We start from the raw sequence: 72,089 nt of genomic DNA, 5'->3' as shown, positions 1-72,089 counted from the left end.
GATTTAAGGAGAATTACTGATGAAAGGAAATGCAGGAGAGATTAAGGCACTAGATGATTTAGCACAAGCCTGGAGAAATATGTAATAACAATGATTAAGGAAAATCAATTTTTAGAAGTACAGTATATGCCAGGAGAAGTCATTAGGAACTGCTACATGAAGCTACCACACACTACCTGCTGGACTTGACGGGACGATGTAATGTGGATATAAAAACTTTCTGGAACACTCTACATGAATGAGAAGTTTCACGCATACACAGCACCACTGAGAGGGGATTATGATGTGACATTGGAGGATGTGAAGCTACCAGAACAACAATCAACAGGGAAATGGACCCACAGGTAAATGGATATCACTCCCTAGATAAGTTCGGTGGAGGAAATTTCAGACGCAGTCAAGGACGAAATAGCGGTGGATGGAATAACAAGAGGAGGAGCACAATTATCAATTATCTTGTTGGCGACAGAGAGGCCAGGGAACTACAAGAACTGCTACATAGGTAGCATGTGGTGAAAGTCGATCGAACTTCGATACGTCTTCTGGCAGATAGAACAGCTTGTTTATTGCCACAAATACAAGGTCTTTACCATATTCAGTCTATGCTACCACTTTTGTGACCACTATTTTGCCTATATATGTCATTATCAGCATTCACCAGAAAGGGCTTCGAAGGATTTTTTATTAAAAAAATTTAAGAATGGACATATGCTGCACCAAGAGACTGTGCATTGGCAAGAAGAAGATACTATCGGCGTGGGATGCACACTCAGAAAGCGAATCCCAAATACTAAAGAATCCACTGGGAACTGCTCCAATATTGTCACATCCTATCTTGTCAGGTGAGTTTTGCATGGCGACTGAATGCAAATACAGGTATTAGAGACATAATATTCTAGGAAATTGAGAAGAATGAAGAGATCGTAAGGAAGAGAATAGCACTTGCTAGTCTAGAACTATCAAAATGAGGAGAGAGTCAGTGACTGAACTAGAGGCCTTAGCCGCTGTGTGACGGCTCAAAAAGTTTCACTGCTCCCTGTTTGAAAGCAAGAGCAGAGTGTTTACTAACCACTGAGGACTAGAATTTCTACTGACAGCCAGGTTAACCATCGACAGACTCAAGAGTTGGGTTCTCTTTCTGAAGAAGTCACATACATGCCTGGTAAAACAAGCGTAGTAGTGAATGTTCGATTTCGTTCACCAGTAGGACGTAAGAAAGAGGAAGCAGAGGACATTGAAACAAATGGCTTCAGTTTATACTATCTGATAAACCTTGGTCTTCGAGAACGACATAACCACATCACTGCAGGAAGTCGTAAAAGAACAAAATAATGATCTGGTACTCAGAACACTAAAAGAGAAAAGCATAGATGGGGAAGAAACCTCAATTAGACAGTTGTATCTATTTAGAAAATCTATCCTTTTTCACTGTGTGTATTTTACTGATTCACTGTCGGCCCTTTGTATCCCCTTTGTAACCTCCAGTCTATGCAGTGGTGCCGTATAAGTAGCGACAACTCGCCGCAGCAGACTTGATTGTACCGCTGCCCACAAATGGTTGCCCACTATAATGGTTGCAAATTCATCGACCTCCGTTATTGGGTGGAGAACTGTAGGGCCCCCCTAGACAGGTCAGGCGTGCACTACACACCGGAAGCAGCTACTAGGGTAGCAGAGTACGTGTGGCGTGCACACGGGGGTTTTTTAGGTTAGAGGGACCCCCCCTTGGGCGAAACGATAAAATACCTGACGGCTTACCAGAGAGGACATTATCATCGTTGATAAAGAACGTCCGTCCTCAGAGACCAAAAACAGGAAAAGTCAACGTAATATTGGTAAACTGCAGGAGTATCCAGGGCAAGGTTCCTGAATTAGTATCTCTTATTGAAGGAAATAGTGCGCATATAGTATTAGGAAAGGAAAGTTGGTTAAAACCGGAAGTGAACAGTAACGAAATCCTAGACACAGAATGGAATATATACCGCAAGGATAGGATAAACGCCAATGGTGGAGGAGTATTTATAGCAGTAAAGAATTCAATAATATCCAGTGAAGTTATTAGCGAATGCGAATGTGAAATAATCTGGGTTAAGTTAAGTATCAAAGGTGGGTCAGATATGATAGTCGGATGCTTCTATAGACCACCTGCATCAGCAACCGTAGTAGTTGAGCGCCTCAGAGAGAACCTGCAGAACGTCGTGAAGAAGTTTCGTGATCATACTATTGTAATAGGGGGAGACTTCAATCTACCAGGTATAGAATGGGATAGTCACACAATCAGAACTGGAGCAAGGGACAGAGACTCTTGTGACATTATCCTGACTGCCTTGTCCGAGAATTACTTCGAGCAGATAGTTAGAGAACCAACTCGTGAAGCTAACGTTTTAGACCTCATAGCAACAAATAGACCGGAACTTTTCGACTCCGTGAATGTAGAAGAGGGTATCAGTGATCATAAGTCAGTGGTTGCATCAATGACTACAAGTGTAATAAGAAATGCCAAGAAAGGAAGGAAAATATATTTGCTTAACAAGAGTGATAGGGCACAAATCGCAGAATATCTGAGTGACCACCATCAAACGTTCATTTCTGAGGAAGAGGATGTGGAACAAAAATGGAAAAAGTTCAGAAACATCGTCCAGTACGCGTTAGATAAGTTCGTACCGACTAAGGTCCAAAGCGAGGGGAAAGATCCACCGTGGTATAACAATCATGTACGAAAGGTACTACGGAAACAAAGAAAGCTTCATCATAGGTTTAAGAGTAGTCGAATCATAGCTGATAAGGAAAAGCTGAACGAAGCGAAAAAGAGCGTAAAGAGAGCAATGAGAGAAGCATTCAACGAATTCGAACATAAAACATTGGCAAACAATCTAAACAAGAACCCTAAAAAGTTTTGGTCATATGTAAAATCGGTAAGCGGATCTAAATCCCCTATTCAGTCACTCGTTGACCACGATGGCACCGAAACAGAGGACGACCGAAGAAAGGCAGAAATACTGAATTCAGTGTTCCGAAACTGTTTCACTGCGGAAAATCGTAACACGGTCCCTGACTTCAGCCGTCGCACGGACGCCAAAATGGAAAATATTGAAATAAACGATATCGGAATTGAAAAACAACTGATATCACTTAGTAGCGGAAAAGCATCCGGACCAGACGAGATACCCTTAAGATTCTACAGTGATTATGCTAAAGAACTTGCCCCCTTTCTATCAGCAATTTATCGTAGATCGCTGGAAGAACGTAAAGTACCTAGCGACTGGAAGAAAGCGCAGGTCGTTCCCATTTTCAAGAAGGGTCATAAATCAGATGCGAATAATTATAGGCCTATTTCGCTTACGTCAATCTGTTGTAGAATAATGGAACATGTTTTGTGTTCTCGTATTATGACGTTCTTAGATAATACAAATCTCCTTCATCGTAACCAACATGGATTCCGCAAACAGAGATCATGTGAAACTCAGCTCGCCCTATTTGCCCAAGAAATTCACAGTGCCGTAGACACTGGCGAGCAGATTGATGCCGTATTCCTGGACTTCAGGAAGGCATTTGATACGGTTCCGCACTTACGTTTAGTGAAAAAAATACGAGCTTACGGAATATCGGACCAGGTTTGTGATTGGATTCAGGATTTCCTAGAAGAAAGAACACAACATGTCATTCTTAACGGTTCAAAATCTGCAGATGTAGAGGTAATTTCGGGAGTACCGCAGGGAAGCGTGATAGGACCTTTATTGTTTACAATATACATAAATGACTTAGTTGACAACATCGGTAGCTCCGTGAGACTATTTGCAGATGACACGGTTGTCTACAAGAAAGTAGCAACATCAGAAGACTCGTACGTACTCCAGGAGGACCTGCAGAGGATTAATGCATGGTGCGACAGCTGGCAGCTTTCCCTAAACGTAGATAAATGTAATATAATGCGCATACATAGGGGCAGAAATCCATTCCAGTACGATTATGCCATAGGTGGTAAATCATTGGAAGCGGTAACGACCGTAAAATACTTAGGAGTTACTATCCGGAGCGATCTGAAGTGGAATGATCACATAAAACAAATAGTGGGAAAAGCAGGCGCCAGGTTGAGATTCATAGGAAGAATTCTAAGAAAATGTGACTCATCGACGAAAGAAGTAGCTTACAAAACGCTTGTTCGTCCGATTCTTGAGTATTGCTCATCAGTATGGGACCCTTACCAGGTTGGATTAATAGAAGAGATAGACATGATCCAGCGAAAAGCAGCGCGATTCGTCATGGGGACATTTAGTCAGCGCGAGAGCGTTACGGACATGCTGAACAAGCTCCAGTGGCGGACACTTCAAGAAAGGCGTTACGCAATACGGAGAGGTTTATTACCGAAATTACGAGAGAGCACATTCCGGGAAGAGATGGGCAACATATTACTACCGCCCACATATATCTCGCGTAATGATCACAACGAAAATATCAGAGAAATTAGAGCAAATACGGAGACTTACAAGCAGTCGTTCTTCCCACGCACAATTCGTGAATGGAACAGGGAAGGGGGGATCAGATAGTGGTACAATAAGTACCCTCCGCCACACACCGTAAGGTGGCTCGTGGAGTATAGATGTAGATGTAGAAAATAGCACAGCTTTAGGTGTATATTAGTTTTTCTAAAGTTCACATCAAATTTGATAATGTACACACCACTAAGTAGAGCGACCGCACTCACCGTATCAAAGGCACTGTGCAGGATCTTCTTGGTGCAAGTCGGATGTGTTGGTATAATTATCTCAGACAATGGACGACAGCGTGTATCGGAACGTTGGAGAACTACTCTGAGAAGAGACCAAATGCAGCCTACATAAATCTGAGCGTACTGTACTGTTGAGAGAATACAGAATGTACTTAAGGAGATATCACACAGCTCGACTCTGTTGTCCATCGTTTTCAAGAACTGAGTACCACCCGAGAAAATGCGTGAAATTGTGGACTACCCACCGAGGATGAGGACTCAGCACTGACGGATAATTAATCAGGCACCGCACAAGATCCGTGAGGTGAGAAGTGAGAGGAAAGAGAGAGCAGATAAGATGGAGAGAAGCCACTTGTCAAGTCAATCCGACTGTCAAGTAAACAGAAAAGGGTGTGCTAAATGTTTTTCTCTTTTTACAATGGCCCTCTAAGACTTAGGCATAATGCACATGCAAATGCACATGAATTAAAAACAATCAAGTCAAAGAAGTAATTAGATGTGAACTACAAATGCCACATTAAGCCTTTCATAGCATAAACAAGAATGATGAATGCAGGAAGCAAGACAACAGTGAAACTAAGGAGAGATTCAAGAAAGAGATTACTATCTTACCGTACCAAGAAGTCCTGATAAGTGAATCACTAAAAGATGTATGAACGTAACAGCAGCTTGTACGTAAAGCAGCGTTCAGCATGAAAGAGAAAATTATGTTTGTCGTACCCCATTGTGTAAAGCTTCACAAAGGAGAGAAGGATATGGTGTATTCATGATAAATCTTCACATACGAAGTCACACTGATGACTGGTACTCAGGTAAGGATATTATAATTATTTACAGAAGAGGAGTATCAAACTATGAGCTATATGTTAAATAACAGGCGTGGGCATGTGTCGGACGGCCTTAGCGACGGATATGATATGGATGCTCTGTATTTAGTAGGTGTGATAGTCTGACTAGAGATGATGATTTTCATATTTATTTAGCTCATTGCCACTTCAGCAAATGGTTGCAATTTGTAGAGTTTTATATTTTTAGTCATTTGACATCAGAAAAGGTCGAAATAAATTGAATGTTCAGCGAGAAAATGTCTGTGTTTTTATAGGAGCACGAGTCACACATCATTGGAGGGGCAAATGTGTTTGTCATGTGAAGGATAACACAGACGAGATGTCTACGAGAGTATGGATTATATGACAGATCATTCAGATGATCGCCAATCAGCAACAATGTAATGGTGTGGTAACCCTCTATCCCTCGACCATGAAGGTTCCTTTTTTTAAAATCTGAACTGCGTGATTTTCAAGATATAAGGACTGGGAAGGTTCACCGTCTAGAAAGTTCTAGGACATTCCAGAACTTTCGAGAGTATTCGAGAATATTCAAGAGTATTCGAGAGCGTTCCACAACATTCCAGAATGTTTTTGAATATTCCACAATGATTTGCGATGTTACAGAATGTTAGGTAATAGTCTGGAACAGTTGAGAACAACCCGGAACATCCCAGACCATTGTGGAACATTCCAGAACTCTCTTCAATGTTGTGGAATGTTCTGTAACATTGTGGATCATTCGAAGTCTTTTTGGTATGTTCTGGAATTTGGTACTGGTGGAGTTACCCATTGGCAGTTGTATATAAAGCAAGATATACCGTGGGCTCGAAAGTTTCTTATCAGTGACGATGGAAACAACAGAAAAAGTAGTGCAGTGAGTGGAGAAAAACAAACAGTGAAGTTTGTGTAGTCGAACTAATACAGTGACTGAATATAAATCGAAAACAAATGTGAAAAATGTGTAACGTGTACTTGGTGTATTTATTAATAAAAGGTTAATTTGATTTACATTTTAGGAAATGCCCAAACGTAAGAGAGGAGGAGATCTTACTAGTTCTAAAGCAAACCGCGGAAAACAAAAAGGCCAGCGAAAATACGAAACAGACAAATAGCGCGAAGCACGTTTAAATTCCTAAAGAACTAAAATGACCACCATGAGAAGCAGAGAAACCGGAAAACAACGAAATGAACGGACTGTGGAATAAAGAACTGCGACCCAATCTTGTTATAAAAGACTGTGAAATCAAGCCAGCCATGAAAATATTACCCTACGAGAAGGGCGGACGAGGACAAGTAAACTGTAAAACCTAATAAATGAAGCACTTTACTACGACCCGAAGAAAGAACATAACAGACACAAACACCTCGCAATTGGAAAAATGGATAATATTTACCAGCGAAAACATTCACCATGATCTTGCTGCGTGAATGGAAATGTTCGATTATCACCACTAGAAGCACCTCCGCGGGAATTTTTAAGTTACATGACCGAGGGAACTCCAGAATCAAAATTTCTAATTCCAAATGACTTCTTTCTGTGTCAATTCAATCAACACTAACAGGGATGAAATAGATTATGTTCTTTTTTTTTTCATCCAAGGACAAATCTGTAACAACATGGGGTCATTACTACCAGAACCCAACGAAGACCATAAATTTCTGCAAGCATATTTCATGGGAACTGAAGAAATAGAAATTGATCAACAAATACCAGTGGACTCAGCCCAGAAGAAGTGAAAGATAGTGAGAGGGTCTTACACAAACATAAAGAAATGATTCACATATTCGAAACAGCAGTTAACCAAATGATTTCTAACGACTGTAAAGCTATAATTCCTGTCGACAAAAGACCACCTGGAGATCACGAACGTCGATTTAATGCACCTCAGATAGACGAAGTCACCATCGTAAATATGGATAATGAAAACACCAGCCGTGACGTAACTGTACAATGAAGAAGTGAAGGACTAAACCGCGTTGCAGAGACACAAGGTTCACATCCTAATATCCATTAATATTTCTGTGTGGAGAGCACGCATATCATTTTAATGTGAGACAAATCCATCCGAAACAGACGTAGAAACGAATAAAAAAGTCGCTTCCAAGGAGCTCTATGCTTACCGCTTAATGATCAGAGACGATGAAACCCACAATATCACTTTCAGCACTAGCCGTTTATTCCAACAGTTCGTTTTAGATATATATTCAAAAATGGAAGCGAAACGGATGCTTTATATAGGATTGCATCAGAAGAAACTACGCACGGAAGAATACGGCCATCTTCGAGACGCAATCACAAATGACGGAAACACTGACAACATTGGAAAATGGTAATCTTACCCTCATCATATATAGGAAGTCCGAAACACGGCCGGCCGTTGTGGTTTTGCGGTTCTAGGCGCTTCAGTCCGAAACCGCGCTACATGTTATGGTAGCAGGTTCGAATCCTGACTTGGGCATGAATGTGTGTGTTGCCCTTACGTTGATTAGGTTTAAGTAGTTCTAAGTTCTAGTGAACTGATGACCACAGATGTTAAGTCCCATAGTAATCAGAGCCATTTGAACCATCCGAAACACGTGCACAAATGGACTCAAGATTCCATGACCTATTTTAGAAAATATGGACGACCTGACTTCTTCATAACATTTACATGTAACTCGTCGTGGTCAGATATCGAAGAACAACTAAGATACGGACAAGCCCCCATGCATCGACATGAGATAATGGCCCTAGTTTATGCACAAAAACAAATGAGAATTATCGAAGTCATCACAAAATACCACATTTTTGGAACCGTTAGATACTAAGATGTACACACTGAATGGGAAAAACGAGGACTGCCTCGCTGACATACTCTTATATGACTACACTACAGAATTCATCCTACTGATATCGAAATTATCCGAGATGAATTTCACAATGCACAAGAAGATCCGGAACTGGACGACATAGTAGAGGAAAACATGATTCACGGACCATGCAGACATTTAAACCCGAATTCTCCATTTATGAGTGATGGAAAATGTACAAAAATAGATATCCAAGATCATACTAGGACGACACACAAACCGAAGTTGGTGGCTATCCTAAATACAAAACACGATCACCCAAAAACGGTAGCTTCACAGCAAAAATTAGGATACGAGACAGCGACGAACTGGAACTAGATTATGAATGGGTAGTACCTCGAAACACCTACTTTCCAAAATGTCCCAAGCATACATAAATGTAGAATACTGCAATTCACTGAAGTCCATCAAATATGTCTGCAAGTATGTGAACAAAGGCAGTGACTTGACAGTATATCAAATAGCCAAAGACAGTGAACAAGGAAACAGAAACGATCAGATCTTCACGTATAAAATGAGAAGATACATCAATAGTAACCAAGCGGCATGGCGGATTTTCGGTTTTCCCATATATGAAAGCGGACCAACTGTACAACATCTGGCGATACATCTGAAGAGTGGACTGAGAGCTTACTTCACAATAGACTCCGCCAGAAAAATTGCAAGAGAAGCGCCTGAGAGCAAAAGTTTAACAGCTTGTTACCAAGTGTACCAAATGGATCTAATGGTGAAAACATTACAATACGTCGACGTCCCTACCCTTTATAAATGGAACACTACAACAAAAATCTTTAAACGATGAAAGCAAGAACTTCCAGTAGATTATCCTGGAATCATGAAAACTGGCGCGCTATGCCGAGTATACATCGTACATTCGAACAACGCCAAATATTTCTGTCTCGGGATGTTGGTACATGAAATACGGGGACCAACAAGTTTCACACATCTCAAGACTGTTGACAGTTACCTAAGTCAGACGTACGGAGATGCATGCCAGCACATAGGACTACTTGAAAACAACAACCTCATTTCATAACACTCATTGCCGCAGTTGAACAAACGAGCGACTCATTCGCCCTAATTCCATGAGTGATGCCATACTGTAGCAGATCCGACAAGCTCATCCTGAACTGGCCATAGAATCCAACGACGGTGTCTTCAATCAAACAGTCATTCGCCTAGAAAATAAATGTTCAGCAATAAACAACCAGACCTTACCACAACTTGGGATGCAAGCACGATGAAAAGATGGTATCAGTGTGCTTAACTTCGTAAATACAAATGAAAAAAGCTACAACATCAAGGAACTACTTCAATACAGTGCCCACAACAAACCACTCATGAATGACAATCAAAAGGAAATTTACGTTATCACGTACCGGATCGACAACAACATTGGCGAATTATTATTTGTACGCACCGGGCGATACCGGGAAATCGATTGCTGGCGGAAATACGTGCTAAGCAACACATCACGCTTGCAATGGCATCATTCGCCACTGCAGCTATACTTGTGGAAGAAGGACGAACTGCCCATACCGCGCTGCAACTACCGTTGAATATAGCCGGAGAACAATTCCTTGTGTGTACAATCTCAAGAGCATCTGAACGGAGTGAACATCTAAAGCAAACTAAATTATCTTCTGGGACGAATGCACAAAAGCAGATAAATATTACTCGAAGCCATGGACAAAACATTACAAGATTTAGGAGAAAACTCTGAAGTGATTGGAGGAGCTCTATTAATACTCTCAGAAGATTTTCGACAAACACTTTCACTTAACCCCAAGTGAACACCAAGAGGCGAGATCACATCTCTGGCCACACATACAAATACTGCCTCCAACAAAATATATGAGAGTTTAACTACCGAAAGACGAAACAAAAGCACATTTTGCTATACAAGTTTTACAAATAGGAGAAGGCATTTTACGAACAGGCGGAGGCACAATACCACACTGACCAGACTACCGGTCTCTTTAAAGTGAACGGGGTATTTTACACCATATTCAGTGCTAAAACAAACTCATCGATCAAATTTGCAAATGCATTTCACAAGTATACCAATCCGTATTGGCTATTTGAAAGGGCAATTTCGACAACTAAATATGATATAGTCAACTACATCAACTATAATATTCAAAAGAAAATTCCTGGTGAAGAGAGAAAATCAAATCGATCGACACGATGATAAACGCTGAAGGAAGTGTGAACATTTCTACAGAATTTCTAAACTCTTTGCCATTACACTGACTTCGACTTAAAATTGGATGTCCCATCATGCTACTCAGAAATGTCAACTGACTAAAATTATGTAACGGAACAAGGAAGATAGTGAAACAGCTATCGAATAACATCATCGGAGTCGAACTTATGACTGGAAAGTACAAAGACACAATTTATCCCCAGAATATCACTGGTCTCTACTGAACTTCCATTCCAATTTAAAGGACTGCAATTTCCAATGAAACTAGCCTACAATTTTACCAGTAACAACGTGCAACGACCAACTTTAAAATATTGCGGCACCAGTGTTAAAGACTCCTGCCTCTCTCGCGGTCAGCTATACGCAGCTTGCTAGCGACAAGTTTGTGCATATGTACCCCGGTAACAAAATGAAAAACGTTGGCCGGCCGCTGTCGTCGAGTGGTTATAGGCGCTTCAGTCTGGAAGCACGCGGCTGCTACGGTCGCAGGTTCTAATCCTGCCTTGGGCATGGATGTGTGTGATGTCCTTAGGTTAGTTAGGTTTAAGTAGTTCTAAGTCTAGGGGACTGATGACCTCAGATGTTAAGTCCCATTGTGCTTAGAGCCTTTTGAACCATTTTTTTTTAATTTAGTTTATAAATAAGCATTTCAAATAGTTGCATTATGTTTTCAATAAAATTTGTTTACTTCTTATACTTTAAAGTTTATCCTTTTATACCAACCACCACACAATCTCATGTCAACTCCCTGAGCAAAGCTGGGTACCTCAGCTAGATCTTATATTTCATACTGTTTCATGCAAACTTCTAGGACATGTAGAGGGTAGTGATTACATAACATTTTGAACAGGAACCCAAGTCCGGAAACGTATCGTTTCCGTTCTACGACAGTTTCAATGTAGACGATTATTTCATCCACACCCACGTGAGGAATGTTCTTAGGAGTGACCCAGTACAATTGTTGCAATCCATTTGAAAAGAATATTGACTCGTTTCGTTGTTACTTACGCATTTACATTACAACTTATACCTTATGGTTTATATTAGTCGACAACAACAAGGACCCAGCATCTGCGGCATCAGCCGCAACGTACAGATGCATTACAACAGCGGCTCGATGTGGCGACCACTAACGCTGTTACACACATTGTACCTCAGAAGCATGTTCTGGTACACTCTCTCCATCCAAACTGGTGTCTCTTCAATGTCTTGCGCAGCAGCTAGAACTCGTGCCAGCAGATCTTCCTCTATCTGAATTGAAACTGTCGTAGAACGGAAACGATACGATTCCGTACATGGGTTCCTATTCAAAATGTTCTGTACTTTCTAGCGGAAATTTCCGTCCACCCTGCATAAGTAATATGAACGATACTGCCATGTGACCCAGTGGTCCGATGCAAATCTTTCACTTGGACGCCACTTTAGCGACTTGAATGTCCCTGTGGCAACAGGACGGGTATAGTCACACGGTCACCCATCTGAATACAAACCTGACCCACCGTTGCTTAATTTCAGTGATCGGGTAGGAGCCAGTGTTTCCAACATGACAAGGCAGTTGGCTAGGTATGTATTGTTTCTACCTTAGTGCGTACTGGGTCCGGCGAGATATACTGGCCCTGTAACTAACTTTTGACGTCACCCTAGTCGGCATGTCCGCCACATTTCGCGAACATTTGGCTCCGTACAAGGCGAATATGAAATCAATATTTAATTGGAAAGGTACCCTCTAAAGGTCTTCATTTTGTCGATAGTCTTACATATTGACAATGCGGTCAAAAACCGAGAAAAATTTTATTGATTGTGACAATGACCGCGGAAGCCCACGTTTATATCGTCTGAAATAGTTACTGCTCTCCACCGGAGGCGGCTACTGGCAGTCGTAGGACCTGTAGTGTCACGTGACGTACGGGCCTCATTTCAAACTGGTACCCCACTCATACAGTTATAGTCGGTGGTGACTTCAATCTACCCTTGATATGCTGGAAAAATTGTACGTTTAAAGCCGTCGGCAGGCATAACACGTTATCTGAAATTGTACTGAATTCTTTCTCAGAAAATTATTTTAAATAATTAGTTCCTGAGCCCACTTGAAGCGTAAATAGTAGTGAAAGCATACTTGACCTCTTAGCAACATATAATCCTGGATAAATAGGGAGTTTCGTGACGATTACAGGGATTAGCGATCACAAGGTAGTTGCTGCTAGGCTGAATAACGTAAAACCTACAACCATGAACAAGAAACGCAAAGTATATCTATTTAATAAAGCTGATGAAAGTGCTCTTAACGAAGTTTTAAGAGACAGTCTTTACTCCTTCCGATCTGGTCATGCAAGCGTAGAAAAGCTGTGGAAGGATTTCAAAGAGATAGTATCGGCAGCAGTAGAGAGATGTATGCCACATAAATTAATAAGTGGTCGTACTGATCCCTCTTTGTACACAAAACGGGTCAGATCACTGTTGCAGAAAAGGCGGAAAAAGTGTACCAAATTTAAAAGAACGCAAAATCCCCAAGACTGACGAAGTTTTACATAGGTTCGAAATATATAGCGTACTTCAATGCGAGATGCTTTTAATAAAGTCCATAACGAAATTCTGTCTAGAAATCTGGCAGAAAACCCAAAGCGATTCTGGTCATACTTAAAGTACACCAGTAGCAAGACGCAATAAATACCATCAATGCACGATAACAACGGTGAAGTCATTAATGACAGTGCCACTAAAGCAGAGTTATTGAACACGGTTTTCCGAAACTCCTTCAGCAAATGAATTCCAATCAAAAACTGCCAAGACGAGAAACATAGAAGTAGATACCCTCGGTGTAACAAAGCAGCTTAAATCACTTAATACAGTCAAGGCCTCCGGTCCAGGTTATATACCAGTCAGGTTCCTCTCAGAGTATGCTGATACAAAAGCTCCATATTTAGCAATTATATGCAATCTCTCGCTCATAGAAAGATCCATACTTAGAGACTGGGAAATTGCTCAAGTTACATCAATGCCCAAAAAGAGAAGTAGGAGTAATCCGCTGAATTACAGGCTCATACCGCTAACGCCGATTTGGAGTAGTGGTATGGAACATATACTGTATTTCAGCATTATGAAGCACCTCGAAGAAAACGATTTATTGACAAATAGCACAGATTCAGAAAATATCGTTCTAGCGAAAAACAACTAGCCTTTTATTCTTATGAAGTAATGAGCCTTATCGACAGAGGATGTCAAATTTATTCAATATTTTTAGATTTCCAGAAGGCTTTCGACACCTATCCTCGCACGCGTCTTCTAACCAAACTGCGTGCCTATGGAATATCGCCTTAGTTGTGCTACTGGATTCGTGATTTCCTGTCAGAAATGTTACAGTTTGTAGTAACAGACGCATAGTTATAGACTAAAACAGAAGTAATCTCCGGCATTCCCCAAGGAAGTCTTATAGGCCCTCTATTGTTACTGATCTATATTAACGATATAGGAGACGATCCTAGTAGCCGTCTGAGATTGTTTGCAGATGATGCTGTCATTTACCGTCTTGTAAAATTAGATGACCGAAAGGAATTGCAAAATGATTTAGATAAGATATCTGTATGATTCGAAAATTGGCAATTGACACTGAATAAAGAAACGCGTGAAGTTATTTACACGAGTACTAAAACAGATCCATTAAATTTCGTTACGCGATAAGTCATACAAATCCGAAAGCTGTAAATTGAACTAAATACTTATTGATTACAATTACAAATAACGTAAACTGGATCGAATACATAGATAATGTTGTAGGAAGAGCAACCAAAGACTGCAATCCATTGGCAGAACACTTTGAAGTTGCATCAGGTCTACGAAAGAGACTGCTTACACTACGATTGTCCGCCCTATTCTGGAGTACTACTGTGCGGTGGGGGATCCGCATCAGGTGGGACTGACGGATGACATCGAAAAAGTACAAAGAAGGGCGGCTCGTTTTGTATTATGGCGAAATAGGGTAGATAGTGCCACAGACATGGTATGTGAATTGAAGTGGCAATCATTAAAACATAGGCGTTTTTATTTGCGACGGGATTTTCTCATGAAATTTCAATCACCAGTTTTCTCAAAAATATGTGTGTGAAATCCCATGGGGCTTAACTGCCGAGGTCATTAGTCCCTAAGCTTACACACTACTTAACCTAAATTACCCTAAGGTCAAATACACACACCCATGCCCGAGGGAGGACTCGAACCTCCGCTGGGACCAGCCTCACAGTCCATGACTGCAGCGCCTCAGACAGCACGGCTGATCCCGCGAGGCCCAGTTTTCTCCTCCGATTGTGAAAACATTCTGTTGGCACCCACCTACATAGGGAGAAATAATTATCACTATAAAATAAATCATGGCTCCCACTGAAAAATTTAAGTGCACGTTTTTCCCTCTCGCTGTTTGAGAGTGGAACGGTAGAGACAGCTTGAAGGTGGTTCATTGAACCCTCTGCCAGGCACTTTATGTGAATAGCAGAGTACTCATGTAGATGCAGATGCAGATGGCCTGTCTCACTCGTGGGCCTAACAAATGTAGTCTTATCAACATCAATATGCATACGGTACATTCCTTCGCCCTCTGAATCAGATGCGACTGATAAGGGCTATGCCCCCAAATGCCGGTATGGCAAATACTGCCAGTGTGCAACATGACGTCCTCTCTAATTATAAACATAGTTTTTGGTTCATATTTTACACGAACAACGCCAGAGTCACAGTCTTAAGACTGAGTTAACATTGGACGCTTTCAGCAGAGACGTGCCTTCGTGTCGGTGCGAGTCAGTGTTTGCCATAAACGAGCTTTCTCCAAGCCGAACATTTACATTCGTCTGCGCCGAGCTAAGTCGACGGGGATTCTGGTCGGGTATTAGGCCACATCTACACTCGGAGGCACGGGATTAGGAAGAATGTCGCCGGCCGTCCGGCGGGAGCCGAGTCGGGCGCGGCCGGCATTGTCTGCGCGCCTAATCCTATTTGCTACGCAGCGCTGCGCCGCGCCGGATTGAAGTGCCGCTGCTCTGTCTGGGAAAACAGGTGTGCGTGCCGGGAAGACGCGGGAGACGCAGCACATGGCCGCCGGACGGACAGCTGTGCTCGGGCGGCTGTAATGCGCCAGCCGACTGCAGCGTACCGCCGCACGGGGCAGTAATGCCAAATTGTCTGTGCTGCTTTCCTGAATGCAAAGGGCGCACGAAACAGACTACGGGAGTCCAGAGACTTCCTGCAGCTGAAACAAAACGGCTTACCACACTCTGCCCTATAGCCCTCTGTGACTCAAATGAAAATTCCAAGAAGTCACTACTAAGGCTTTTGATGAGACTGCATCCTCACATTTGCAAGAACTATGCTTTCAAGGGGGTAGGACGTCAAACTGGCCGACTTGGAGCAGGAGAGCACCACAGGACATTTCAATTTCAACTGTCTATAGTTTTACAAATAAATTCATAAAACTTTGTCAGCATGACCAGGAAGGATTCAGAATTTACACTCATAACAGTGGAAGTTCTAAAACACAACGAAGTAATTTTTTTACATGTAAAATTTCATCATTTTTTTCACTTACTAATGGCAGCATTTGTTGCTATAGGTACACATTTCTTCATAAGTAAGAGAGATTCTTCGATGAATTTTGCACAGCATACAGACCATACTTAAAGGTGTATGAAACTCTAGAATTTTTCACATCTATTATAAACTGTGGTAAAAATTGAGGAAATTAACTGTAAAATTTGTTTTTTCTAAACATGAAATTTAAAATATAACAGTTCATTCCTTTATTCATAAATTAAATAAATTCTAGAGTTTCATATACCTGTGAGTATGATATGTACGCTGTGAAAAATTCATCGAAGAATCTCTCTAATTTATGAAGAAAAGTGTGCCTGTAGCAACAAATGCAGCCATTAGTAAGTGAAAAAATGATGAAATTTCGCACGTAAAAAATATTTATTTTGTTATTTTTTCGAACCTCCACTGCAATGAGTGTGAATCCTAAATCCTTCCTGGTGATGCTGACAAAGTTTTATGAATTTATTTGTAAAATTATAGACACTGGAAATTAAAATGTCCTGAGATGCCTCCCCTGCTCCAAGTCGGCCCGTTTGACGTCCTACCCCCTTTAAGGGGCTCCGGAAAGGCTCAAAATTATGAAAAGTTCAATTTTTACTTTTTTGCGTTTTCTGAATCTGCAGACTATTACCTTTTAATAGATATATAATTTATTCAATTCCGAAGACTACAACTATTTTTAAATTTTTTTTGAAATGTGTTCTACATGGGCGTGACCCACTGTGGCGCTGTTAAACTGCTGTCAAATGGTGTTATTATTAACGTCCGTGTTCATCAGGTACATTTTAGTGATGTAAGATAAAGTATGTGTTGTGACTACCCTGTGATGGTTCAATATATATCGCTGGTGTGATTGTCGATTGTTTCATGTTTATTTACTCTGTCGATATCTCGAAAATATTCGTAATTAATTCTGTTTCTTGCATCTCTGTTTTGTTGAAGTATAATAATGAGTAAAAGTAAAGTTATTAGAAATCCTCTGAAGGCTTTTAAGAAAAGGAGAAATGTTGGAAAGCCAAAGGTATGTGTTATTACTGTAATCAATAAAGACGATAACCAAGTGAGTGAACCTAACCTCTCAAGTACACCTGCCCATAGCAGTCAAAGTGGGAAAGAAAATACTTCACAGAAGAAGCTTGGTTCAATGAGTGAAAACTATGAATGTTTTGTGGGCGAATCGGATGTGAATGAAATATTTGATATGTCGGTTCTCAAAGGAATTTATTCAAACTGTGTAAGATGTATTCATTGTAGTGAAGTTGGTCTGGAACTCTCCATAATAAAGCACGTAGGACTTGCTAGTGAAATACAACTGAAATGTGATAAGTGTTCATACATGACCACCTTTTGGAACAGTGTTGCAGTAACTGCAACTGAAGAAAATGGTAGCAAAATCTACGAACACAACAACGAGCGATGCTTGCTTTAGACGAGGAACGCCTTAGGGTTGCAGACAGGGCTGTAAAGAGTCTAGAAATACAAGCAAGAGTAAACAGGAGGAGGAACAAGAGGAAGCTGGAGGAGGAGTTTGCAGAGGATGAAGATAATCCATCCTATGGACCTGGAATGCACTAAAAAGTTAATCCAATCTTTGTCGCTCGATTCCCAAAACTTTTATTTTCTCATACTAATTACATGTTTTCTAAGGATCTTCCAAACATATTTGTTTCAAACTTTCAGTAAATGTTACACAGTACCTTCTGCGTAATTTAACACAGCCTTTTTCCGAAAAACTGTATATTTTTGAATACATAAATAAAAAATTGCAAAAAAATGTTGTGAATTTTCATTACAATTGAAAAAAAATCATCTTTAATAACTGAACTAAAATTTTGCAAAATCCCTGTGTTAAGTTGTAGCCCATATTACAATAAATAATCTGTAAAATGTTTAACTTCCTACCTCAAATACTTTGTGAGGAAAGATGTAATTTATAAGCGTTATTTTAACATTGCAAGTATAGGGCGTTCCGGAGCCCCTTAATATGTTGACGTATTTTTTCGAGTCTTGTCTGCTAAATTCCAATCTCCGAGCAAGAGGACGACGATTTAACCCTCTCTGTCTCCGGACAATAGATACGTCGTTGTGTTACAGCGTAAAGGCTTCGAGTAATTCCTGAGCGCTCTGTACAGTTTTCAAAGAATATGACGAAATAACCGTGGATATTATCAGTAAAATACTTTCTGAAGACTTCCTAGATTCGTCTATTTAAATATAAATGTTTGCTCATTGACGAGCGTGCTCCTTGTATTACCGCGCGTTACGTGTTATTTGTTCGAACTTGGCTTTAATTATTTCACTCAACAACCACAAAATATATTTGATGTACAGGTTAGTGTCACCTCTTCACTAAACTGTTATAGGAATTAATTAGGAACGTAACGGATAATGAAACCTGGGAATTTAAGGAAGGCAGGATTGGGTTACGATTGTGGACAGGGCCCGAATCAATTACTATTGGTTTGCTTTGCAATTTCACTCATTTATTTTAATAAACAATTTTGAAAACAAGCCAATGAGGTCGCAGTCAGACTTTTAAGGCACGTAACCACAACCACGGTTGAATGCATTTAACGCGAAAAATGGCAATTATTTAAAATTTAACAAATACGTAAAATACAGACAGCAAACAATTTTGTAAACAACTCATTGTGGTCGCAATCAGAATTTTAAAGCAAGTAACCAAATTCACGGCTGAAGGCTTTTAACGCCAAAATTACAATTATTAAAAATTTAACAAAGATACTGTTAAACGGCGAATGGCATAGCAAAAGTTAATTTAAAAAAACAAACAACATATCACCAAATAGGTTAGACAAATGATGGTAACTTAATAATACAATGATAAAACACAAGAGCCAGTGACAGACGGTGCTCGAGGAATGGACCTTTGAGTAGGTCACACCAAAAACACTTTCGCGAACTAGGGGAAGGCAGCCAAAAGTTGCAATCAGATCACAAGATGGTAACTCGGATTAGTGGCAGCCTAACGAGCGACTCATGATAATCTTGGTGAGGCTACCTGACATCCAACAAAACAAATGCAAGATGTAAAATTACGCCTGAGCCGGAACCGGCGGTCTGGGCTCCGCCCGCAGAATACTGTGCTTGGAGCGCCCTGTACAAGGAATTCAGATCCGCCTTCTCCAGGTACTGCACTTGCTGCTTTTCGCCTCAGCGACACTACGAGCAACAGCACGAACCCAAGTCCTGGAGAATCGCGAGATTTCACCTTGGTGGATGATTCTTATGCGAATTGCAATGCACTCAACTTAAAACATGCAGGACACGGTTTCGATGAGGTCGTGCACCCTCGTGACTACTGTCCTTCGACCTGGCAGTCCATACACGCCGCCAGCAGTCCTGGTGTGTCGTCGCTCTGCGCGGACCTCGCTGTTCCTCGTCCCCAACCGAACTACACACTCCCACCACAGGGAAGAAGCATGAGGTCGCCCCAAAGATAGAGCAGGAGAATTACATATCGATAAGCGCCGCTGCTGCCACTAGAAGACAGACAACGCTAACGAAACCGACTGGCGCCAGTGGAGACGAGGAGAAGACAAACAAGACAATCACGCCAACTGAACAATACGGTTTGGAAGAAACCTACACACTGCACCAACGCGAGCCGCACGGCTCAGTAATGTGCAACTTAAGCAAATTTATGAACGTACCTCTGATATGTGTGGCTGATAAAAACATAGCCTGTGATCTAACCCTTTGAGTGATCACAACCTTTATTGAAACCACCAGTGGGACAACATGCAACTGGTTAAATTCCTTATTCCTTTTACCATTTTACCTTAATCTGCATAAATGTTTTTCAGTATTTTCAGCAGCAATATGAAGGTATACTGTGAAACCTGTCCACATGGACCAAGATCTAATAGTGTCATAGGAAGACATGGGAGGGGGGTGGGTGTTCCGAGCACAGCAGTAAAAATCAAGATCTACCAAGGAAAACTCAGTTTATCTAGTCTTTGACGTTTCTTCGGTTTAGAATGAATTCAGGACGTTCGTGAAGGTTACGTGATCAGTACAGAATACGAAGTGTACACCGAAGGCGTGAATCCTTGGTCATGCTGAACTAACGATGAAACCACATCAAATTTCCTAGACAAGACGGATAAGCGACAGTAATTATCGATCATTATCGATCAAATAAGCTCGTATGATACAGAGAACTACTAAATGGGATTAACAGTGGTACCTTCACCTTGGTAAAGTAAGTAAATGGCTGGACAATAACCACAAAGAAAACTCTCAAAAGGCAATAGTATTTCCCCACAAAATTCGTACCGTTGCACTAAGATCTTTCTTCATAAACTTGAAATGCAAGTAGATTGTGACAGAGTGCAATCTACGTAGCGTTAATGTAACATATCACTGACAGCATGACCATGCGGTCATACAACATCCACAAAGAAACGCATCAAAAATAAATAAAATTCTCACACAAATGGTCACTGGCTTTACTCATACTCTGTTAATTAAATTTTCAGTAAACGAAATATCACAAAGAAACAGAAATTACTCAGGTTTAAAGTAACTCGTGGCCACTGGCGTGTCCACGTGGTTCGGAACAACTCACAAAGAAAACTGCTATTGCCTGAATGATGCAGAACTGAATAAGCTGGATTGAAATTTCTTACAAACATAATTTGAGCCAAGTTAGAATGGCACAGTACAAATGGCGTGAACATGTGGTCGAAAACAAGTCACAAAAGAAACACCAACAATCCGATAAAATTCCCCCCCTTACCTTAGCCCCCGCCCTCACAAAAGTAGTATGGTTACAAATATAGAATAGAAATTAACTTTAGAGCACAATCGGAAGAACACTAGCTTGAAATCTGAGGATATTTAACAAAGTTAGTGGGAAATGATGCCATCATAAGGGCAAGAACTGCATGGAAAGGAAAGCCTGAATTTGTTAAAGTAATGAAACAAAACTGTACCTTTCCAACAACAGAAAGAGACTTTACACCAAACGGAACACTGTGAAAACGCCCTGCAGTCGAAATAAGAGCATGAACTAATGGTCCACTACACAAGAACTCTCTACTTAGTCCCTGCATTTTACCACTTAATCCACCAAAAGAATCATGATTAACACATCATTTAAAGTACCTCCGACCAAAGTGACTCTGAAAGAAATGTTATATCATTCTGCATGTCTAAACAGTTCATTCTAATACTTTCTTTCTTCCACAATGTAGGGCACCCCATACAAGAAAGCTGCCTCCGCATCTTTCACCAGCCAGACCAAGATTGCCTCGTACGGCAGAACTAAGGGGTATTGGCTCTTATTTAAAACCTAGTAGAGAGGTTGGATCCCCTCGGCAGTGACCAACCTGACACCTTTTACTCTGCGAACTTGGTTTATCTTTGGTTTAGCTGACCTCTGCTAAATTTTCTCAAAACTGATTTAATGGAACGACGGTGAACTTGAACAATTGTCATAGAGCGTCCACCACGAACAAACAAAACGAACAAAATTTAATTAAAGAAAAAAGAGGGTAGTGTCTTTGATTCATAATAAAAACGTCCTCGGTCCCTGCCTCGAATACCGCCGGTTCTTAAATTTTGATTGATAATCACCACTGGTGACGTAAGGCCTCCGGTATAATAATTCATCACTCATTCTGCCAAAGGCCTTGTCAAAGAAGACGGAGGATCGGACAGAGTTTCAGGACACTCTCTTAACCTAGGGGTGGTAACCTGCCCCTAAAGGCGGAAGAATCAACAATGATCAACGGCATCAAGATGCTGAAGGCAGTAAAAGACCACTGCATTAAAGACACGTAACGTGTATTCACAGGACATGTGGCCTGAAAACGAAGAAGTGTCATGATGACCTCTGCATTGGCAAAAGATTCCGTAATAGCCACCATTCGGATCTCCGGGAGGGGACTGCTAAGGGTGCGGGCTTTCAAATAACTACCCACACTCCGACTCAACGTTGAAATGTTAAAGTTTTGGCTGGTTTCGTTGACTAGTGGTTGAGATACGTAGTTGCCGCATGAAGCGCCAAATACTATTGAGACTACAGTATATGATAAGAGTACACTCATGAATCGAATTGTTGAAGGTTTCTATCACTCGGCGGTTGCGAATTATGAATGTAACATATAAATTTGTAAATGGAAGATTGCAATTAATTAAAATCTGCAGGTACTATCTTAATGACTTTAAATGATGAGTAAGACAGTAGAAGTACTTTAGAGACTGCGGTATATTCCTGCAAAACATTTATTGGTGTCGATGGTCCAGCAGTTAAATAAAAGTTGAATAACAGGGAAACAATAGATTCCTACTTTACGAATTAGTTATGAACAACAACATAGCTCGCGAGATATTCACTTCTGAACGCATACTACGACTTCACTGCAGAAGCCACGGAAATCACACAAGAGCACAGGCCGGCACTCCGAAATATTTCTATCCTCCGCGATCACGCGCAAACTGCTCCACTGTCCAAGTCTTTCCGCCGACTCCGCGTCCGTCGTGTCGTCGCGTCGAGCACTTCCCGTGCCGTGTGCCGTACTGTCCGTGTCCTGTACCGTCCTGCCCAGAGCTACCTCGTGTCCTCTCCGGAAGCGATACTCTTCTCCCGCTTCGATCCAGTCTCCCCGTTCACGAGCGCTGTGATCGACTAGAGCGCTCGCGCCGTGTCTTCAAGCTAACGCACCCGCAAACATATTTAAGCACGTACGAAATACTGGATCTACATTTAAATACTTCAAATTAAAGAAATATTCCTACGGCTGTACCATAAACACGCTCTAACACTCATTATTAAATACATAAACTATTAAATAAACCTATATCAAAAGAAAAGCAAAAGATACGCCAGGAGCCTAATGTCTCTGGGCTTTCTAACACGCAGTAAATATTTAACCAATTTCTTCACGAATAGTGTATTTCGGAATTAAACAAGTACATAGATGAATAGATATATTTGTAAGCATGCTGCTACCGTTTTTTCGTGTTACTGTGGAGTACATATAGCCTGACACGATCGATAGTAATCTGCCACTTCGACCTCCAGTAACTCATGTACTATTCAAGTAAGATGCCTGTAATTCATAAAAATTTAGATTTACGCTAATAGCTTGTCGCAACCCTTGTTCACACAAGTACGAGCAGCCGTTAGCGGCTCGCCATCTTATTTACAACTATTCATGACGTCGCCATTCCGGCTTAGTTTTTTTAAAATGTGACTTGTAAGTACTGCATCTCTTTCCAGTCAGTACAAACTTTAATTTTACTAATGTATTATATACCCAATATGTTTTAGAACAGTTAGTTTAATTCTGAAGACGATGCTCATAGTAGCGTCGAAATCTGGTCAATTTTGACTTTATATTTGTGACCGAGGGCTTATTTGTTCTAGTATAGCTTCCTAAGACATGGCGATCGACAAAATCGGATGAAGCGATCATATTTTGGAAATTCGTTGCTGGGTATTACTTGCATAATTTACCGTCGGATACTAAACTTTAAACTAATTAAGATATTGAAAACGTGATTACACCATCAGAATCGTCTTGTAAATAATAGTACTGTACGTGTTTCTTTATGGTATCATGATTCATCTGGCTACTATTAATTTCTATACGAACTGTGAAATGTCTGCCATTAAGATTTCACAAGTCCGCCATATTTGGCACTCCCGGCATGGACACAACGCACCGTCTTCGTCACAGCGGAACTCCCAGCCACGCGACTGGACCATGTGCTGGGGCTACCCCTCTCGTCCGGCTAACGTTTGGCACCATGTGTTTGCTGCCGAACATATAATATTTTCAGGGCGCCACAAATCGCCCGTTACCTCACAAGAGGAAGATTACCATGAGAATAAGATTGAATAAACAACGAAAGAATAACGCTCTACGAGTCGGGGCGTGGAATGTCAGAAGCTTGATCGTGGTGGGGAAACTAGAAAATCTTAAAAGGACAATGCATAGGCTCAATCTAGATATAGAATGAGTCAGTGAAGTGAAGTGGAAAGATGACACGGATTTCTGGTCAGATAAGTATAGAGTAATATTAACAGCCCAATAAAATGCTATAACGGGAGTAGGATTCGTTATGAACAGGAAGGTAGGGCAGAGAGAGTGTTACTGTGAACAGTGCAGTGATAGGGTTGTCCTTACCAGAATGGACAGCAACCCAGCACCGACAACGATAGTTTAGGGATACATGCCGCCGTCACAAGCTGCAGAGGAAGAGATAGAAAAAGTGTATGAGCATAATGAAAGGGCAATACAGTATGTAAAGGGATATGAAACTCTACTAGTCATGGCAGACTGGAATTCAGATGTAGCTGAAGGAGTAGAAGAAAAGGTTACGGGAGAATATGGGCTTGGGACAAGGAATGAGAGAGAAGCAAGACTAATTGAGTCTCAAGTTTCAGCTGGTAATAGCCAATACTCTGTTCAGGACTCACGAGAGGACGAGGTATACTTGAAAAAGGCCAGGTGAGACGGGAAGATTTCATTTAAATTACATCATGGTCAAACAGAGATTTCTAAATCAGATACCGGATTGTAAGGCGTACCCAGGAGCAGATATAGATTCAGGTCACAACATAGTGGTGATTAAGAGTAGGCTGAAGTTTAAGACATCAATCAGGAAGAATCAATACGCAAAGAAGTAGGATTCGGAAGTACTAAGGAATGACGATATACGATTGAAGTTCTCTATAGATACAGCAATAGGGAATAGCTCAGTAGGCAGTACAAATGAAGAGGAATGGACATCCCTAAAAAGTGTCATCACAGAAGATGGGAAGGAAAACATAGGTAACAAGAAGGTAACTGCGAAGAAATCATGGGTAAGAGAAAATATACTGCAATTGATCGATGAAAGGAGGAAGTACAAAAACGTTCCGAGAAATTCAGGAGTACAGAAATACAATGCGCTGAGGTATGAAATAAATAGGACGTGCAGGGATCCTAAGACAAAATGGCTGCAGGAAAAATGTGAAGACATCGAAAAAGAAATGATTGAAGGACAAACTCAGCATACAGGAAAGTCAAAACAACCCTCGGTGACACTAAAAGCAAGGGTGATAACATTAAGAATGCAATGGGAATCCCACTGTTAAATGCAATGGAGAGGGCGAATAGGTGGAAAGAATATATTGAAAGCCTCTACGAGAGGGAACATCTGTCTGATGTGATAGAAGAAGAAACAGGTGTCGATTTAGAAGAGATAGTGGATCCAGTATTGGAAGCTTAATTTAAAAGAGCTTTGGAGGACTTAAGATTAAATAAGGCAGAAGGGATATAGAACATTAAATCAGAATTTCAAAAATCCTTGTTGGAAGTGGCAACATAACGACTGTAACTGTTGGTGTGTAGAAAGTATGAGTTTGGCGATATACCATTTGACTTTTGGAAAGGCATCATCCACACAATTCCAAAGACCGCAAGAGCTGGTAAGTGCGAGAATTATCGCACAATCAGCTTAATAGTTCATGCATCCAAGTTTCTTACAAGAATAATATACAGAAGAATGGAATAGAAAATTGAGGATGCGCTACATGACGATCAGTTTTTCTTTAGGAAAGATAAAGGCACGAGAGAGGCAATTCTGGCAATGAGCTTAATAATCGAAGCAACACTAAAGAAAAATCAAGATACTTTAGTAGGATTTGTCGACCTGGGCAAAGCGTTCGACAATGTAAAATGGTGCCAGATGTTCGAAATTCCGAAAAATTTAGGGTAAGCTATAGGGAGAGACGGATCATATACAATATGTACAACAGACAAGAGGGAATAATCACAGTGTACAACCAAGAACGAAGTACTCGTAGTAAAAAAGGGTGTAAGATAAGGATGTAGCATTTCGCCCCTACTCAATCTGTACATCGAGGAAGCAATGGTGGAAATAAATGAAAAGTTCTGTAGTGGAATTAAAATCAAGGTGAAAGGATATCAATGATACGATTCGCTGATGACATTGCTATCCTGAGTGAAATTGAAGAGGACTTACAAGATCTGCTGAACGGAATAAACAGTCTAATGAGTAGAGAGTATCGACGGAGAGTAAATCGAAGAAAGACGAAAGTAATGAGAAGTAATAGAAATGAGAACAGAGAGAAACTTAACATCAGGATTGATATTCACGAAGTAGATGAATTTAGGGAATTCTGCTACCTAGGCAGTAAAATAACCAATGACGGACGGAGCAAGGAGGATATAAAAAGCAGACTAGCAATGGCTAAAAGGGCATTCTTTGCGAAGAGAAGTCTACGAATATCAAATATCGGCCTTAAATTGAGGAAGGAATTTCTGAGAATGTATGTCTGGAGTACAGCATTTTATGGTAGTGAAACACGGACTGTGGGATAACTGGATCAGAAGAGAATCGAATCAATTGAGAGGTGGTGCTGCAGACGAATGTTGAAATTTAGGTGAACTGATATGGTAAGGAGTTAGGAGGTTCTGCGCAGAATCGAAGAGGGAAGGAATATATGGAAAACACTGATACGGAGAAGGGACAAGATGATAGTACGTGTGTGAAGAAATGAGGGAATGACTTCAATGGTACTAGAGGGAGCTGTAGAGGACTGAAACTGTGGAGAAAGACAGAGATTGGAATACATCAAGCAAATAATTGAGGACGTAGGTTGCAGGTGCTACTCTGAGATCAAGAGAGAGGTTAGCACAGGAGAGGAATTCGTGTCGGACCGCATCAAACCAGTCAGAAGCCTGATGACCAAGAAAAAAAAAGGTTAAGTTGGTACAAACACTACTCTATGCCAATAACTCTGGTCAACCCTGATATCGCTATATTTACACAATATTCACTTACATACACTGAAACAAACACCAGGATGGAAATAGTGGGAAGGAAGAAAGGAGTGTTACACGTAAATCAAACAAAAAAGAGTCCACAATTTGTATCAAAACTAACGATACCACATTACGATTTCATGGAAATAACAAATGGAGCGAAAAGATAGTGCTACTTATGGCTAATGTCGGAGACAAAGAAGTTTAAAAACGTGACGATGTGGATAGAATCAAGGAAATGCTCTGGCGTGCATTGATTAAATACACTAGAGAGCCGAAGAAACTGATACATCTGCTTAATATCATGTAGATCCCCTGCGAGCACGCCCGTGAATCCTGCATAGCTGTCCATAAATCAGTAACAGTACGAGGGGTGTAGATCTCTTCTGAACACCACTTTGCAAGGCATCTCAAATATGCTAAATAATATTCATGTCTGGGGAGTCTGGTTGCCAGCGGTAGTGTTTAAACTCAGAAGAGTGTTCCTGCAGCCACTATGCAGCAATTCTGGACGTGTGGGGTGCCGCATTGTCCTGCTGTAATTGCCTAAGTCCATCTGAATGCACAATGGACATGAATAGATGATCATACAATTTGCTTTCGCACGTGTCACTTGCCAGAGTCGTATCTAGGCGCATCAGGGGTCCCATATCATCTCACCATTACAGACCCTCCACCGGCTTGAACAGTCCCCTGCTGAGATGCTGGGTCCATGTCTACATGAGGTTGTCTACATACCCGTAAATGTCCATCCCATCGATATACACTCCTGGAAATGGAAAAAAAACACATTGACACCGGTGTGTCAGACCCACCATACTTGCTCCGGGCACTGCGAGAGGGCTGTACATGCAATGATCACACGCATGGCACAGCGGACACACCAGGAACTGCGGTGTTGGCCGTCGAATGGCGCTAGCTGCGCAGCATTTATGCACCGCCGCCGTCAGTGTCAGCCAGTTTGCCGTGGCATACGGAGCTCCATCGCAGTCTTTAACACTGGTAGCATGCCGCGACAGCGTGGACGTGAACCGTATGTGCAGTTGACGGACTTTGAGCGAGGGCGTATAGTGGGCATGCGGGAGGCAGGGTGGACGTACCGCCGAATTGCTCAACACGTGGGGCGTGAGGACTCCACAGTACATCGATGTTGTCGCCAGTGGTCGGCGGAAGATGCACGTGCCCGTCGACCTGGGACCGGATCGCAGCGACGCACGGATGCACGCCAAGACCGTAGTATCTTAAGCAGTGCCATAGGGGACCGCACCGCCACTTCCCAGCAAATTAGGGACACTGTTGCTCCTGGGGTATCGGCGAGGACCATTCGCAACCGTCTCCATGAAGCTGGGCTACGGTCCCGCACACCGTTAGACCGTCTTCCGCTCACGCCCCAACATCGTGCAGCCCGCCTCCAGTGGTGTCGCGACAGGCGTGAATGGAGGGACGAATGGAGACGTGTCGTCTTCAGCGATGAGAGTCGCTTCTGCCTTGGTGCCAATGATGGTCGTATGCGTGTTTGGCGCCGTGCAGGTGAGCGCCACAATCAGGACTGCATACGACCGAGGCACACAGGGCCAACACCCGGCATCATGGTGTGGGGAGCGATCTCCTACACTGGCCGTATACCACTGGTGATCGTCGAGGGGACACTGAATAGTGCACGGTACATCCAAACCGTCATCGAACCCATCGTTCTACCATTCCTAGACCGGCAAGGGAACTTGCACGTCCGCATGTATCCCGTGCCACCCAACGTGCTATAGAAGGTGTAAGTCAACTACCCTGGCCAGCAAGATCTCCGGATCTGTCCCCCATTGAGCATGTTTGGGACTGGATGAAGCGTCGTCTCACGCGGTCTGCACGTCCAGCACGAACGCTGGTCCAACTGAGGCGCCAGGTGGAAATGGCATGGCAAGCCGTTCCACAGGACTACATCCAGCATCTCTACGATCGTCTCCATGGGAGAATAGCAGCCTGCATTGCTGCGAAAGGTGGATATACACTGTACTAGTGCCGACATTGTGCATGCTCTGTTGCCTGTGTCTATGTGCCTGTGGTTCTGTAAGTGTGATCATGTGATGTATCTGACCCCAGGAATGTGGAAATAAAGTTTCCCCTTCCTGGGACAATGAATTCACGGTGTTCTTATTTCAATTTCCAGGAGTGTAATTTGAAACGAGACTCGTACGACCAGTTAAGCAGTCATCGAGCGTATACAAGTGGGCCTTCGGCTCCGAAAGCCAATATTGATTATGTTTCGTGAAATGGTTCGCTCGCTGTCACTTGTTGATGGCCCAGCATTGAAACCTGCAGTAATTTGTGGAAGGGCAGCACTTCTTCCACGCACAACGATTCTCTTCAGTCGACGTTGGTTCTCTTCTTGTACGATCTCCGTCCAGACGTGGCGATATGGGAGATGCGATCTTTTACTGGATTCCTGACTGACAGTACACTCGTGGAATGGTCGTACTTGAAAATCGCCACTTCATGGATGGTTCGGAGATGTTGTGTACCGTCGCTCGTGCGCCGACTATAACACCTCGTCAGGCTCACTTAAATCTTGATAACCTGCCACTGCAGCAGCAGTAGCACTTGCGCCAGACATTTGTTGCCTTATTCAGGCACTGCCGACGGCAGCGCCGTATTCTACCTGTTTACACATCTCTGCATTTGAATACGTGTGCCTATACCAGTTTCTTTGGCGCTTCGGCATATTAAGTAAGATTGTGAATTTTTGGACAATACCCGTCTACTTAAAAGTTCATAAATAATATTTGATAAACTAAATAAACCAGAAAATAAACCAATGCACATAGTAGACTGTTGCATATGATGAATGTAGTGCAATCAATCTTGCAACACTAACTCATCCCTCGTTTTAGGTTACTTGCTTTTCAACATTATCGAACAGAAACTTTTATTATTACTCATATTCCTAATACCAGACTCCAACGAAAATAAAGAAATGTGAGTAATGAAATGGCAATGATTGACAATTATAGGTAGCGGTCAGTAACCCAAAGTTCAAGCGTTAATCTATGTCGGTTATAATCATGAACACTAGTTGAAGGATACATGTGGCGAGAAAATATAGTAAAAGAATATGCAGGATAGAACGAGGGCTATATATTTTCAATCATCTATCGGTCGCTAAATGGAAACCACAATGAAAATCAGTAATGCTTTGTTTGTGACATTTAGCACTACGTCTTTAGATAGTCACCACTCCGACATAGAAATCTGTCATTATGCGTTCTCAACATTCCAATACGCTCGATAGAGAAGGCAGCTGCCTGTGCTTTCCTCAAATTCCTCACGCTGGTATGCAGCTCGGTCACGTGCCCCAATGCTGTCCTCATAGCCAGCGGTTCATGTGAGCGAAGAGAGTAAAATCAATTCGCGCTGTATGGGGGATGATAAAACATTTCACTACGGTCGCAGGTTCGAATCCTGCCTCGGGCTTGGATGTGTGTGATACCCCTTAGGTTAGTTAGGTTTGAGTAGTTTTAAGTTCTAGGGGACTGATGACCTGAGATGTTGAGTCCCTTAGTGCTCAGAACCATTTGAACCATTTGATAAACCACTTACCATCGTAAACACTGTAGGAGCGTCGTTATTGCACCTGCACTTCCCGGCAGCTCATGTTACGCGGGCTGCATAAAATCAGGCTATAACACTCAGCAGCCATTTCCTACTTTGTGGAACTATTGTTCTAAGCATATTTACATGCTCACTGTGAGCTCAGGAGTAAAAAGTGCAACATGACGTGATCAACGGGCACACTAGAGATACTGGGCAACACATCTGTGCAAAGCTTCTCAGGTTTTCAGTGGAGTTCTAATTCTGCGACCGATCGGAGGTTGAAAAAAAAAGTGATAGCCGTCATAGTACAGCTACAGGTGAGAAGAGACACTTTATAAGTTATTTAAATTCCTTTTATAGAGCTAGCAGTAAATCCATATCTACATCACTATCCACTTTTCAGTTAAATTATATTAACATCATCAATAGTCTGCAACGAAACATACTTACATATTTACTTTCCTTTCTAGATTTACAAACATTTTGTTATAAAAGATATTCAGTTGCGGTAATTGCTGCAACTTATTTTCGACGACACGCAAGTCGCGTAAGTGGCGTCAACTGAAAAGACTTACAATAGGGCGGCCGAACACCGAACGGGATATACCGGCCAAAAAATACCATACGATCATTTAATTTTTTTTCTGATAATCGCTTATCTTATGAAGCACAGTCTGTTTGCATATTTTTGAAATATTCCTATGATTTGCATAAATGTTTCTTGTCCACTCCTCCATGGTTTGCAGCACTACATCTGTGCTGATGCGAAACACCACACAATACAGCACTGGTAGTGTTTATTTGCGTACTCCCAACTAATCGCATCTCTATGTGGTTTTGTTTATATTGGACGATTGCACTTGCAATAAGCACTAGGTAACTTTCGTAATACTAGAGGGAGAAGTAAAGAGGAAAACTTGTAGCCTAAGCCATAGATTGGACTGTATCCTGTAAATAATTGAGGCTGTTTGGTGTAACTGCAACTGTGAGATGAAAAGGTTGGTAGAACGGAGGGAATGATGGTGGGACATACCAAAGAAGACAAAAGGTCGAGCACTAGAGATGGACAAACTCGTCCATCATTAGGAACTAGTTCACTGGTGATCGCTGTTTCTGGGGAACCGTTCATATTTGCTCGTTCACCGTTCATTTGTGCTTGACGTATGGTTCTTACGAAAAACTGAATATAAGGTGGCGCACGAAAAACCGGCCCCAATTACAGACTGCTCGCCAATTACGCACGATCTGTTCACCGCTACTAGCATAAAAGATAAACATGTAATAATTAGTAAATGAAGAAATTAAAAAAAATAAATCTAATGCTAACAACAAGTTCGAAACAATAGATGACGGTTTGTGTTCGACAATGAGCAGTCTAGCACTGAGGGCTGTTTTTTATGCGCCCCCCTGTACCAGTGAAATGATATTGTAGAAGTTATCATATTCTCTTTACAAAATGTGACACCGGACACTGGATTATGGAGTGTGGGCTTCATTAGATTGTAAGTCGGTCTGCCTCACATAACAATTAACATGCTCTTTTACCTTGGATGTCGGCCGCAGTGGTCTAGTGGTTCTAGGCGCTCAGTCCGGAACCGCGCGACCGCTACGGTAACATGTTCGAATCCTTCCTTGGGCATGGATGTGTGTGATGTCCTTAGGTTAGTTAGCTCTAAGTAGTTCTAAGTTCTAGGGGACTGGTGACCTCAGATGTTGAGTCCCATAGTGCTCAGAGCCATTTGAACCATTTTTACCTTGGATCAAAAAAAGACGGAAACTGGCCACTCATGTGTGCCGTGCCGACTTGCTTTGCAGGTGTAATAACAAAAAATCTTGCCATTTTACAAGTATTTCTTCTGCTGTTTATCGAAATAGTGAAGTAAGCTGATATTCCGTTTTGTTACCTGAAAATATGTATGTATTACATATCACGTATTTTTATGTATTTTACATAATTGTAAAACACAATTTAAATACCGGTCATGGATGGTGAATAGAATACGAAAATAACCCGAAGTTCAGAGTTCAACAAAGCTTTGAAACAGATCTAGCATAGAGTCGAGCGCAGTGAACGAAACGAATAACAACTCGATACTGAGTATCTAGCCGGCAGTGGAACTGCGACGAGTAGCCACGCGAAGAAGGACGAGTCCGGCCGCGCGAGACGGAGACAGAGGGGAACGGGACCGAGTTTGGAACGAGACCGACTGCATTCCGTTCCCGTAAACTATAAGTAGAAATCCGCCATCAAGATCGAGGGAACCGGACCGATGCTGGAACGAGACCGGCCAATGTGCCTTTGCGAGAACGAGACCGACCGTTTCCCGTTACCGGGAACTAAAAATAGAAAGTCGCGACCGAACTATGAAAGATCGTTCCTTAGAATTCGTTCTTCGCTCGTTCCGTTCATCTTGATGATCCGTTCCTTTGGACCCGTTAGTATGCGAACGACCCATCTCTAATGAGGACAAAGACATATTTACGAACTGCCAGCAAGATGCAGTAATTTGTGTCAGCATCTTCTGTTAATCAATAGAACGGAATACCAGTCAGAGTTGTAAATATTTTATTTTTCGTTCTACGACTACTTTCGGGCCGAGAACCATTTCCAAATCAACGTAACAAAGTCGAAAATGGCATTTCCGAAGGTGTCAAAAATTAGTTACATTACACACTTCTTGACATCTTCAGAAATGCTGTATTCAACTTTGTTATGTTGATCTAAATATGGGTCTCGGCCTGAAACTAGTCATCGAATGGAAAATAAAATATTTACAACTTTTTCGTTCTGTTAAAAAAGGGTTGCCAACTTGACTGGTAGGTTTGGTTATCACTTGATCTACAGGTATTTTCATCAGTTTTGTCGTAAGTGAGTGATCTCAGTTTTAATATAGAGTGTATGCAAGCGAATTTCAAATCTGGCGTGGAGTTGAATACTTAAACAGAGAAAATGGGACCATGGAGAGGGACGGGGGCAGTAGAGGTCAATAGAGATTGGCATCAGTGAATGCAATACGGAGGGATCTAGAGTAAGTTACTAATGAGGTGAAGAAGAGGAGGGAGTTACAGGTGAAAGGGAGGGATCGTGGCAAAGCAAGATACAGAGAAAATTACAATTATTTTTTGTGTGGGGTGTTCATTGATTTTGTATAGTGTCTGTTTTGCAGTTCTTAAACGGTAAGGGAATAATTATTTCTTATGACTTAGTACGTTCTGTAGGTGAAGTGAGAAAGCAGCTCCAATCTGCCCTACCGAACACTAAGGACAACTGTCAATGAAACTGGTTGATAATCAGTTTTAAGAATGGAGGAATTAGAAGACTTAGAAGAGTACAATGTCGAAGATAAAGAGTCAGTGTGCAGACCCTACCCTACTGGTGTCTTGGAATCGAGAGAAAGAACAAATAAATAAATCTATAGTCTACAGTCAGCCAGTATGAATTATTGGTAATATAACTAGTTGCTAATCAGTTTTATAAAAAGCGGACAAACGAAATAACGGTGAGAAGTATGCTATCGGAAGAAAGAGCCCGTTCAGACGCCACCATATAGGACTCTGTGACGCCAAAGAGTAAAAGAAAAACTAATAAATAAATATAAAGTATGTTTTCACTAGGGATAGCAGAAAATGACATTAGGTTGTGACAGCGTTAGTCATCCGACAGGCGCACCTAATGTTGTCACAGGAACAGGATGCGCGTTGTAAACTTTGCAACATTAATATTTTTAAGTAGAAGCCAGCCTGTGCCGAACAAACTGTTAAATATATTGAAGAAAATGTTTTTATCCGTTATCATCGCCTATTATAACAAAAACTTTTATAAAATAAAACTTTAGGTCAGCGTTGGTCCCTTAAACATTTGCACACTTATCATAAGAATTTTTTTTTATCTGGTTAACACCGCCAGGAAACGACGATATCTCCACATGTGCGAGGGAAGCGTCTGCCTCACCTTAATTCCACTATTTCATATGAATCTCCGTTCGTCCAGCCATTTCTTTGGGCTTGAGAACAAAAAAGAAAAAATTTAAAGTCAAATTATGTACATGTATTGAATTTATAAGTACTACGAATAAACCTAATTCAAACCCTTAAAGATTCCTCGCAGACTGCTACTCCTTGCCGGACTGGAACTCGAACCTGATACCATGCCTATCGTTCGTAGACGCTCTTCCGACTGAGCTTTCCCAGAACGATTCACGACTAAGCTGACATTTTTCATTTCTCCAATATTTCGTCTTCTACTTTCCAAACTTCACAGAAATCCTCCTGCAGGAGCCATGTCCAAGTCCCAGTCTTTAACCTACCAGGAGTATCAAACCAGCATGCACTTGAAAATTCATTCTGGAGGGTCGGAAGAAAGGCGATTAGTGTTTAACGTCCCATCGATAACGAGGTTATTAGAGGCGGAGCAAAAGCTCGGATGAGAGGAAGGTGGGGATGAAAATCGGCAGTGATACGTCAAGGTAACCATCCCGAAATTTGATATAAACGATTTTTAAAAAATCAGAGAGAACCTGGTCTGGATGGCCGATCGAGGTTTTGAACCGTCGTCTTCCCGAATGCGTGTCCACTGTGGTAACCACTGTGCCACCTCACTCGGTTTAATTTTGAAATTTCAATCCGGTTCTTTCTTCGTCGCTGGTTAACGGGGATTTCAGCAGTTATTATATTTCAGGAAACACGCGTTACTCGCATACAATTTATTCAGCCAATTACGGTATTGTTGTCCACTTTCTCCGATTTAGGAGCCTTTTATGGCTTCATTTTCAGTCACTCTGGTATAGTTATCAAAATGAAATACACCAGCAAAGAAATTGTGCAGTAATTGGTAGTAAACAGATTAGCAAATATAAAACTACATTAGTACAGGAGAGCATGCTGAGGTGCATCAACAAGATATATTTTCAGCCTTATTTCGTTTTTATAAAAATGGTCAATGTTAATGCAGAAGCCACAAAAGTGTTCAAAATTAATTGCTAATTGAGTAAACCCAAAATACATCTAAGTGAAAAATTAGTACTAAAATAGCCTTTGTGCTCTAAAACGTAACAGGTCATTCAGGTTCTGCACCAATGGCGCAAGGTCTACACTGGGACACACGGATTATCCTACAGACAAAAATGATTGCCCATTCTTTAGTGCATTTAAGCCCGCCAATCCTTCGTTTATGTCGCCCCTCGTTTATTTACTTTTATTACACTCCCGAGGAATTCAGTGCAGTAAATGAAGTCCCAACGCTCCACATGACATCGACCTATAGCAGAGCGTCATAATATCAAAAACAATATCTACAAGGATAAAACAGGTTGTCCACACAAGAGCAATGCCAGTGAGATCACGCACCTCCAATCGCGAAACATTGTTACAGTATGTGATTTCATTCATTAATTACAATCTAAGGTCGTTAACTGTCACCCTCACAATCTTCAGTGAACTGTCGGCACGAAGGCCAATAAACTGACCTTGGACAGAGTAGATTGCCAAACGTACCTTGACCGTTGAAAGTTGAGGGGACGTACATGCATGTGAACGAACGGTAGATAGACAAACGTCGTATTAGCTGGAATCACAGAGAAAATCGCAGAGATTTATGCGTATAGTTACTTGAAAATATCTCGAGCACACACCTGAGGAACTATTTGCTCAATTGAACAGCCCCTTAGATTAAATGAGAGCGTAATTATAACCGTCACCAAGGAAAACTGAAAATGTCTTAGGTAGGTAAGGGTATCAGGGTGGCGTGGCGTTTGGTAATGGAAACAAGACCTAACAAAAATCAAGGTGTCCCCATAGGCTTTGACGAAACAGAAAAAGCGTTCGAAAATCTAAAATGTTCCAAGTTACTCAAAATTTTCTGAAGAAATGAATGTAAGCAATGGTGAAATACGAGTAATATGGGTTGTCCAGAAAGAAATACACCGCATTTTTTTCTTCAACAACTCCTTATCGAACATAATGAGAATTACACACATGAAAGAATTATGTTTTATCTACAAACCCTATTTTTCCATGTAAACTCCATCCCGTTCCAAGGCCTTTCTCCAGAGCGAAACACGGGCGTGTATACCTTGTCGGTACCAATCTTTGTCCTGCTGATGGAGCCAGTAATTTACTGTGCGAACTTCTTTGCTCATTGGCAGATGCAGCGCCAAATGCCGAGTCGTAATGCATCTGACCTCGTGAATGACATCAGCTATTTGCTGCATGTCAGGTGTGACAACCGTGGATGTTCTCCCCGACCGCTGAAAATCGTGGAGCTCAACCGAGCCGCCTCCTGATGACCTCACCCTCCATGCCCAGCGACTAACTGTACTTCCGTCGACAGCAGATGCTCCATAGACATTGCACAAGCGTTTGTGAATATTCCCCACAGTTTCTTTCTCTGCAGCGAGAAACTCAACGACAGCACGCTGCTAGTCGCGTACACCATCTACAGACGCCATTCCGAAACCGTCCCGCAGCTACGCTATCTGTCGGAGGTGACGGAGACTTGGCGCGCTCACTCACGCGACTTCAAATGATACGTACGTAAGTTTTCGCATTCGTAGCGTTGTTTTGGGCTGAAAAAAAATGGCAACACTTTCTGGGCAACCCTCGTATAACAATGAAGAATGGACATTAAGAATGAATGAAGAAAGGACATTAAAAATGGAAGACAAAGAACGATATGTTGAGATGTAATGTTATAAGACTGGGATACACTTTTTCACCGCCACTATTTAACATGTAAAATGCAATGTGGGGAATAAAGGAATCGTTCAGGAGAGGAGTCAAAATTATGGGCACCCTATTGCAGCCCTATCCTCACATATATTCCCCTTTTTTTGCGTATGTGAATTATCAGTTTACACCTAGCATATTTCTGTCCTACAACCAAAGCTATGATCTTCAGCTTCTTCTCTCATCTGCGAATCTCCGACGTGAGTTGTTGGAGCGCAGTTGCAATGGAAGGGATAATCAGTCAGTATTTTGAAATTTCGTGGCAGATTAAAACTGTGCGCCTGACCGAGACTGGAACTCGGGACCTTTGCCTTTTGTGGGCAAGTGTCTACCATCTGAGCCATTCAAGCACAACTCACAACCCGTTCTCACAGCTTTAATTTCGGTAGTACCTCGTCTCCTACCTTCCAAACTTCACAGAAGCTTCTCCGAAGTTTGGAAGGTAGGAGATGACGTACAGGCTGTCAGGACACGTCGTGAGTCTTGTTTCGGTAGCTCATATGGTAGAGCACTTGCCCGCCAAAAGCAAAGATCACGGGTTCAAATCTCCGTCCGACACACTGTTTTAATTTGCAAGGAAGTTTTGTACGAGCGCGCATACCGCTGCGGAGTGAAAATTTCGTTCTGGAATCAGTATCTTTTTTCTGCTGGGTGCACGTTAGTGCAGACGGAAAAATTCATCTTGTAGCGGAGCTGCACAATACGTATCTGAGCCATCCCGAGAGCGGACCGCGGAGCAAATAATTGCTGGCAGTCATCGAGCTACATAATACAGGGTGATTCAAAAAGAATACCACAACTTTAAAAATGTGTATTTAATGAAAGAAACATAATATAACCTACTGTTATACATCATTACAAAGAGTATTTAAAAAGGTTTTTTTTGACTCAAAAACAAGTTCAGAGATGTTCAATATGGCCCCCTCCAGACACTCGAGCAATATCAACCCGATACTCCAACTCGTTCCACACTCTCTGTAGCATATCAGGCGTAACAGTTTGGATAGCTGCTGTTATTTCTCGTTTCAAATCATCAATGGTGGCTGGGAGAGGTGGCCGAAACACCATATCCTTAACATACCCCATAAGAAAAAATCGCACGGTGTAAGATCAGGGCTTCTTGGAGGCCAGTGATGAAGTGCTCTGTCACGGGCAGCCTGGCGGTCGATCCATCGCCTCGGGTAGTTGACGTTCAGTAGTTACAGACAGATAAGTGCTAATGTGGTGGCGCTCCATCCTGCTGAAATATGAATTGTTGTGCTTCTTGTTCGAGCTGAGGGAACAGCCAATTCTCTAACATCTCCAGATACTGTAGTCCAGTTACAGTAGCACCTTCGAAGAAAAAGGGACCAAAAACTTTATTGGCTGAAATGGCACAGAAAACGTTCACCTTAGGCGAGTCACCTATCAGGAGGTTTAACACCATACTTCGTTCGAAATGCACGCTGAACAACTGTCGTCGATTCACTTCTGCCATACTCAATAACACAAAAAGCTTTCTGTTGAGCGGTCGCCATCTTAGCATCAACTGACGCTGACGCCTTGTCAACAGCGCCTCAAGCGAACAAATCTACAACTAAATGAAACTTTATAGCTCCCTTAATTCGCCGACAGATAGTGCTTAGCTCTGCGTTTTGTCGTTGCAGAGTTTTAAATTCCTAAAGTTGTGGTATTCTTTTTGAATCACCCTGTAGACTTCGGCCGGCGGCCTATCGACTGTGCCACATTGCCAGGCCCTGAAAATGGTAACATCTCGTCGACGACCGTCTCCTGCTGTTTCCACTCGGTACCTCAGCTTTGTCGTTGCAGTTCCTGATATTTTTCTGCTTATGAACTCCGCGTGAGGACGCTGTAGTGTTCCATTACAAAGATTCTCGGGGAATTTCTTTCGACTGCTGGAAAGTGAACTGGGTGAAATGAGTGTTGGTTTCTCTCACGGGCTATCCTTAACAGCTTGCATTGGCGGTCAGATGCAACTCGAAATGGTGGGGCCCTAGCGAAAAACATTCTCTGCTTGTAACTGTTTGATCAGTTTAAGCCCTTTTCCTCACTGGTCATTTCGGTACAAGTCATTTCGGCACAAGTCATTTCGGTGCAAGTGCTTATTCGGATATGATAGGTAGTTTAAGAAGGCAGAGTAGAGAAGTCATTTTTGTGATGCGTCGGGGGTGGTTCAGATTATTGTAAACTGTCCAACGTTGGTAATAGTATACTGTTATATAATAACTGATGAATCAAATTGAGAAAAACAGGAGTCGATTGAATAATTACATATGTAACCAGCACTTAATTCTGAGGGCTCTCGATCTTCCACCATAATCGAGTCCACAACATGAGATGGCAAATATGCGGAAGCCAAGGAGGTGGAAACATGGGCTCTACTATGTCAAGATTGCTTGGTAGCTACAACATGAAAACACAATTAATTACCAGGAGTGTAAAATAAGAAAGTATTTATTACTTAACTTTTCTGTAGTCCATGATCAGTTGGTTGGCAATTATAGAAGACGCGACTAGACTAAGCGTCTGTAGAATGACATAATTTAGAAGTCACAAATCTTGCAGTGTCGAACTTGTCTCTCGTAATCTTGAGTGTCGAATCCTGTGAATTTGAAGACTAACTTGGAACGGAGCTACCAAGACTTGATGGCAGCAATGACTGAGCTGCAGACGATGACTATCATCGGCGCTAGTTGACGACTGAGTGCGGCTACGAACTGTAGACTGGCACAACTGCATTACTCGCCTGCTTCACATGAAGTGGCCTGGAGGCGCCTCACAGCGAGCGTAAGTACTGCAATTGGCTGTGTACTCTTTGGCTAACACAGTCGTTCTTTTGTTCCATTTATCGAGAGAATCACATCCGGCGTATCGATCTCTAAGGAGGCGGTGTGGTCGTATGACTGACGACATCAAAACTTCGTAGCTTATGATGGGTAAGAGTGGGGACCATTTCACAGGAAACAGGTGACATCCTAAGACAACGCTCACCAGACGATGTGTGCCGTTTGGTGTTATTTTAAGTGGCAGGATCAGTCTCATTCAGTAGGTCACTTCCTATCATGGACAGGAAACGGTAAGAGTGGGGACCATTTCACAGGAAACAGGTGACATCCTAAGACAACGCTCACCAGACGATGTGTGCCGTTTGGTGTTATTTTAAGTGGCAGGATCAGTCTCATTCAGTAGGTCACTTCCTATCATGGACAGGAAACTCGAAATGTCGCAGCGGCTGTGTAGCGCGAGAGTCAGGTTAAAAACCGCTGAAATGGAAAATTAATCATTAATATTTACACAAAGTACAAAGCTTACACACAGAAAGTTAGCATGTGACCAGTTTTGACACATTTATTGAAAGACATGAGTACATGTTTGGACAGGGAATATAATTTAGCTAAAATCCAATTGAAGAAAATGTTTCGAAAAGGTTCCGTGTTTTTCATAAACTATTCTAGAGTCCCGTACCTCGCCGACACACGAAAAACAGCTTCACATCGGTAACGGAACGTCAAAAAAAATTGTGTAAAATTATGCATACGGACATATACGTGCATTATTTTTATCTTTTAAAAACGATAATATCACAGAATTTACCGCAGATATTACGCCATACACAGATGCCATCTGGATGCAGAGAAACTCTTGTGGGGCCAGTTCTGCTTAATGGAATTGGAGGCGAAACAATGCGAGTACACCGATGGAGGGAATAAAGGGCCTAATCTGATCTTAGCAACGGTAATGTTCCACAGACCCTTATCAGGGACGCCGAGAGAGTGAATGGCTGGAATTGTAACATTCATGCGGAAAATATCTGTGCCCATCTGTGAGATACGGATCAGGTGCTGCTGGGCTATCACGTCCATACCATCAGCAAATACCTCATGAGACCTGCACAGTGAAACGGATTTTAATATTATTTCCTTTAGAGACAGGACATACTACATTTGGTGGGAAGATTCGTTGACACATGATGACGAGAATCACATAAAGATGTACGAGTATATGTAACGTATAAGATTTGCAAATAACGTCATGAAACGAACAATTTAAGCCAGTCAATGTGTAGTGGAATCACGAGCCAGTGTACTTGCCTAAGATGTCAGGAATTACGTATTACAGTTATACATCCTGTAATATGAGACAGAACAGTTCATATCCAGACACACTGCATCTATCAGGTTACGTCATAAACTTAGGTAGTTGATGTTAATACGCGTTTGCATGACCAAAGAAGTAAGAAGATAACTTGTAAATTTATAACAGACAAGTGTCACTTTCATCCTTTCCATCAGCAGTAGTGATTTTGCAACATTTCAGCTTGTGACTTGTACTAGATTATTTTGAATACGCAACTGAACAATTGATTTTATGATAAAAAGGAGTTATTTCCTACGGGATGATTATTACCGGAGTTTTCCAAATGAGACTCGTGTTTATTTCATCTACTAACATTTTTAGTAAAACACCACTCACTCTTCAGGATTACTGTCGCGAGACTGCGGCTGAGCCATCGACGTGTCCTCGTGGATGACAGAAGCAACTGTACTGGCTGACAGTACTGATAAACAGATAGCTCCTGCTGGGATCAAGTGAATTAAATCACCGGTGTGATGCAACGGAATCTTATAGAATTTAATATAGCAGAGAGCGGTGACAATAGCATACATGAAACATCGGTGCTGTATCTCAGAGGATGATAAAAATAGTGGGTTCATCGAGCTGCAGAATGAACCAAATGTCACCATAAAACCCTAATCGTTATAAGACACAGGAGACCGCAAATTAAGCACAAAATGCACAAAAACTAGAAACCGTTACTCTCATTACGTATTACCACAGGTTACAATGGAATTAAAATATCAACACTTTTGCTAAATCTTAGTAGCAATCTAGAGTTTATACGTTAAAGTGAACACGACATTTGGCGAAACAACTGTCTGCCGAAGTCTTACAGTGATTGCCAAATGCTAATCCAAGACGAAAGGAAGAACTGCAGAACGAATGAAGTAGGCACCTACTATCTTGATTGTGCGCATGTTGAGGTCACGTTTGCTAATAAACGTACTTGAATTACAGCTGTGGAACTTCTACTCTTAATCGGAAATCTTCTAGCATCACAAACGTAAAAGACAGAATGTAGGTTGCATGCTTTCGTATCCGTTGTCACTGAAGTTAAAATCATCTGCCTTATTAGGCCGCATCGTATTTCCTCTAAAATAATAGACGTTTCGGCTCTTGTGCTGGGATCTTCTTCCGGATCTTCCACTGCCCACTACTGCGAGAACAATGTCAGAGACCAGTGTCGCGTTCTCTTATAAAGAGGAGTTTTCCCGCGTATGTGCTGGAGAAGTGGTAGTATTGGTAAAATTCTTGTGGCCACCATTGGTGAGCCATCGTCATAGGTTAATATTTCCGCGCTGATGCAGGAGAAGGAGTGTTAATGGCTAAACTCATGTGGAGGCTATTGGTGGCCCATCGTCATTGGATAGAAAGGCACTATTCCACCTTTACGCTGAAGGTTTATTGGTTGAAATTCCTCCTACAGCTATTGGTTGGCCGTCATCATTAGCTAGATGTGAAGTGAAGAGAGGGGTAATGTTCCCCCAAAATATTAGTGTCCGCCGAGATGACTTGCTGTACGTTGTTTATGTCGCTCGCACACAGCGGCCGCATATTCACTTCCTTGATGGCGGGCAGCCACGATGCCGCAACCCTATAGCCTTCCTCTCTATCGAAATTAGATGCATTCTTGGAAATTTCAACCTCTTCTCGGAACTTTCTTCTATAAATGTTTGTTTCCTTAGCCAAAAGACGTACGTTATTAAATCGATGCCAGAAACTCTTGTATGGGCAAGATGGTTATACCACCATCAGAAGACGGGAGGTTTTAATGCATACCCGCTGCAGATATACGGGGTGTTACAAAAAGGTACGGCCAAACTTTCAGGAAACATTCCTCACACACAAATAAAGAATAGATATTATGTGGACATGTGTCCGAAAACGCTTAATTTCCATATTAGAGTTCATTTTAGTTTCGTCAGTATGTACTGTACTTCCTCGATTCACCGCCAGTTGGCCCAATTGATGGAAGGTAATATTGACGTCGGTGCTTGTGTTGACATGCGACTCATTGCTCTACAGTACTAGCATCGAGAGATCAGTACTTAGCATCAACAGGTTAGTGTTCATCAAGAACGTGGTTTTGCAGTCAGTGCAATGTTTACAAATGCGGAGTTGGCGTATGCGCATTTGATGTATGGATTAGCACGGGGAAATAGCCGTGGGGCGGTACGTTTGTATCGAGACAGATTTCTAGAACGAAGGTGTCCCGACAGGAAGACGTTCGAAGCAATTGATCGGCGTCCTAGGGAGCACAGAACATTCCAGCCTATGACTCGCGACTGGGGAAGACCTAGAACGACGAGGAGACCTGCAATGGACGAGGCATATATTCGTGCAGATGACGATAACCCTAGTGTCAGCGTCAGAGAAGTTGCTGCTGTACAAGGTAACGTTGCCCACGTCACTGTGTGGAGAGTGCTACGGGAGAACCAGTTGTTTCCGTACCATGTACAGCGTGTGCAGGCACTGTTAGCAGCAGATTGGCCTCCACGGGTACACTTATGCGAATGGTTCCTCCAACAATGTGTCAATCCTCATTTCAGTGCAAATATTCTCTTTACTGATGAGGCTTCATTCCAACGTGATCAAATTGTAAATTTTCACAATCAACGTGTGTGGGCTGACGAGAATCCGCACACAGTTGCGCAATCACGTCATCAACACAGATTTTCTGTGAACGTTTGGGCAGGCATTGTAGGTGATGTCTTGATTGGGCCCCAAGTTCTTCTACCTATGCTCAATGGAGCATGTTATCATGATTTCATACGGGATACTCTACCTGTGCTGCTAGAACATATGCCTTTACAAGTACGACAAATCATGTGGTTCATGCACGATGGGGCTCCTGCACATTTCAGTCGAAGTGTTCGTACGCTTCTCAACAACAGATTCGCTGACCGATGGATTGGCAGAGGCATACCAATTCCATGGCCTCCACGCTCTCCTGACCTCAACCCTCTTGACATTCATCTATGGGGGCATTTGAAATCTCTTGTCTACGCAACCCCAGTACCAAATGTAGAGTCTTCGTGATCGTATTGTGGACGGCTGTGATACAATACGCCATTCTCCAGGGCTGCATCAGCGCATCAGGGATTCCATGCGACGGAGGATGGATGCATGTATCCTCGCTAACGGAGGACATTTTGAACAATTCCTGTAACAAAGTGTTTGAAATCACGCTGGTACGTTCTGTTGCTGTGTGTTTCCATTCCATGATTTAAGTGATTTGAAGAGAAGTAATATAATGAGCTCTAACATGGAAAGTAAGCGTTTCCGGACACATGTCCACACAACATATTTTCTTTCTTTGTGTGTGGGGAATGTTTCCTGAAAGTTTGGCCGTATCTTTGTGTAACACCTTGTATACACATATCTCAGTTGAGTAGTGATGGTGAGGAGGCTGAAATTTAAGAGACTAGTGGGGAAGAATCGATGCACTAAGAAGTGGGATGCGGCAGTACTAAGGAATGAAAACTTACGCTTCAAGTTTTCTGATGCTGCAGGTACTACGATAATAAGTAGCTTAGTAGGTAGTTCAGTTGAAGGGGAATGGACAATCACACAAGCTGGGAAGGAAAACAATGGTAAAAGGTAACTAACTGCAAAGAAACCAGGATAACGGGTGAAATACTTCAGGAAGTAAAAAAATATTCAGTGAAATTCGACAATAAAAAAATGAAAGTATCTTAGAAGTGAAGTGAGTAGGAAGTGTTGGGAAGTTAAGGGAAAATGGTTCCTTTAAAAAAAGAAGTAACTGAAAAAGAAATGGCCAGCGGGATGACTGATTCAGCATGTACAAAAGTCAAAACAACCTTCGGCGTAAATAAAAGCAATGGCATTAAAATTCGATGTGAAATAAGAATTCCAGTGTTGAATGACGTATTTACAAAAGTGATTGCACGCAAAATATTTGTGCGACCCATCACAGAATATTACCCATGTGTGTGGGACATTTAGCAAATAGCGTTAACAGAAGATATTGAACCGATACGATGAACACAGCACGCTTGGTCACAAGTTTGTTCGACCCACGAAGGATCCTCACAAACATTCATAAATAAATGAAACAGCAGACCCTTGAAGGCCGAACCAGACTTTCCCGTGATAAACTACGTAGAAACGTTTTAGGGTCAACTACATGTTATAAAGCTATTAATATATTACAACTCCCCACATATCGCTCCCATAGGGATTACACACACACACGCACACACACACACACACACACACACACACACACACGAGATTATACTAATTACAATGAATTTAAAGATATTTAGGTTGTCATTCTTCCCGCGCACCATACTTGAATGGAACGGGAAAAATCCTTAATAGCTGGTACAACGGAACGTGTTCTCTGCCAATTAATTCACAACAGACTAAAGAAATCAGATCTAGATGTAGATTTTCATGCTGAAACGCCACAGCAATATCTGCATATCTGGGTCTAACACGTCCAAGTTATAACGAAATGAAGGAACTTATTTATGCTGAGAAGGTTCGAAATCCTCGCAGGAAATATCAGTGCGGCAACATGAATAATATGACGTACACTAACCTACATATTAAGTAATCACTATTACAACTTGACAGTTAGTAAAGGTACATTGAACACGAACATCGTAAATGAGGAACCAGAGAAGAAATATCAAAATCCGTTAACACGCAAGAAATGGTGATTAATCTGTAATAGTTCCACTTGTTTAAATGAAAAATAAACAAATAACCGCATCGAGTTGGGAAAATCAGTAATACCGCTCAGATTGTATCCGACACGTTTCATAAGCATTGAAAGGTAAAGGCTTCATCTTATCTAGGCACCCAGTACGTGATGAATTCGTCAGCCACTATTTCTACTGCGAACTGGTGACCCCCAGTGAATACAGAACCTTATCCAGTCAATGGTGTGTTGTAGAACATCAGATATCAATATGCATCTGTACTTATTTCCTCATCGAACATTTTTTTATTTACTGCTGAATCGGATATCAGGTACCCTTTTTAATACATATAATTTGTGTAACCTTTTTAAGATGATTTAGGCAATGCTTCAGTCTCTGTGGCTAATAGATCCAACGCGGAAGAGCCTCATACAAACCGCTTTGTTTAGATTAGTTTCCATGAGGTTACACACCAGGCAGACAACCGCCATAATGTACCTCCTTACTCTGAAAATATTACTCTTCCTATTTAGCTGCCCATCGCGGTCGTACTTGTGAGAAGCACGGCAAAACCTCATTACTGAAGCTGTACGTTCATCTCGTGTAATTAAGGTCTCGGGAGAGCATGTGAACCAACTACTTCCTTGAAAAATGGAATAACCAGATCTCCCAGCAATGCAGAGTATCGCGAGGGAGAATATACGTCACAAGCCACTTTGCAATGTGTAGCGGAGGGTACTTAGCTCACCACAATCAATTATACTCGTCCATGATGCACTAGAGAATGGGGCCCGGGAATAGCTGTCAAAAAACCATAATAGAAAGTCTACTGTACCTGACTTTCGCGTCGTCATTTCGCGACTCAAGTTGGCTAACTGGCTGCAACGTACGCTCTTGGAATTTCCACAGTAAACTTCTTCTTGACAGGTAACGCATCTCTTGTATCGTTAAATCTGCATGTACTTGAGCTACCCCATATCGCATCTGCGTTTACTAAAACTACCCCGTGACGAAACATGCCGCTATTTGTTGGGAGTTCTCTATGTTTTCTGGTAACCATCATGGTAATAGTCCTAGAATGATCACGCTTACAAGTGGTTTGTAAGCCACTTCATTTGTAATTGAATTACATCTCTACGATATTCTACCCATGAATCTCTGCCAGACAACTGTTTCTCCGGGTTATGTTACACATGGTCATACCACTTTTATGCACTGAGTACGATAGCAGTAGTGTATTGTCATAATTGCATCCCAACTCTTCTTGCAGTTCCTCCCCTCCCCCCCCCCCCCCACAATCCTATCCCCCCCCCTCATCAATGCAAGATGCCCACCCTTCATCGAGAAGACAGAGGCTCTTATTTCGATTCCCTGCATGATAATTTTTCTACCATTTTATCTATTTTCCACGAATTTTGACATACTCAGGCTGGGTGCCCAACGACATGGTGTGACAGGTGATGTGACGTGTGGCATGACATACACATGGCAGTAGTATGGCTTGTATGTGACTCAGACCACTGGGATCAGTATGCTACAATGTCTTTCTCAGACACTGAAGGTCTCTGGCTTTAGTCAACTTAAATAATGATTTATGTAAATTAATCTCTGTAATTGTCTTCTCTGTAAACTTGTACTTTTCACACAAAAATTTCAAAAATCTTTTTTGGAGGAATGTGTAGTCGCTGCCCAATTTTTTTCAGTGTATTTTAGGTCATACATCAATGTATATGAAAGGTAACTAACATACTGAAATAGTTTTTAATTCAAGAAGGAAAGCCACATGTCTTTCCAGTCTCAAGTAATTAAGCGATATATTTTTATGTTGGTCATGATGAACTGTGATACACCACACTGGACACTACGGCCCCAAACTACGTCGAGTTCATGTGTGATTGTTGAAGTTAGCTACTGTTATATTCTATGTTAACATAGCGGTGAGAACTGTTTTCGTTGTAGAACTAGGCATAGACTTTCGAAGATCCAGCAGAAGGGTTAGCTATAAAGAGTAAGCATGAGTTTTTTTGTCTGCATTGACAGATTCCTTACAAAAATGGAGTTGGGGAGAGTGTTGTACTTTGGAAAACTTTTCGGACTTTCGGTCCTAGACAATCCTGTAACAGATATACAAAATACTTTCTTATACCACTTTCAAATGACGGCACTCGCTTTATGCTTGCCGCAGTATTTTTCTAAAATTACAAAAAATATTCTATCAAGGTAAGATTTCTTGAAATATGAAAATCTGCACTAAGGTACAATATGGTCACGTACCTAGAAAGAAACTCTTTATTCAAATTTAGAAACATTGCAGTGGTGAAAATCTTTTCATATCTGTATTTAATAGAGTATGTGTTATATTATGATTCTACTGCACACCAATAATGCGTAAGTGAAATCAAATTAAGAAAATATATTTCCAGAACATACTTACGAGTTCAAGACATTTAGAAATAGAAGCTACTGGAAATTACATTTTCAAGATAGTAAAATTTTTAACACAATAAAGACAGTTCATTTGCAAGTATCTCATTTTATGTGTTAATAGACCTTCTTATATGTGAGTGTCCATGATGGTGAGCGACTGATACAGAACGTGGTTACCCGCCCACATAGTTCTAAGATATATAGCATTTTTCTCACCATAAAAGAATCTACCTGAAGAATTAACAATATATGGTGAATTACTTTAATATATTGCGCAGCACTTGCATATGCACAACTCATAATACACTGCACAGAACACAGCCTCATGTGTCACAACAACAATAACAATATGTTCATGGGAGTTGCACTAGCGTACATTCCTTCATGTGAACCGAAGACCAATCAATTGTTTGAAACATCAACCAGGAAATATGATGTCTTCCTAGCTATATTATCCTCCTGGGACAACCTCCTCCCGAATCTGTTTGTCTTCAATGGATGTGAAGTTCGTATTTGCTGTTGGTATAAGTGAAATGTATTGTGTTCTATATCTCATAAACCCGAAGACAAAACTTGCGCAAAAGAATCTGGTCCTGCTCCTAGAAACGAGTCAGCAGTGGTAACGAGGATGGAATGGCTAATTATTGTGTAAGTGAGACTGGTTCAGTCCCAAACATGAAAGCAAAATCTGAGGTTTGTCGTAATCCAGAATATGAGGTGCCATATGCTAGTCGCTCTACATGTACCATTTTGTGAATTTTAATACAGCCTTTTGATTGTTATTTTTGGAAGTTATATTTTTAAATTATTCTGAGACATAATAAAACGTACTAGTAGGCTACTGTTGACTGTTCCTCACTCTAACCAGTAATCTGTCTTACAGTATTGCTTACTGAACGTTGTTCGTTTAATGTTCTATTTTATAGATGTAAGTCTCGCTAATACCAATAACGAAATTGTTAAAGGCGATAATCTGACTTAATTCATGTGACACGAAGGAATAAAAACGATTTTTTCTTCTTGCTCACGATACGAGCTTGGGAACAGTGTCTAGCGTTAAAAGGTTTTTTGCTTTTCACATTTAACCAAATATAACATTGATGATGATAATTTATGGCAATGTTTGCCGACAAGATAAAGAATGCAACCTTTTAACACTAGATTGCGTACTCACGGCAGTTCTCCTTGGCCGTTTTTTGGTACGACATGGAAAAAGAGAAAAATTAATGAATGATCGCCGATGCGTCGGTTCTCGATTGTGTTCAGGAGACGTACAGATTGATTGTGCAAAAATAGTTTCTCAAGTGACCTCTTAACCAGGATTGCTTTCACGCAATCAGATTCTTCAATGAATTTCCCTAAGGCACCTATTTGAATAATAATAAAAAATTGGAAATGAATGCAAAACAGTGAAATGTTGTAAAAAAATTTGTCAGATCGGAAAATGAACACATTAATGGTCTCCCAAATACAATCGAGACACCGCGATAAAGAGCGAACCTGTATCAAAGTTCATTTAAACATAAACATTATTTGTGGTTAATCTAAAGAAAAGAATAAGCATAGATTTTCTGTAAAGTGAAGCATCAATATATTCTAAAAGAACAAAGGCGTTAAACTATAAACATTAACAAATTTACAATGAATACAAAACTTACTTTTTTATGTTTTTCTCATATATGGAGCAGTCCAACAATCGCTGCTTTTGTATGTGTGATATTTTGTAAAAATTAAATGTCCTGGCGTGCGCGTAAGTACTTTTCTTTATCGTCACAAGGTTTACAAAAGCGTTTTCTTTCTTAATGATAACGTGGTTTTTCACACTAAATGAAATATAACTTGTAGCGGTGCTACACAACACGTCTTACCAAGTCGGCGACCAAACATCAAAGGTAATGAAGTACATGTTAACATATCGGCGACCAGAAGTACAACTCACTATAAAGACTCTAGAATTTTCCTAACAAATGATAAATTGCTCTTTCTTCTGTTTCGCAGCTTCTTGCTATCAAGCGCTGCGGCAATGATTTTAAATATCTGCGCCCAGAGAGTCATAGTGTTTAAAAGTACCTTTTAATCGCTGGTCGCGCGTTTTGGTATAGGCGCACGTTATAAACAGATTTCGTTTCTTTACTCTCGCGTTGTCATGCTTAGTATCATTACAAACTGCAGCTCGATGGCTGCCCTTTTCTCATATGCAAAATGTCTGAAAGCCAATAATATCACATTGCTTCCCGCGTGAGGAGCGATGACTCCGTCAGGATCATCGCGACTCACGCGTAGTCGTGATATTTTTGCTTTCGTGAAACAAGTTAGTATTACTTGCAAAAAATCTGAACAATAGATTTTACACACTACACCAGGCAAAGTGGTTAACATACAGAGTATCAGGTAAGTATATTCATACAACTGAAATTGATAGTAATTTGTCGATAGGGTAACTACATGACAATTGAACTGTGCTCTTTCTAATGTGTTGTACAAGGATAACAAATGTTCATTTCTCGGTAAAAGATAATGAAATTAAGATAAAGATACACATACATAGATACATTATACATGGCATAATAAATATTAAAAAATAACAAAGAAATAAATTACTTGACTTCGCAGGAAGTCTGGGTGCTGGGTGCACTCGTGGAAAAAATATGTTACAAAAAATTGACATTCTTGTTTTACAATGACATATTACTGGAATATTTTTGTCGTTGTTTCGTCGAAGATTTCTTGCAGTAAATACTTAGCACTTTACTTATTTGTGGCTTTCATGACATGCAAGAAAAGTGTTTCACTGCACTTGGGTAGATATGAGTTGCACTGGGAGTGGTAGAGCTTCGGGTATAAATGATAGCACTGCACTTGAGTGGGGAAATTGATTACACTTTGACAGTGGAGGAAATGCAGGGCATCACTTTCACTGTGGAAGTTGGAGCAGTTGTCGGGGTGTGATGTTGCGTTGGAAATACGTCGTGGGTCAGGAACTGGAAGATTGGTTCTGCAACATGTTGAGCCGTATGGTGGCGGTCTCTATTTCACTTGTCACATGTCCGTGCTTCCATTTATGTTTTCGTACATGAAAAATACAGAAAAAAAACTGTATTAGAATGTGCTTACTTACTAATAACTTAGTCTATAAGAAAATTTGATTAGGTAAGGATAACAATTGTTTATGTACATAAGGTCTCATTCTCTTAGGAATGCTTAATTCTCACATTTATTTATTTTTCTGGTTTTATTTGGTTCGACACGTTTTCGTCATTACTCGGCCTGGTCAGTAAATTCGGTAGCAATTGTCAAATTTGAGCTTAAGACTATTCCGATTAGTGTCTTTATAATTTCACAAGGTACATGAGTGCTTAATTCATTGCCTTATCATATTTTATTTTGAATGCATTTCAAACACATTTGGCATCCGCGCTCGTTGTGCAAAGAAAAATTGATTGTTGAGCGCTCAGCGTACACAGTGTTACGTCCGTTGGTCACAAATTACTTGACAGTTCCACAAGGCTAGCAGCAGTATTCTGCGAGAAGCAGAGCGTTTGGTGTCTACTAGCCGTGGTGTCAGTTTTTACACAGTTTTTCGTCGACTCTGGATTACGGAAGCAGCCAGATGCGGCGACTCCCGCAGCTGTTTCGAAGAATGTGTCTGTGGAAAGGCGTACAGTACCGTTTGTGGTAAGTACAACACTTATTCACTTTCACTCTTCGGCTTTCTACATCGCGGTTTCGTGGTACAAGTACTTATAACTTTACTTCACACGCGGTATTTCACACGTGTCCTTGGAGTTATCACCTTTTCAGTTCACACGTTATTATTAATTCGTGTTCACATTTATTTGGTCGTCATGTTAAGGTTCACACGCACCACTTTTATACGTGTCCATTAATTACTTGTCTATAGTCGGTTCACACGCAGCAGCATATACGTGTCCATTTATTACTGACTGCATTATTACTACAAAGTACAGTTAACATTTAATATATGTATCATGTCTAAAAATTATTTACAAAGAAATATTTAGTCTCTGTGACTACAAGGCCTGACGAAAAGCGTGTCTCTTGTTCGTAGTTTGTGCTTCCTAGGCACTTTAGGTTTACACTTTGTTCGAAATCTTGTTGTTCTTTTCTTTTTAGAATAGTTACTCTTTTCTCAAGTTCAGCTCTTTTATTTTCTCTCTATTACGTCGTTAGTTTGAAGACATAGTCAACGTGGCTTTGTTTACTTGATGAACAGTTCGTGTTCAAACTACCATTAGGGACATTGGGAAGCTTGGTTCAAATGGTTCAAATGGCTCTGAGCACTATGGGACTAAACATCTGTGGTCATCATTCCCCTAGAACTTAGAACTACTTAAACCTAACTAACCTAAGGACATCACACACATCCATGCCCGAGGCAGGATTCGAACCTGCGACCGTAGCAGTCACGCGGTTCCGGACTGAGCGCCTAGAACCGCTAGACCACCGCGGCCGGCCGGGAAGCTTGGTGTTCCCTGTCGTGCAATTGCACATAACAAATCTTAACTGAACTCGCAATTTGCGGAGAATAAGCATAGCCCGTCGACAACCAATGTGTCACGACTATCCATTCGTATAGCCTGTATGTATCAATCATGCAACCTGCCCGTAAAATTCACTTCTCTACTGGATAAGGTAGGATGATAAGGACTTTTATGGAGTATAGAGATTTGAAGTCACAGAGTTAATGACGTATGATATGATGAGCTTAACATAAATTATTACCACCATAGTTTTTCATGACAAATAGTATAATTAAATCGATACAGTAGTTTCAGTGTCGTCTGATCGAGCTCTCTAAACAATTTTCTGTGCATATCTAAAATTACTTAAACCACGCATTAGCAGTGAACTGTGTCTGTTAACTATCTTCTGTTCCATGTATCGTAAAATTGGTTTCCTAAAAAAAAAAAAAAAATAAAAAAATAAAAAAAAATCGTCGTATCTCGAGGACCTGAAATAGATATTTCTAGTATTGAATTACTTTATTTATAAATGATCTTTGTAGGTATTTCAGCTGCACTGTGACGTAAAATTGTTACGAGCGTATACGGTTTTCTCCGTATTATAATAAAATAATTGAATTGTGCACTTCTTTCCTGCTACCTTGATCGTTATTGACTTTCTTGATTCTTATATGCTAAGCTGCTGCTTTTTGCCTGCTGCGTTTCATAGGTGGTCTCATAAAATTTGTTGTCACACACTCCTTATGCATAACATAACATTTACCTCATTAGAGTAAGCGACCTTAATAAATATTTTTTTTTATGCCTACGAGCAATCATTCTGGTCTGAATGATCATTTTAGTTTATTTCATTCAAGAGGAGAGAGCTTTGCTATACTTAAAACTAGTGATGGCAGGTGGCACTTAGCACGTCCCTACTATAATATTTATTTGTCAGCTCTTTCGGCTGTGGCCGTTCATGGCTCAATTAACTTAAAACTAACTTACATCTAAGGCAAATCTTGCTCTGCTACAATAAATGTGTTTTACTTCAGGTGCTCATATAAATTACTTATCTTGCTGTGGCAGGTCAACAGGGTGTTAGTCCTGTGCATTACTCTTACATACGTTGGTACTTCACACGAAGTATGACAACTTCTAGTGTGTGTATATTTTATTTTAGCAGCTTAACTTAACAGATATTTTCAATGGTTGACTCTGTATTTCTTCAAGTCTGCGTGATGAAACAATCCTTTTATTCGTCCAGGTACAGGGTCAGCTAATAGATAGCAACCAATGTGCGGCTTTCTTAAGATAATATATGGTCCTCCATACAAGTGCTGCCACTTGCGATTCTTATGAGGAATCAAAGATGGGTTGAAGTGGGTCTTCAATAGCACTCGTTCATTTATACGATACGATAAGATTTTGCTAATGTGTTTGTCATGCACCTTTTTTCTTAGGTTGGCATGAGTGGTTAAAGATATGAGAGCTTATTGGTTCCGCAACTTCCCCGTGGAGGCATAAAGAATTTGCTAATGGTTTTCCGACTGGGGTGGAGCTGAAATGTCAGTTATTTTTACTTGACCAGTATTTTGCGACATACCAGGTCGAAAATTTGCGTTCGTATCCCATACGACTTGTGCATCTCTTGATTGCGTGTTATTTGACATTGCGTTTGGTGCTTGGTTCGCCTGTGTGTAGAAAATGGTTGGATTTCCTTGGCTATTATGACCGGCGGTGTCAGGAAAAGTATGCGACGAATTGTCCTGACTATTTTTCCTGGACTGTTGGTTGGGTTGGTGAGAAAATGTTGCATTTTTCGGCTGTGAAAAATTCATTTGGTGAGAGGGAGTGAAGTGACTCGGCTGACTGTACTGTTGTGGTCCTTTATAATTGTTCCATTTCTTTCCCTTGTGACGATTTCCATTAGTCGTCTTGTTGTTCTGGTACCGGTAATTACCGTTGTGATTTATCGGTGAATTACCGTATTGTTGCTGTGTGTTTTGATAAATCGGATTGTATCTATTCTGGTGTGGATATTTGTTATATTGTTTTCCATTACGGCGGTTGAAACTGTTGTGATTGCCGTAAGGCTGAGCGTTTGGTTGTCCCGTGTTATGTTGGTACGACATTCCATTGACACAATTTGTTATGTGCTGCTGCGGAGCGGGCGGTCCATTATTATAATTATCCCGCGCGCTCGCACGCACATCCTCATAGATCATATCCAAATTGTCAAGAACAGAAAGAAAGGCTTCTAGGTCTTCTTCACTCACATTAACTAGTTTTTCTCTTATTGACACAGGAAGTTTTGACTTAAAGATCATGATTACATCTTTGGTTGAAATGGGCGTGTCCCAATACTGAATTTTACGTAGATATTGTTCAAAATAACGTCTCAAACCTCCTTCATTGGTGTTGAAAGGTTCGGCGTTGTAAACTTCCTTTCGGAGTCTTTGTTGTATACCGGAACTCCAGAATTTATTCAAAAAATTCTTTTCAAAATCTGCATAGGTGTGACATTTGTCTATTATTTCTGTACCCCAAATTGATCCTTCACCGTGTACATAGCCTAAGATGAACCGTATCCGCAACCTGTCGTTCCATGATTCCGGAAAAGCACCTGTGAATGATTTTAGAAATACTATGGGATGTATATTTCGTTTTTCAGGTATAAAAGGCTGAAAAACTCTGTGTTTTAGCACACTCTCGTCTCGCATTAGTTCAACGAGTGTTGGTTGATCGGCATGACTACGTGACGTAGAAGTTTCGTCACGCGCTTTATTTACTGTTGGTGAGAATTGTACCTGACACGCGGGATATTGACGATTATCCTGTTCTGGCGGTAGCGAATACTCACTTTGATTGTCACCTTGCAATTCCGTAAATTGTCGTTTCAGTTGATCTATATCATTGCTTAACTGACGTTTCCATTCCGGAAGATCGTGGCTGAATGCTCGTCTGATTTCACCTAATTCACTGGTTAAAGTGTCACCAGAAGTACCGGGAGCGGTTAAGATTTCTGCTGTAGCAGATTTAACCGTACCCTTTAGTTCAGCGTGTACCTTGCTGACAATGTACTGTTCTTTGGATTGCATCCACTCTTTAAATTCCCTATTATGTGTATTGCTTATATCGGTGTTGACATCTGCGATCTTTTTGTCAATATTGACATCGGATATTTGCTGAGCAAGGTCTTCAACTCGCTCGCCAAAGTGGTAGATACCTTCTGTCAATTGGCTTACTCTCTTCGAAACATCACTGTAATGTTTCAAAGAGTCACTCGCAGTTGATTTAAACACATCTATTTGGGCCTGCATATCTGTGAACTTGCTACCAATATTGGTCTCGGCGGATTCCACCATCGAAAGAACACTATCAATTTTTGCGTGTACGCTTGCGTTTAGCTCGCTTGCGTAAGCAGTGGTAATGGCTTTAATTTTGTCCTCCATGGTGTCATTCGAATTTTTGATTTGTGCTTGGATGTCCTCTATCCTTGATTCTAAACTGTTGAACCTGCTGTCACTTTGATTTGCTAACTGACTGATTTGCGTTCCAAGATTGTCACTTTGGTTTGTAAGCTGTGCGATGTTTGCTTCAAAACTGGTTTTCATATCAGCAAACAATTTTAGTATATCTGACAGCGAGCATTCACGTGACTGCGATGCGGTCTGTGGCGCCGACAGCTCACGTGTCGCTTCGTCGTCTGTTGTTTCCTCACTACGAGATTCAGGTTTGTTTACACCCGCGCGCGGTCTAAGTTGCCCTGGTTGGTCATCAGCCATTGTAAATTTAAAGTAGTTACACTGCACGAGCTAGAAAAGATAATTTTTTTTAAATAATGATTTTCACTTGTTAGGTGCGCCAAGGATTTCGCGTCCTGATTTCTCAGATATTGCTTGCGCGTTATAAGCAATTGAAACTCTGACACACGAAAATGCCAATATGGCAACGGGAGTGATATAATACAAGAAAAACACTTATAGAGCACTGAAACTGGCACAGATAGCGGCCATTGTGATTTACTAAAATGCACAACAATGGAAATCCTTGCTAACTATTTCTAACTATTGTAAGCGAAATGATGTGATAGAGGCGGATCTAATAGCAAAAGGAAACAGAAATTTGGAAATTAAATTGCTTGAGGAAAAGGAAAAAAGCGTAGAGAGTGAATGTCACGAGCCGACTGAATGCTCGGTACGCAAAGCTTCAAACGTAATGAAAAATCGTACCCACATTAGTTGTCCTGCGCGCTGCTATTTATTGCTGTTGTGGATTCTTACTGCGATTTTCAGCATATGCGTTCTTTTTTTTTAATCGCTGGTTTTGGCTTCCAATTTTCTCCAGATGGTAGCATGAAAATAAAAGAAACAAATTAGTTTTTTAGTTAGGTCCCTGTTCGGGCGCCACATCTAGCGTTAAAAGGTTTTTTGCTTTTCACATTTAACCTAATATAACATTGATGATGATAATTTATGGCAATGTTTGCCGACAAGATAAAGAATGCAACCTTTAAACACTATACTGCATACTCACGGCAGTTCTCCTTGGCCGTTTTTTGGTACGACTTGGAAAGAGAGAAAAATTAATGAATGATCGCCGATGCGTCGGTTCTCGATTGTGTTCAGGAGACGTACAGATTGATTGCGCGAAAATAGTTTCTCAAATGACCTACCGAGCGAGGTGGCGCAGTGGTTAGACACTGGACTCGCATTCGGGAGGACGACGGTTCAATCCCGCGTCCGGCCATTCTGATTTAGGTTTTCCGTGATTTCCCTAAATCGCTCCAGGCAAATGCCGGGATGGTTCCTTTCAAAGGGCACGGCCGACTTCCTTCCCCGTCCTTCCCTAATCCGATGAGACCGATGACCTCGCTGTCTGGTCTCCTTCCCCAAAACCAACCAACCAATCAAATGACCTCTTAACCCGTATTGCTTTCACGCAACCAGACTCTTCAATGAATTTACCTATGGGACCTATTTGAATAATAATAAAAAATTGGAAATGAATGCAAAACAGTGAAATGTTGTAAAAAAGTTGTCAGATCGGAAACTGAACACATTAATGGTCTCCCAAATACAACCGAGACACTGCGATAAAGAGCGAACCTGTAACAAAGTTCATTTAAACATAAACATTATTTGTGGTTAATTTAAAGAAAAGAATAAGCATAGATTTTCTGTACAGTGAAGCATCAATATATTCTAAAAGAACAAAGGCGTTAAACTATAAACATTAACAAATTTACAATGAATACAAAACTTACTTTTTTATGTTTTTCTTATATATGGAGCAGTCCAACAATCGCTGCTTTTGTATGTGTGATATTTTGTAAAAATTAAATGTCCTGGCGTGCGCGTAAGTATTTTTTTTTATCGTCACAAGGTTTACGAAAGCGTTTTCTTTCTTGATGATAACGTGGTTTTTCACACTAAATGAAATATAACTTGTAGCGGTGCTACACAACACGTCTTACCAAGTCGGCGACCAAACATCAAAGGTAATGAAGTACATGTTAACATATCGGCGACCTGAAGTACAACTCACTATAAAGACTCTAGAATTTTCCTAACAAATGATAAATTGTTCTTTCTTCTGTTTCGCAGCTTCTTGCTATCAAGTGCTGCGGCAATGATTTTATATATCTGCGCCCAGAGAGTCATAGTGTTTAAAAGTACCTTTTAAACGCTGGCCGCGCGTTTTGGTATAGGCGCACGTTATAAACAGATTTCGTTTCTTTACTCTCGCGTTGTCATGCTTAGTATCATTACAAACTACAGCTCGATGGCTGTCCTTTTCTCATATGCAAAATGTCTGAAATCCAATAATATCACAAGTGTCCGTCCTCACTCGTAGTTAAACATTTTAATGCATGGTGCCAACGAAGTTTTATTATCTGCTATTCATTTAATTTGTAGTACACTTCTACAATTTATCAGTTAGAAATTATTTGTTCGTCTTTATACCGACATATAACAACAAAGAGCATGCTATTCTTGTTTCCTAGTATTCAACCATTGATCAGTTACGTTGAAAACAAACCAGATAGCACAGTATCTGGAGTTTTCGTTGTGATCTTTCCATTCCTGTCCCTAGTCGCACTTAAAAAAAAAAACTCATTACCAGACCAAATCACAATTACTTCTTGTAGCTCCAAGCTGAATAAGTAATACAGGCCGCTTCCTTTTACAACTACAAGAACACGTATTTACACCAAAAAGAAAAATAATCATTCACAGGAATTATAATACAGATATTTAACGCGGCGATTCTTCTTGGTAAAGTAGTAAGTCTTTCTCCTACAAAAGAGTGGGCTGGTGTATGCACTTTGTCATCAGTCCCAAATTGAGCGCGACTTCGATATTTACCAGAAGAGTATGAAATCTCTATTTCTCCAGATTGCTTTGTCTGACTATCTTATGAAGTCCGCCCCTGGTAGCTGAGTGGTCATCTCGACGGACTGTCATACCTAACGGCCCAGGTTCGATTCCCAGCTGGGTAGGAGAATTTCTCCGCTCAAGGACTAGGTGTTGAGTTGTCCTTATCATCATTTCTTCCCCATCGACATACAAGTCGCCGAAGTGGCTTCAACTCTGAAAGACTTGCACCAGGCGAACGGTCTACCCACAGGAGGCCTTAGCCACATGGCATTTCCATTTTGCTATCTTCCAAAGACACCATTTAACTGAACCAATCATTCTCTCCTTCTAGAATCGTCACCAAGCCGCATGCGGAGGAATGAACTTCCAAGTGACACTTCTTGGGATGATGTACTGCTGGCATCGATCAAATGTAAGGTTGCCGAAAAATTCCAATCTTTCTCGGTTTGCTGTCTGAAAGATCTTAGCGTTGTCATCGTAAATTGTATGCTGAAGGCGCCATTTGCTAACAAACCTTTGCAGAGAATTTATCTGCAATCAAAATGCTCTAGAGCTCAAAGGTGATGGCTCGGATTGCTGCACTGGTAAACAGAACATTTTGTAATAAGATATCTAGTTTTACAGATGAAAGACCCTGCTAAATTGGTATCCGAAATTTCAAAGGGACCGTGTGGCGTCACTCCCACTGTAGGTGGCGGAGCTTCAATCACTTGACCTGCAGAGCAGTGAGCTGCTTGCACTGTAGAAACTGACGTATGTCTGATTTTATAGCACGAGAGACCAATTCAAATCAAAATAAAGATGTATGATTGTAGGTTTACTATTCCAACCGGGGGGGGGGGGGGGGGGGGGACGGGTGTAAATTAATATGCGTATTTATTATCAACAGGTTTTTGAAATCATGATTTCATTCTAGTATGAATGGATACTGCTTTTCTGGTGTCAATGTTGAATATTTCAGATAACCTAGCCGAGGTAGACTTTCATGGAGCTTCTGCATCATCGTGGCATTATCAGAGGGAAAGAATTCTGATTCTACTGATCTGATCCAAAACTAGTGAGCCGCTGACATTTCTTCTGTAGGAAATTCTATCTGAAGATTTTCTCTTTTAACAGGCCTCTTTCCGAAGCTAAGAATATACCCAGTTCTTCGTAAACCCATCCACAAAAGAAATAATTCAAATGGGGCCTGTTACTAGCTTTATAACATGAGCAAATGAAACATGCGAAGATTTGCATCATGCCTTACGTGGTAATCATCGGGCCATTGAGATGGATGTTGGAAAAACTACGTCGATGCGCTCAGTTAGGCAGATAAACGTAGCCCAAAGAAGTCTGTCAATATCAAATATAGGAAGGAAATATGGGAAGGAAATTTCTGAGAATGGAAGTTCGGAGCACTGCAATGTATGGTAGTGAAATATGGTTTGTTTGAAAATAGGGAGAGAAAATCACAGAGGCGTTTGAACTGTGGTGCTGTAGAAAGATATTGAATAATATGTGGACTAATGTAGGATAAGAAAGGAACATATGAAAAAGAGACAGAGGGATGTTAGGACGTCGGTTGGTGGGGGTTAGGACGTCAAACGGGCCGACTTATAGCAGGAGAGGCAGCACAGGACATTTTAATTTCCACTGTCTATACTTTTACAAATAAATTCATAAAAATTTGTCAGCATGACCAAGAAGTATTCAGGAATTACACTGATAGCAGTGGACGTTGAAAAACATAAAAAAAAGCAATTTGTTTAATATGTGAAATTCGACCAGTTTTTCCGTTACCATTGGCTGCATTAATTGTTATATGTACACTTTTCTTCATAAGTAAGAGAGATTCTTCAATGAATTTTCCACAGCATACAAATCATACACAAAGGAGTATGAAACTCTAGAATTTATTTAATTTATGAAAAATGACTGAGTTATTACATTTTAAACTTAATGTTTAGAAAAAAACTCAAATTTTATAGTTAATTATCACAATTTTTACCACAATTTTTAATAGATTTTGAAAATTCTAGAGTTTTGCATTAAGGAGTTTGTGTTTAATAAGCATACCAAGTTTGATAGTAATAGGATATTTATTTTGGATGCTACATGTACCTAAGTACAGAAAATTGTGTTTTGCGGAAAATGGCCGTTAAAGTTTCTGCTTGTATTTGGCATGGTTTTAGAAGTTTCCAGCACCATAAACAGGTTCTTTTTCGTTTTCAATATCAGTTTCCTTCCCCTTCACATTCCTATCATGCTCTCTTCTTGATTTTATGACCTCCAAAAATGATTTATCTGCTTTCACTACACGCTCTCTGTCTATCGCATACAAACCTTTGATACAGTTCACTCAGAACTTGATTCCCATTTTCTCTAATAGATATTTCCTTCTTTGCACACCGTCATTAAAACATGAAACTGCATCATAAACACCAATAGCAAGTGCATTTCTTCCCACAAAAACGGTTTTTGGCAATCTTTCCCATAGGCATTGGATAAAACTTTCATTTGGGTTTTGGGTACCACCATGAAGGCATTTCCTTAGTAAGTTTTCAGTAGCAAGGTCCCTTAATATAGGTTTAATGGCTTCCATTACAGCAGTTGGTAGAGAATTCCTATGATGATATTCTTCACCACCAGCAATTGACCTTTGGTAGCCACACCATAATTCACTTCCTGTTGGGCATAAGTTGTGGATAGAGTTATTGTCTGTGGACATTTTGTGGAAGTATAAGACCCAAACTGCTTGCTTCATATTTTTCAAGTCCCCTGTGTTCCTTCTTATTGCCAAACCATAATATGTCTGTAGTTTCTCAATTCTGCATCCGTCAATCGCCCTTTCCCTTTTATTCCCTACCCATCAGATAATTTTTTTCCTGACATATCTTGTCTCAGCCTTCTAAGTATAGTGCCAAGTCTTTTTTACACATGTCCCACACATTCTAACTTGTGCACAACAGTCTCAGCTCCATATGGTGCACACTTTGGAACCTCACAGAAAGCTTTACTGTCACCATCACCAAGGTACTTCAAATAACACAGGCCATGGGAGTCAACAGATCTGGTAAACAAGCTTACAACTCCCTGCACTTCCATACCTCCACTTGAGCCTTTATATATAAATATATATATGTCACCATCATATTCGACAATAGATTCTTCTGCAGCCCTTTTCATTGAAGATTCTGCAACTTCTTTTACAGCCTCAACCAGTAAGCCATAATACCTCTCAAACTTTGCTGGAGGAGGAGGAAGGTTCATCACTGCACAAAGTGTTGTTGCTGCCTTCTGTCCCCTACCAATACAGCGCATGCCTTATGCTACCCTCAAATTCACATCATAAACTTCGACTGAGATTTTAGATGTCGTGCAAGACGCACCAACGTTGCATTTGCTGCATATCACAGATAAGTTCGTAGCAAGGCCTTTCCTAGCATTCTTATCTTCCACCAAAGAAACACACTGAACACCAAAGCAATGCTTGCACATACCATTGTCCAATATTAATTGTGACAGTATGTTAACATCAACGATAATGTTACATGAACCTTCGGATTCACAGCCTCCATTTTCATTAGCACCAAAAACAAGTTCCCTTCTAGAAGCACACGGTGGTGAATTGTTTACTGGCTCTGAAAGGTTGCAGTCTTGAGCCACTGGTGTAACATTTGTTGTAACACCCTTTATTGTGTATCTGTTGCCGTGGTAACGTTGTTTACGGTTGAAGCAACTAATTCTAGGCATCCTGTGCGATAATGTGCCACAAACGAACACAAACAACACAGCAAAATGAAAATTGTGTTGAAGATCATAGCACCACACTGCACGGCTCTCAAAACATAGAACAAACAAAACCAGCGATCAAAACAATCCATGTCGATAGCAGCAGAGAAAGTATCGATATCGATAGTCCTTTGTTTCACGTATGACTATCTTTGGCACAAATATTACATTCGAATTCTACAGAGCGAAATACACTTAGGTATGACAGAAGAATGCTGTGCAGAGTGGCGTGGCATTGTACCTTCATACACTTAAGACCTAATTACGTACCTTATAACTCCTCAAATATATATGTTTTATACATCAAAATATTCAGGAAGATGTGCGCTACAAAATAAACATATTTTTGACAAATCGATTTTTTTTAATTTTTGACGTCCTATCCCCCTTAAGACATCAAGGAATGACCTTCATGTGACTAGAGGTAGCCGTAGAGACTAAAAACTGTAGGGGAAGACAGAGAGTGGAATATATGTGACAAGTAATTGAGAACATAGGGTGCAAGTGTTACTAGGAGACAATGAGATTGCACAAGCGAGGAGTTCGTGATGGGTCACATTGAACCAGTCAGAGGACAGATGAGTAAAAAATAAATTAATTAAAAGATAAAAAGAAAATATTAAATGAATTCCCAGAAACAAATAAATTGTGATTAATGTTTAACTTAAGATCGACTATCAAACTATTGCAGAAGCGAAGTCAATATCTCGATTTGGTCATTTCATGAGTCAGGGATTAACATGTGTAGTGTTCTTAGCACCTTACATAAGAAGATTAGCAAGTACAGATGTTGTATTTTGGGACCATTCCCCCTCCGGTCTTGTCCCATTCACACAGTATAAAAAAACGATTTCTTTAATTTTTCACATATATATTTTGGTAATCGTACGATGTAGAGAAGATCAGTTTTGGTTCAAATATTGCAACATAGCGTAAAGCTAATGCCTCAGGTCTGTCAATTTTAAAACCTACAAAGCGATGGACAACTGCAATTTCATTTCCAGTTAGGATTTATTAATTCGTCCCAGGCCACTATCAGGCTACTATTCTCTATTGTAGTTCATCAGAATAACTAAATCTAGCTCCTGAAATTCAAGTTGAACTTGTAGAGAAAAGATGACAGTAAAACTTTCGTTTCAAACCTTTGTATCCGTCACTTTCACATTTCTCAACGTGTTAATCAAACATTTTTCTAATTCTGAAGACAGGATGAAGTTACTTACGTTCCGGATATTACTATCTATTGTTGTGGTTCTGATACACTGGAAAAGATTTGTTATATGCTATTATTACGAAATTTTCAATATTTATTCGAGCCTTTCTGCCATGAGAATCAATGACAACTTGCTTCAGATCTGATAGCACATGTAAGCCCTACTGCAGGTAAGCTGAAGCAGTTCAAGACAATACTTTTTGACATTTTTCAGAATTCCTCCTGACACAGCACCACGAAAGGTTATTTTCACTGTCACTTAAATCTCATGTTCAGTTTTGTTCGACCCTGCGACTAATGGCTGAAGTTATAATACGTCATTTGCATTTTGTTCGTTGAAATCTCTCAACATTCCAGTATTATTGGAATATGCGTTTGGTTTCCTCCTATGTGAATTTTGGGTTACAGTTCATCTTTCAGTAATGAGGTGCGTTCGTTTTGAAATTACCGTATTTTTACTGAATAGTGAATTGCATGCTTTATTAAATATCCCCTTCCATTTTTTCCAAGTGTCTTCATTATTATTTATTTTTCTATCCCTTCCTTTACATGCCAGCTTGCCATCTTGAATAGGCCTTCTTTGCCAAGGAAGTGACTAAGAAGAAGCTGCGATTTGTTCCAGATGGCTTCAACGGCCGCTACCGAATGAGAAAAAGAATGGATGTTGATCTTTTTAGTGAGTACGTCCTTGATATAAAAAAATCGAAAATTTCAGAATTATGTATAAATAGAAGTACATAGTATTATTATGTATGAACAACACTAAAAAATACAACAGCAAATCTGTCAAAATCCGTTCAGAAAAGTTAATTTTATTATTTATTATTTTAACTTGCTTCAGAACCTAATGCAGCTTTTCGTTTTGTGAAGCCACTCTGAGGATGAATCAGGAAAGTTCACACATTTATCTGAATCCGATACTTTTAAGTCTTACCAATCAACACGTGTCCATGTGTACAAACTGAACCCATGCGCTATAGTCTAGGGCTTGAGTCATCTTAGCAAGAAAATCTATTGAGGATTTTTCAGGAGTTAATGTAACTGCTGTTTGTTAGAATATGACAATTATAGATATTCAGTTCACTATGACTGAAAATGTACACCGTTAACAAACAGTATTAATCGTCAAGAAACAATTTTTTGTACATTTACACGTTGTCATCTTCAGTTCTGAACGCCGCAGTTACTGAAAATTTTAAAGATAGAAAGCTCTGTCAGAGGCTTACTACCGCATCCCATTTACGGTGCCAACTTCGATCCTACTTGCTTCGGATCTGATGCCTAGTTCTCGATCCAGTCACATGTGCAATGAAAAAGTATAGTAATTTACTAACCGATCAAACGGGGGTGTGTCACAATTTCAATTTGTGTCACGTAGGTGCTTGTCCGCCGATCGTGCCGGCATCGCAGTTCCGTTACAGTGACTGCCGTATCACACTCCTACAGCTGTGGCACTTCGTTGCGGTCGGAGTAACGACTTGCGCGTGTTACAGCGATAAAATCTTGCTGCTTCCTCTGTGGGCGGTGGGCTTAAAGCATCTAAAGAGCTTCAAAAGCCACTCCGAAGGCCAACTCTTGTGCAATGATGACGCTAATCGGTGCCTTTACAATGAAGACTGACCAAAGGCTGAAAGCTGCCTTGAGGGAACTGAATGTCTCGACATATCTTGTTTTTAAGACACGGCAGCAGTGAACTCATCCTGTTGCCAGTGTATGGCAGTCTACACAGTTGAGGCCATATAGTAGTCCTCATTTATTACCAGTGGTAGAGGTAGTGAACGTAGAACCCATAAGCCGAAGATGAAATTCGTAACTGATATGTTCGAGTCCTTTGTGTACAGAAGCATTAATATGCAAGTTGAATATCGCTGTGAAAATGTGTTCCTGAATAACACGTTCCATAAAAGAATTATCGATACTAACGTGGGGCCACAATTCTTTTCATTAAATACCCATTTTTACATGTTTTGCCTAATACATTAAAAGTTCCATTAAACAGTCGTTGGTTTATGCCTGGCTGTAATGTCTTGAATGTGTATAATATGAGCGCCGGCCGCTGTGGCCGAGAGCTTCTAGGCGCTTCAGTCCTGAACTACGCTGCTGCTACGGTCGCAGGTTCGAATCCTGCCTCGGGCATGGATGTTTGTGATGTCCTTAGGTTAGTTAGGTTTAAGTAGTTCTAAGTCAAGGGGACTGATGACTTCAGTTGTTAAGTCCCAAAGTACTTAGAGCCATTTCAACCATTTTTGTAATATGAGCACTAGGTACGAATCATCTTGTTTCTTTACAGTCGTCACCTTCCTCAGAGATTGAAGCATCATCCTAGTTCATAATTTTGATACGTATAAAATGGATCCATAGTTTTTGTAAGTTTGATTCTAGGACGTACTCGGAGAAGACTTTGTGGCAGAATTTTTACTCTTTTTTTTTGCTTCCACACCTCAGTCGGTAAAAGTAGGTTCACTTTGTTGAGTGTCTCTCTGTCTGTCCGACTATTAAGACCCCGTTTTATATGTATCTTGTTGAAAATTATGTAATGTACTAAAACCTACGGTTTCTTGGCAGTGTAAAAAAATTAGGTTGTCAAGTCAACGCAATGAAAAGATACATCCTTTTTGTCACATATATCGATACTCGAAAACTCAGTTATACAGGGTACTTCTCGTTGACCTAGACTCATACCGATTGGCAAGAAGCTAGATTTCGAAATTCTAAAATTTGTTAATTTGTAACGATAAAACATTTTTCGTTCACCTGTCTGTTTGTTAAGAGAACTTTATGATACGAGCAGGTAGAGATATCAAGCTGAAGTTCATGACAAATACTAAGGTCTACAGTCCCTTGGCGGTGCATCTAATTTAAGGTTCTAAGGCAATGCAATCACAATAGCCATCCATATATGTGACATGTTTCGATATTCGCAAACTCACTCATTAAACCGTTAGATCGACCACTTGTTTATACGAGGGTGAGTAAAATGAAAACCTTAAATTTGTAATAACAAATCGAAATTTCGCGCCGTTATGCTGTAAGTTGCTAAGCGTGCTAAAACAGCATGCAGAAAGGCCTGTAAGTGGCTGCATAATGCAGATACACGCATACCGTCGCAGTATCAGTATAAAGATGGCCGCCCCACTTGCGACATGCACCCGGGAGGAACAGCGTTCTGTTATTCGGGTTTTGCGTAGTGAAGGTGTGAAACTTATTGAAATTCATCGATAAATGATGGTTCAGTACGGCGATGCATGTTTGTCACAGCAGCAAGTCTATGAATGGAGTAGGAATTTCGCAAATGGTGTGACTTCAGTGGAAGGTGGTCCTCGTCCAGGTCAGGCACGAGTTGTGACTCCATAGAACATTGCAGCAGTTGGAGCCATAATGAAGGAAAACTGCCGAGTGACACTGAATGACATTGCAGCATGTTTACAGATTATTCATGGGCCACAACACCACATTGTAAATGATGGGCTCCAGCTTCACTAAGTGTCTGCAAGATGGGTGCCACGGCAGCAGACTCCTGAAATGAGAGAACGACGTGTAGATGCTTGTGAAGAACTTATTCGGTGCTTTGAACTAGAAGGTGGTGGCTTCCTTGCAAGAATCGTTACTGGGGACGAAACCTGGGTTCACTTCCATCAACCAGAAACGAAGAGAGCGAGCAAGGAATGGCGCCATTCCTCATCACCAAAATGAAGTTTCGAACAGACCCAGTAGCAGGGAAGGTTATGCTGACTGTCTTTTGGGACGAAAAAGGCGTCGGTTTGGAGAACTACATGCCTAGTGGGACCACTGTCACCAGTGCATCATACAGAGATCTCCTAAAAAATCATCTGTGGCCTGCAATCAAATCAAAGCGACGTGGATTGCTGTTAGCATGACAATGCAAGGCCCCACACTGCCTGTACAACAGTTGCAACAATTACAGACCTGCATTTTGAGTGTCTTCCTCATCCACCATACTAACCACACCTTGTCCCAAGTGATTTCCATTTGTTTGGACCACTCAGAGACGCAATGGGAGGAAAGAAGTTCCTTTCTGATGAAGAGTTACGCCACGCGGTGCATGAGTGGTTCCGCTGACTACCAAAAGAACTTATTTCTAAAGATATTTTGTGCACTTTGTAAGCGATGGAGGACTTGCATTGAGCGTTGGGGAGATTATGTTGAAAAGTGATACAGCTTTGTGCAACTTCTGCCAAATAAATAATATTTTAAAAAATATTTAAGGGTTTAATTTGACTCACCCTCGTATGTTGCGACTGGTGTTTTTTTCTGTCATACTTCCATTTATATACGTGACGTGTTTCGATATTCGCGATCTCACTCAATAAACCTATACATCGACCGAGTTGCGCCTGTTGGTTTTACAGACTTTGGTATAACGTAGCCTTTACCTGTTGATGATGCAGGCGACGCCAGAAACAACAAGTGCTTTGGATTAACGTTCGACTGTAGGTCCACTTATACCAGTTGGATAAATGTGGTAGGTTGGGGATATGCAAGTCACCCAAGTTGTGTCCAATAGAAAAACTTGCACCAGCCCACTGAGTCACACGAAATTAATATTGTTGTCTGTATTCATAATTAACTTTGTATGGAACCCACAGAGCGCGAGCCCTGCATGCATTATTTCACACTAGGGAAATAGAATTCTATTGGGTGTCAATAACTGTATGAGGCTCTAATTTGTTGTTCAACTTATCGTTTCAGTGATTGACGTTTGATCGAGCAATGATCAAATATGTAATACCTCAGTAATTTTCATGATATTAGGTTCCAAAACCGCCAAAAATTTGTCAAGGATCGAAATCGCCGCTTCAACAGCCATATTGCTTCCAATATAAAAATTGATTACTTTTTTCTTACTTTCTACTAAAGGCGTGTTTCAGTTACTACTATCATTCTCAAGTGATATATTCGATCCTCTCAAAGACAACACAACCAACGTATTCATCTTGGTTACGCATGCATCGAACGCTTGAACAGGTGTTTACTATTAGGTATCAGCATGTAATTTCAAAACAAATGCTGCTACCAATAACGCGTTACATAGTGTTCATCATCCAATGATGTCACTGCTCTCGTTTCTTGGGATCCCATGACTGCCATACAAATAGAGGTTCCATGGACTCAAGAGGGCCCTTCTCAATGGCAGGGGAGTTCTCACCGACCTCAATGACTAGCGCCCAAAAGGAGAGACTATTATTAGCTAGGCCATGAATGATCTTTCAGCCACATCACCTACCCTGAATCTGGGAAACGGTGTTTTTGAAGGAAGGAAAGTATCGATACCGTGACAATATCTGGAGCACCACCATCTGTGGGCACAACGATTATTGATGCACCTTCACTTACCGAGTCGCTAGGGAGACGCGCTGACAATGGTCCGCCAAACAACGGTGAACACTGGTTACAGGAGTGGTGTCAGTCTGTCTTTCGAGGCGATTTTTTTAGGTTTAAACGGTTCAAATGGCTCTGAGCACAATGGGACTTAACATCTGAGATCTAGGTCCCCTAGAACTTAGAACTACTTAAAGTCAACTAACCTAAGGGCATCACATACATCCATGCCCTGCGACCGTAGCGGTCGCGCGAGTGACTCAGGTAAACGACCGTGGCCATATCACATTCTTCGTCATAAAACTGGTAATAGAGCTGGTGTGATGGGATGGCCAATGAGTCCCCAAGACGAGCACCTCTCTTTCGTACAGGCGGCAATTTGTACAGATATCATTAAAATTCTGGCTTATTAAGGCTAACAGCTGCGATCTATCTCCGACGTCCTTAGGATGTTCCTTTTCAACAACATAAGTTATACGGTCCTGACCTCTCTCTACAGCCTTCTTGATACGACCTCTAGCTGTGTTTACAGGTCGTCATTCACTTTCTTCGCATATCAGTGGGAGTATGCACCATCTTCCAGCCCCTGTGTAATGGATCTGGTGAGAAGGGAGGGAAGGTGTGAGAAGTGCACCACGTGTGTCTCACGTCAGGGTGAAACGTCCCCTTAGAAAAATAATAAAAGATTTTCAAAAACCTCTACAAAAGAATGGCCCTGACTAACAATAACCTATACCTTTCATGAATAGCTTACCTCACAAAAATCTTCGTTTCTCAAACTACTGCAATACAGCGTGCGCTAATACTGCCAGCTGAATAAAAAATTCTACTGAAGGCACTAACTACTGATAGGCACAGTTAGCAAATGAAAGATTTTGATAGAGAACAAACAATGTATTTACCTTAAGAGTGTCCCAAAGTCAGTATATATATATATATATATATATATATATATATATATATATATATATATATATATTATTCACGTTTGGGCCCTACTGGACCACGCGAAGTACAATCACGGGGCATTCAGTTATTTTCTTTTAGACTTTCTCTCTGCCCAAATTGTTTTCATTCTCTCGGAATGAGCTCTTTTCCTTTCATCAGACCATGTGGTTCCAGTTTTCTTTGGTTTTTCAGCTTGACCAACTACCCAGTCATGAATTTTTTGCCCAAATAATTTTCTGTCTTGAATTTCATCTTGTTTTATATCTGCCTCTTTCATGTCCTCTTTTATAGCAGCAATCCATTTTATTGTCTCAAATTTAGCTTTACTTCGATTTTCGTAGAATTCCACTACTTGTTTAGTTAGTCTGTTAGCATCCATTCTTTTAATATGCCCATAAAATTTTAATCTGCGTTTTTTCATATCCGAATATATGCTGGTGTATTGTTGAATTTCACTATTTGCTCTTAGCCTGTATGTTCCTTCTTCAGTATATTTTGGACCTAGAATTTTTCTGATTACTTTTCTTTCTCTTTTTTGGATTTCTTGAATGTCCTTTTTTCTGTTTAAAATTAGCGTTTCAGCCCCATAAAGGCACTCTGGTTTTATGACCGTGTTGTAATGTCTCAATTTAGAGTACCTCGAGAGACATTTTTTGTAGTAGATGTCTTTTGTAAGTCTAAGAGCTGTCTCCATCTTTTGACAACGAATTTCATTTCCAATTTTTTCTAGACCAGTCTCTGAGATTGTTTCACCTAAATATTTGAATTGCGAAACTCTTTTGATTTTTCCATACTCAGTTTCGAAAAGTTTGGGTGCCAGTTTGTTGCTAGTCATATACTGTGTTTTTTCAAATGAGATTTGGAGACCTACTCTTTCTGCTGTTTCTTTAAGAATTTCTATTTGTTTCTGGGCAATTTGGATGTCCTGCGTTAGAATAACCAAGTCGTCTGCAAAGGCCAAACAATCTATTCGAATATTTGTTCGTCCTAATTTCACTGGTTGGTCAATTTTGAACTCCTATTTTCGTTCGCGCCACTCTTGTATTACTTTTTCTAGAACGCAGTTAAATAGCAACGGAGAGAGTCCATCACCTTGCCTCACGCCTGTTTTTATTTCAAAGGATTCTGAAATATCTCCTCTGAACTTTACTTTTGATTTTGTGCCAGTTAGCGTGTCTCTGATAATTGCCGTGGTTTTAGGATCCTGGCCTTGTTCTTTCACAATTTGGAAAAGAGATTCACGATCCACTGGGGTCATAAGCCTTTCTAAAATCTACAAAGGTACAAACTAGTTTTTTATTGTAAATTTTTTGATGTCTGAGAATTAGTTTGAGGACTAAAATCTGTTCTGGGCAAGATCTATTTGGCCTGAAACCTGCTTGATATTCGCCAATTTTCCATTCAAGTTGTTGTTGTGCTCGGTTCAGAAGACATTGAGAGAGGATTTTGT

Source organism: Schistocerca serialis, chromosome 7, assembly GCF_023864345.2.
Source record: "Schistocerca serialis cubense isolate TAMUIC-IGC-003099 chromosome 7, iqSchSeri2.2, whole genome shotgun sequence".
Lineage (NCBI taxonomy): Eukaryota > Metazoa > Arthropoda > Insecta > Orthoptera > Acrididae > Schistocerca > Schistocerca serialis.
Note: the sequence above shows the minus strand (reverse complement) of the source record.